General features: G+C 41.3%; 1 protein-coding gene across 3 annotated transcripts; it reads left to right on the forward strand.

The window, feature by feature from the left end:
• Positions 1–3,089: 3,089 nt before the first annotated feature.
• LOC137156749 (epidermal retinol dehydrogenase 2-like) lies at positions 3,090–30,169 on the forward strand. Of its 3 annotated transcripts, none has more exons than XM_067553748.1 (7): positions 3,090–3,217; positions 10,358–10,701; positions 17,011–17,142; positions 18,378–18,477; positions 26,086–26,230; positions 27,148–27,273; positions 29,314–30,169. In XM_067553748.1, the coding sequence occupies exons 2-7, from the start codon at positions 10,381–10,383 to the stop codon at positions 29,405–29,407; spliced, it is 918 nt and encodes a 305-aa protein (XP_067409849.1). In that variant the 5' UTR covers positions 3,090–3,217; positions 10,358–10,380; the 3' UTR covers positions 29,408–30,169. The 3 variants fall into 3 exon arrangements, with proteins under 3 accessions (XP_067409849.1, XP_067409847.1, XP_067409848.1); XM_067553746.1 differs by lacking the exon at positions 3,090–3,217 and adding an exon at positions 4,477–4,784 and having other exon boundaries at positions 10,355–10,701; XM_067553747.1 differs by lacking the exon at positions 3,090–3,217 and adding an exon at positions 4,477–4,784.
• Positions 30,170–61,677: the final 31,508 nt, after the last annotated feature.

Here is a 61,677-nt window from a genome sequence, read left to right on the forward strand (position 1 = left end):
ACCAGCAACATACATGAAGATTGGGTATGCCAGAAATCAGGCCTATTTGATAGTGGACACGCCCGTACTTTGTTCTTGCCAAGTACAATGGATATCAATGCAGTGCAATTGCAGCAGCAGAGTCACCTGTTGTCCTGTACTCCTTTAGAAATGCCTGGCGGTCTGCCAACCAGCAGGGAGTATAGGCACTCTTGTAGCTGCAGGGGGTGTTCCTTTTCAATAAGGAGGCAGATGAACCTGTCATACTTGGTTACATTTGCAGGTACTCGGTGAAACACTTTTTCCTATGGTTTCCAGCCAGCCTTCCTGACATTCCAGTGTGGCTGTGGCAGAGAGGCAATTAGGGGGACTTGGAGACAGATGTGTATGACGCCAGGACAGTGTTGGCTAATAAAAGAATGTTGAGGGCAGTTAGTTTGGCCACTAGGAGCCATGCATTCTGGTCACAGAACACAAAGCACAAGTCTGGCATATAGTCTTTTCTTCATCTTGCAGAAACGAAGGTTCCTGGCTGCTTAGAATCAAACAGTAGATGGTTCTCTTGATTCAAGGCCCATTCAAGAAGTTGTTCACCTGCAGTATTGTCACCATAACCCTCAGACATATGATGGCTATTGAAGTCTCTGACCTATATTGAAAGGTGGCTGGGATTTGGTAAAGCTGGTGTGGGCCAGGCAATATTTAGTAGCTTATAGACATGGGTGATGGTAAGTTAACCAATTCTTGGTATGATAACATATGGTGTTGAAGAGTTTGAATCCACAGAGCAGATGATCCAAAATTCTTATATCAGGAACATTGCCATTCCATAGTTTGGGTGGTGCTGGCTTGCTACAAAGTGGTATCCTAGAATGTGTCATTTTAGTGTTTTTTCATTATGCGATAAGTGAATCTCTTGTAGTGGAGGGGACATGATCTTCTGTTTGCATAGCAATTTGGTCAAGTAATTGCATTTTGCAGGAGAGAGGCCTTCTACACTGAGTTGGCATACACATATATATGAGCCTATATTTTGATATTTGCATTGAAGAGGGACATTTTGTTTGAGCTAATCGCTTGAATAGCTTTTTAGACCACAAGGCTGTTGATTGGCATTCAGTCATCACATTGATGGCACTGGTCTTGCCAAAACACATAACAGGGAGGGCCACATGAAGCTTGTCATCTTCTGTGATGAGAGGTATGATGGGAGATTCTCAGTGTAGTATTGGGGACTGTGCCTTTAAGGGCTGAGCTTTCCCGAGAAAGAGGGCATGTCCTCAACAGTAGTCAGCACACCAGCAACCTAACTGATGTCAAGCTTATTGCATGTTTCATGGCAAAGAACAGTTTTGAGGAGGGTTTCAAAGGAAGATAATGAGTAAGTTTTTTGAATGTTTACAGGGAGCTTCTCCAAGGCATGACGAAAGGCCACGGCTCAGCCAGTTCACCATGGTGCCCACGTACTGCTGCTTCCTCATTCATCCTGAGGACAGCCAGGACCTTTTATGGACAGACTCCTCACAGCTCCTTTAACAATCCTTCTTAACTTTATTTCCAGTTGGACCATAAGCTTTCTTTCTTTCTCTCTCCCTCTCTCTCTCAGCATATTGGAACTCCAATCCCTTACATCCCTATAGTAAGTCCATAATCACACTCTGAGCAGGACGCTGCCCCTAATACAGTATTGCCAACACACTTGTGATATTTGGTGTGCTAAGCCCCAGCCCCTCCAACAAGGAATTAAGTCAGAGCTGCAGTGTTCAGTTTTTCAAATGGGTTCCAGCCTTCATGCTTGCAGTGAAAAGCCTGAAGGTGACTTGATTCAGGTCACACAGAAGCTCAAGAATAAGAAAGCAATTAAAAAGAACCCAACCTCTATTATTTTTAATCCTTGTGATATTTTTAAACCATCTTAATTATTTTGAGGGCCTGTGTAGAGCCTCCTCTCCTTCCTTTCTCCCCTCTTTCCCCCACCCTTTCTCTGGGGTGGAATGTGGAGAAAGGAATAGGAAGATGGAAGAGTCTCTGCTGACTCCTATACATGATTTTTAAATGCTGGGGTTAACTATATCACTAATACACTGGAGCCGTAGTTTATCAAAGTCTGAGAACATATGCAATTCTGTGGGCAAGTTAATGACAGAAAGGTAAAGAAGGTGTCATTTGCTTCAAAAAAACCCATAGAATCGTAATTTCAGTGGCGTCACCCTCTGCAGAATGGCAGGCGGTCCTCACTGCTTCCTCTCCCCAGCTCAAGGTACTCTGGTTGGTGAAAATGTTGGTATTACAATGTCATTGAATGAATGATGCTGAATGAAGGATGAGTGCATCCCAAAGGACATACTCTACGGCAAATTAGCATCTGGAAAAAACCTAAAGGATGCCATTGCCCAAAATTGCATTTCAAGAATGTGTGCAAGCGAGATCTCAAAGAAATGGACATGGATATGGATAACTGGAAACTCACACTCAGGATCGCAACCTTTGGAAACAGGAGGTCAATTAAGGTCTCCAAAGCTATGAGAGGCAGCATTCCCACTGAGCAGAGGGGAAAAGAGCTCGCATAAGGCAGAGCCGAAAGAGTTGAAACACCACCTTTAAATGTGACAAATGCAGCAGAGATTGTCTCTCTCAAGTGGGTCTCCTCAGCCACAGCTGCAGCTGCCATAAAACCAACTGAACAAATTTATTACCTCTCTGGGGCGCATACCCCTGGTCTCTTGAGACTGAAGGATGCCTACTACTAGTAATGTCATTAAAAATGGGTCAAGTTGGGTATCATTCAAAATCCCTTCCTCCCCCAAACACAATAGTACCAAATGTAAGAGGACTGTTAGCCCCTTACTGAAACTCAGTGGGTCTTTTTAGTTGGCCATATATTGAAGAAGCAGGACCCTGAAACAGACAGCCCCCATGGCCAGTGGGGTGAGGCCAATGAGCTAGGTCAACCTGATTGAAGGACGGACAGGCCAATGAGGGAGCCAGGAGGGCGCTCCCCTCCGTGTGAGCAGGAGCTCCCTGCCTCTGACCCCCTGTGCCTGAGCAGAGTGGGGCCAAGCTAAGAATGAAGCAGCCAGTGGCTGGGAGGCCAGAAAAGAAGCCCAGAGAGCTGAGCAGATCCACAGCAGCAGAACCAGTGAGGCCCAAAGAGCATGCCAGAGAGCTGAGCTGAGCCAAGCATAGCCATAGTGAAGCAGAGTGGGGCTGAGGCTGGAGTTGTCTGGAGCTGGGCACGGTGAGCAGCTGGGGAGAGCAAGGGGGACCCTAAGCAGGGCCCGGTGCAGGGAGATGCCACCAGCCAAGAGGCCTTGCAGGCCAGACTTGGAGGGGGGATTGTGACCCCAATATGGGGGCTGACGCTAGGGAGAAGAGTCCTGTCCTCTAGAGCCTGGGGGCCTGTGGCCAATTCCAGAGCAAGTGTCTGACTCTGCGTCCCTGCAGCGCAGCCAGGCCTGGGCAGAGGGCTTGTGACGTCTGAGACACAGACTATGAACGCCCCTTACACTCCAGAGACACTATGTGTGGTGCCCCCCCCCGCCGGCGGGGGTGTTGTTGGGTGTTTTAACATTTCTCCTCTTTTCTTTTTTTATTTGATTTTTGATTGCTATTTGTTTAATAATTGTATTGCTTTGAACTATATGCAATGATTAGTGGGTCAGGGAAGCGTCCAGTGCAGTTAATAATCCTGAGTGGGGACACCCTAGCCTCTGCCCTAAGTGACCACAAGATTGGGGGTTGAGCCCCCAGGAATCCCGGGCTCAGCCTTGTCGAGGTTACAGGAACCCCACCACACAGGAGAGTGGGAGGGGAGCCCTCGAGGTCAGGCAAGCCTCTGGCTAAAGGGAGTGGGAGCAAGGACTCAGATCCTTTTGCTAACTCATTCCACTCAGGTAGTATATGAGCCAGGAAAGTTCCCCACAATAGTAGGCCCATTCCTCTGCTTACACAAACATGACACACCTAGAACAATAATGTAAATACATACTCAAGAAAACGTCTAAAGCTCGATTTTTTTATTTATTTATTTATTTTAAGCATAGGTTAAAACAGGGACACGTTGCTTATATAAAAAAGATGCTGATCTTTGGTAATCGTAGGAAAGTCAGCCTTGATGGGTGAGGCTGAAAACATTTATTCAGGCTCCTCCTCTCCCATCTGGGGCATCACGGCTAAACCCGTTGTCACACTGATTCTTCTGGTCCGTGCTGCACTCACACATCTTTGGAGGTGGCAGGCTGCTGGTTGGGGGCTGGCCAAACATTTGCAGGGAGCATTCCCGCCCTAGGATGCAAACTCCTCAGGGGAGAGCAGGCTCCTACCACCCTGTGTGCTAAGGGGATCGGGGACGGCTAAATACTAGGGGAGGCTCCGTCGTTATTATTTAGCCGTCCCCGATCCCCTTTTCCGCCCTTATAATCTCCCCCACACCCAGTTCCTCTGTGCGAGCTCCCCCGCCCTCCTCCAATGCACCTCTCCCCGCTTTCCTCCCTCGGCCTCGGGGGGGCGTGCGGATGGGGAAGCAGGACTGCAGCGCCAGCCCAGGGTGCTGCGCCCCTCCCTAGCCGGGGCCAGGGGACCAACCCGGCCGAGGGAGCAGCACCCCGGCGCGGGGGCGCCGCCTGCTCCCGGGGAACGAACGTTCTGTGGCAGAACAGCAGCAGCGAGCAGCTCCGCGCAGGCGCCGCCGGAGGCGGACAAAGGGACTAGCGCGAGGGCGGGGGGGACTTCTGCCGGAGTTCGCGCAGACAGGGCAGAGCTGCGTCAGCGCCGGGGCCGAGCGGTCGCGAGGAGCTTCCCGCGGGGTGAGTGAGTGGGGAGGGGGTGCGGCTCTGCCAGTCCAGCGGCCGCTGCAGGGGGAGCGAGGCGCCCCTCCGGGTTCCCAGCGCGTGGGTGCGCCGGGGCCGCTGGCGCTGGGCGGCAGCGCCTTGGCTCGTGTCCCTGCTGCTGGGCTGGCAGGAGGGCGCCGGCCGAGGCCGGGGCTGCGGGAAGGAAACCGCGCAGCGCTGCCCCGAGCGCGGGGTCCCCCCCCCGCCGGACCGAGGAGTCGCCTCTTAATGCAGACTCGTGGCCCTGAGTTCCCGAGGCGGGCTCAGCACCGGCTACCCCCATCCCCCGAGGGGTCTGTGATGAGTTGGCCCTAGTGGGGCAGAGGGGAGGGACCCCAGCCTCGGGTTCCAGCCGGGGGTCTCCTTGTTGCGGGGGGGCTGGGGTTTCTTGCAGTGTCGAGCTGCTGTGTCGGTGTGGCAAAACAAGCCTTGGGGGTGGCAGCTTGGTTGTGTTTCAAAAGGAGGAACCTGGTGTGGGGTAGGGGCTGGTAAGAGCTCCGTGGAAAAGGATTCTGGTGGCTACGTTGTAACTAGTTGATACCAGTAGAGGTAGGAGACACTCACGCCTACAGCCTTATCACCCCTGGAGAAAGTCCCAGGTCTCTGCACCTGTTTAATCCCTAGAATGCTTGTACAGCGCCTCACAGCCGGGCAGAAAAATCTCCCCAGCAATGCATGCAATCAGGGTCTTGGTCAGCATTGTATGTAGCACAGCTGAAGATCTGTTGTATCTGATTAGTTTCAGTGTCAAGTAGAATGTGAAGTAGTACACCTGGTTGAAGTAGTCCTCTCTGCTGTCCCACTTTTTCTGGGACTAGTGCTGGGAGTTGTGGATTATAGGTCCTTGGCATACAATGCAGTTGATGGGTTTCAGCAAGAAATACTGTTCTGCAACTGGGGAAAGAAGTGCAGAGCAGTGCTTTTTTAACCAAAATTGGTATAGTCATTGTGGGTGTAGTTGAACCAGTTTAAGCATAATCTGCTTCTATCCAAGTGATTCAGCTATTCACCAACTGTCTAATTCTCTGGTGTATACATAATCTAATTAACTAGCTGGGACCCACCTAATCTAACTCTTCATGGCTCTGATGTGCTCATGCTACGTGCATTTGGAGAATTAAGCTATGAACCGGTTTTTAAAGATGGCAAACATACAAAGTTTGCGGTTATGTAAACAAATTTGTTCTGGAAGAAATGTTGGCTGTAGGTATGAGATACCTATTTCAAACTGCTCAATTAGTTTAAATTTAAATTGAATACCAAAAAAGCCTACAAGATTATTGTAGAAATGATCAACATAACTTCTAATTATACATCACTCTTCTTAGGTCCCTGTGTATATCTGTTCCATACCAGCCAAATTTACATGTTTGCCTCTGACATCAGAAATCTCCATTGTGGTTACAAAACTTAAATATCACTTTGTTTTTGTTTTGTTTTTGTTTTTGTTTTTTTTAAGGAAAAAACCCCCCACCACCTTACTATCTTTCTGCCACACTATAAAAGGAAAGATCATCCACCTGATTCTTGGAGAATTGAAAGCTATACTCATCGAAGGTTTTATCTGTAAAAAAATACAATTTGCATTTAGTGGAGTCATGGGAACAGAAAAAAATGAGGAATTGAGAGCCATCATCTGAGGCTTCTTCTTTGTTGCTCACTGAATGAATTCCCCCATGTCTTTCAAATTTTTATTGTTCATAGTTTTGCAACATTCCAAGTCTTCTCACATTTTTATGGTTGTTTTTTCAAAAATTTACAACTTTACATTGACTTAATACAGCTTTAAAACATTACTGTGCAAAATAAAAATGCTGCTTTCCCTTTATTTTTTAGTAGTTTACGTTTAACACAGTACTGTACTGTATTTGCTTTTTTTGTCTCTGCTGCTGCCTGATTGCATGCTTCCGATTCCAAATGAGGTGTGTGTTGACCGGTCGATTTGTAACTCCGGTGTTCATAACTCTGAGTTTCTGCTGTAACTGCTTGTTCCTACATGAAAACACGGCAATAATAGTAATAATTAGCACCAACATGCTAAGTTTCATTGAACTTTGCTCAACATAACAAGGTTCCAAGTAGTTTAATCAGTTGTTACTTGTATAGCACTGTTGGCTGCTATGTTTACAGACTACAATAAACAAAGTGCTTTATTTATTTATTTCCATGTAAGACTCTGGCAACCTTTGTGCTCTGGGTATCCTGTAGCCTGATTTTATAGTTATTAATTTATTGAATAGAATCATAGAATCATAGAATATTAGAGTTGGAAGGGACCTCAGGAGGTCATCTAGTCCAACTCCCTGCTCAAAGCAGGGCTAACCTCAGGTATATCATCCCAACCAGGGCTTTGTCAAGCCTCATCTTAAAAACCTCTAAGGATGGAGATTCCACCACCTCCCTAGGTAACCCATTCCAGTGCTTCACCACCCTCCTAGTAAAAAACTTTTTCCTAATGTCCAACCTAGACCTTCCCAACTGCAACTTGAGACCGTTGCTCCTTGTTCTGTCATCTGCCACCACCGAGAACAGCCTAGCCCCCTCCTCCCTGGAACCCCCTTTCAGGTAGTTAAAGGCCGCTCTCAAATCCCCCTCACTCTTCTCTTTTGCAGACTAAACAAGCCCAGTTCCCTCAGCCTCTCCTCATAAGTCCTGTGCCCCAGCCCCCTAATCATTTTTGTTGCCCTCCGCTGCACTCTCTCCAACTTGTTCACATCCTTTTTGTAGTGGGGGGCCTAAAACTGGACACAATATTCTAAATGCGGCCTCACCAATGCCGAATAGAGGGGAATAATCACTTCCTGTGACCTGCTGGCAATGTCCTAATGCAGCCCAATATGCCATTAGCCTTCTTGACAACCAGGGCACACTGCTGACTCATATCCAGCTTTTTATCCATCGTTATCCCCAGATCCTTTTTGCAGAGCTGCTGCCCAGCTTGTCGGTCCCCAGTCTATAGCTGTGCATGGGATTCTTCCTTCCTAAGTGGAGGACTCTGCACTTGTCCTTGTTGAACCTCATTAGATTTCTTTTGGCCCAATCCTCCAGTTTGTTTAGGTCACTCTGTATCCTATCCCTACCCTCCAGGGTATCTACCACTCCCCCCAGCTTAGTGTCGTCTGCAAACTTGCTGAGGGTGCAATCTACCCCATCCTCCAGATCATTAATAAAGATGTTGAACAAAACCGGCCCCAGGACCGACCCCTGGGGAACTCCGCTTGTGACCGGTTGCCAGCTAGACATGGAGCCATTGATCACTACTCTTTGAGCTCTATGCTCTAGCCAGTTCTCTATCTATTTTATAGTCCATTCATGCAACCCATACTTCTTTAACTTGCTGATAAGAATACTGTGTGAGACAGTATCAAAAGCTTAGCTAAAGTCAAGGTATAGGTATAGGGTAATAAGTTTGCCAATTGCTCTAATTAAAGGATCATGAGGTTCGTGTCCTAAATCAGGCTTCAGGTAAGTTTTATAAGGACACCAGGTACAACACAGGAATAATTCCAGTGATAACCAGGATTTGTATAATTTTATAAATTTATTAAAACAACACAAAATAATAAACAAATGACTGATATAGAGAAAATACAAATGAATAATCAAATTGATAATGGATTAATACAATCTTAAAGGTAAAGACTTATTTGATAGATATATGGATTAATACAATCTTAAAGGTAAAGACTTATTTGATAGATATATCTATGATATGCTTTAAACTAATATACTTACACCCTTCCTGGACTTGGTTGAAAGAGATGTCTACTTTCTCAAGTTGGAGTTGAGTGGAATAAGAGCTGCTTCAAAGCTAAGAGCTATAAGCTAAGACTAACATTACAACTTTAAGAATATAAAATAAAGAATGAATCTTAACACTAAATAAAACTTCAAGCAGGGATAGCTGACAGTCGACTGCCCCGATGAGCTGGATTTGATCTTACTTATACCCCCAAGAATATGGGTCCTTCATCCGGGCCCATACTTGGCCTTTCCACCTTCAAACTTTTGGGGTACACATTGTTTATTGGCTACTAGGTTTGTACGTATTATTGACGTATCCACATCCTTCTTCAGGTGGTCTTTTATCTCACCTTTGTTATTTTTAGCTTATTGTGGGTTCTGTGGTGTTCTTGTAAAGTTTCTTGGGCGTAACCGGGACAGCCCCTTCCCCTTTTAATGTCTCTTGACTTGTCTAGGGTAAAGGTTATAACCATATATGTCCTATCCTGTTCTACATTTATCTAAGCCAAAGGTCAAATATATATATATTAACAGTAGCTGTCATCCAGGATGTGGCCTGGAAGGTACCTTGCATTACAGCAGAATAAAATATCTTATTTTATTATTTCATCACACTATCATATCAAATATATATATGAAAAATATCTCTAATAATAATAATGCAAGCAAGCAGGCTAGTTCTATAGGCTACAATCCCAACATCATGGCCCAGTTTCTCAAAAGAGCTTTTTCCCAGCTACTATTATGCATGCAGTCTTGAACTTAAAATAAATTTTCTGCAATTGCAATGCAAAAATGAGGAGGGTCCCAAGTTTAAAAACTTAGTCCCAAGCTGAAAGTTGAGCTATGAGCTCTGTCTGGTACACTGAACTTTCAGTTGTGAAGGATGAAATATTGATTCTTAAGTTTACAGTTGCAGAGCAGGTTTCAACATCCTGCTGTGATTAAAATCATGTTCCAAGTTCAAGGAAGGTGAAATAAAGTTAAGCATATGCTTAACTGCATTGAGTACAGTGCATAAAGTTAAGTGCACTTGAGACTGTCGAGTTGGGGTGCAAGTCAGGCACTAGTATTTCTAGTGTACGTTTGGCTAACACACAAACAGAGCTTACTTTAAGGAAGGTTTTTGTTTGGGAATACATTTTAAGAGTACAACAGGTTTTTTAACTATTGTAGCTAACCTGCAAAAAGCCAGCAGAGAGAGAAGGTTATTGTCTTGTGAGCCATGTAAGTATCTCATTTTTCTCAAGTGTTTTGATAGGTTTATAAAAATAGGTTGTATTCTGAAGTCCTCTATGCTAACAGTTTTCAAGTATGGCACACTTTATGCTTTAGCCTGGATACTACTCCCTCGACAATAGGAGCAACCTATTCAATGCAGTAGTCTGTCTTCCAGGAACGTTTTCTCTGTGGTTAATTAAAAAAGAGGATGTGAGCTATTAATTGATTGATCCAGCTATAATTCCATTTTGGAATTTCCACACTACATCTAAGACACACTAGTATTAAAAATATACTCTAGCAGAAATGTAAATAGAGAATAAATATACAAATGCCTATTAAGATGTCTTGCATAAATTAAATGGCATTACAGTGCTAATCAATGAAGAGTATGTGTATGTGAATGAAGTGAATAGGGGAACTGTGAGTGCCTGCTTATCTGGCCCTATTACTCTTTAATAGTTTCCACTGTTCTGTGTATTCACAGAAGGGATATATTTAGCAATAATTTTTTTCAATTCTAAAATATTTGAAGTTTCACTATTGCTGGTTTGTTCTAACTGGTAAATATTCATCATTAGCAGGTGTTTGAAAAATCTTCTCCAAGATGAACTTCTTCCTGGAAACACTCAGAGTCCTGGTGCTCTCAATATATTTCCTGTTGGAGTCTCTAGTGTTGTTGTTTGTTCCTGTGCGAAAGAAGAGTATTGCTGGTGAAATAGTACTTATAACAGGAGCCGGAAGTGGAATTGGAAGACTTCTAGCATTAAAATTTGCCCGCCTTGGAGCCACCCTTGTTCTGTGGGATATCAATCAAGAAGGCAACAAGGAAACAAGTAGACTAGCCAGAGAAAACGGAGCTGTGAGAGTGCACGCATACATGTGTGACTGCAGTAAAAGGCAAGAGATCTACAGAGTGGCAGATCAGGTAAAATATTAGATTTACAGAGCGGCAGATCAGGTAAAATATTGTGTTCATGGTTGTATCCCATAAAATAGTCTCTGGATATAAAGCACTGACCTCTTACCTAGATGTCTTTAAAGAGAGTTAATGGGTCCAAAGTTCATGTCACTCATTCCCTATTAGGTAATGTACACAGCATTGGATTATCTTCGCACACTTCATTTTCTAGCATCAACTTATTCAGTTCTCTTTGCTTCTGCTAAAAGGGGGAGAAACACTTCAGCATTGTCCTTTTTAGTAAGTTAGCTACTACAGAGTGGATCCTAACTCAAATAGGTTACCTCTTCACCAACTACCTTGTTCTCTTATTGAACAGAAAGTATAATAAGTCAGTATTTTAAAGTTAAAGCAACAATAATGCTACCATAAAGAATAAGCCTTAGAAGTAGCAGTCTGTTGTAAAAAGGACTAATGACTTACATAAAGTTAGAATAATTTGTGAGATTTAAAAGGACTTCATGGACATATATTTGATCAAAGCTAATAAAAGCATCATGCAGGCTGAAATAGTGCAGGCTTTCCCTCCTAAAGAGAATTAGTTTCCACAAATCAAGTACACTATCGCAATTACATGCAGCAATTCCTAGAGTTAAAATTGCTTAACATCTTTTCCATTATAAGAACCTGTTTTCAGTTGCTTAAAATGTTGTTAGACCTGTCTGCGTGGCTGAAAAGTCTTAGAGCTTCAGGCTAAATTTTTTGAAAGTTTCAGCTAAAATAGTTCAGTTCTTTCTAGGAACAAAATTGGAGGGGAAAATACATTGTTTACCCACATTAAAGATTTTACAAAAGTTTCTTTGCTAAATTCTAGCACCAGAGGGACTCAGTTGGGCAAGGAGATTGGCCTAGTGTTGGATTTGCTTTTCTGGGGTCTGTGAAAATCCAGCTGTGACGAAGTGGGAATGTTCTTGATGAAAACTGTGTGCAACTCAGTATTGTATTTTTGTATTATTCAAGTGTTGGGTTAAGAGTGTGTGATCTTTGTAGTGATCATTAGAGGGCAGGTGTGGCAGAGCCCATCCCCTGCAAAGGACCAGCCGGAGGTGTTGATGAACAAAAGACCAGTTTGAAAACAGTGTAAGCAAATGACAGGCTTACGCAAATTAATTCAGGAGCTAGCAAAAAATATTTCCAATACCATCTGTGACCTGCCAGGATCCTTCTGTTGGATTTCAGGCTAGGGCAATGCTCTCATTACAGTGAAAAGGGAGGAAGTCATGGCTGCACATGTATGTATGTACACCCATTCTTCCACACCCTCACTAATAGGCCAAATCCTCAAGTTGGTGAGGATTGAATAAATATAGTAAGGCCTACTCTAAATTTAACAGGTTACTACTATTATTAACGCTGCCTATACATTCCCTGAGGAAAAATTTAGTAATCTTCTAATACAGGAGCAGTTATGTTTTTTTCCCCCTACCCTGTCCTAGCATTATATACATTTCTCTGCCAAATTCTCAGCACACGTGCCATTGTGAATTGTTTGTAATGTTATTACAGTATTATGCAATATAGTAGTCATTGTGCAAATATAGGAGAACACGGTGTATGCTTCAGAGTTTACCGTCCTAAATGACAAGTTGGGAGAGGGGGCTGTAAAGAGAAAACTAAAGCAAAGTGGGCAGGGTGAGAGAGGCATTGTCTTGTCCATTTTATTTATATATTTCCTCAAACTGTCCCTCTGTCTAGCCCCTTTTGAGAGGGTTTTTTCTTTTAAACCCTTTCTAGCTCCCCTATTGTTTTGTTCTCATCTATTTACTAGGTGTGTTTCTCAATCTCCTTAATGGCCACAGGAATATAAGATAAAAGAGAGGACTCGCATGGTAAATCTTTCTCTTCGTTCCGTTCTGTTACTAGATGTCGCATATGCCACCTTAACTGGCATTGCCTGAATTCTTAAATGCATAACCATGTAATCTTTACGTTCTCTTAACATGGAAGATTCTAGTTTAAAAAATAAAACATTGTAGTTGTGTGTCTCAAGGAAAAACTGAAATGATATGATTTGGAACTACTTGACTAGACAGCACAGGAACACCATTTCTCATAGAGTTTAGTGGTTCTTGTAACGTAAGCAAAGACTGAGAGCAGAGTGTATACAGAAAACTCACTGTACATCTTGAAAAGTTCCAGAGGGGTAGCCGTGTTAGTCTGTATACAGCAAAAACAACGAGAGTCCTGGAGCACCTTAAAGACTAACAAATTTCTGCGGGCATAAGCTTTCATGCGCACATCCAAGGGTAAGAAACAACAATGCTCACCTTCTAATCACCTTCTAATCAATGGTTGTGAATAGGCCTCATCTACTCTAACTGAATTGACTTTGTTAGCACTTGCCCTCCCCATTGTTGTTTCTTACCCTTGGATGTGTATATATATACCTCCTATCTGTGATTTCCATTTCATGTATCTGACAAAGTGGATTGCAGCCCACGAAAGCTTATGCCCGCAGGAATTTGTTAGTCTTTTAGGTGCTACAGGATTCTCGTTGTTTTTACTCTACATCTTGTAGGATATACACTTTTGCTACAAAGGATTAAGCATGTCAGGTGTCCGACGCAGAACTGGAACCCCGATATCTTGATTCTGCCATTGTCAAAAAGCAACTTGTTCAGCATGTCTGGGATTTATTACACATAGAACTTTGTGTACAGTATATTGTACATGAGCAATCCAAACCAACTTGCCATAGGTGGCCAAATAACTTCAAAATAGCTTGTTTTAAATGCAGCCTGTCTGAAGTGTCTGCCAACAGTCAGGCTGTTAAATCTTAGTAGAATCTTAAAATCTTGTCATATTGACTCTTCTCACTTTGCTTTGTAAAGTATCATGCGTATCTGTGCTGCTCTGTAAATAATGACTAAGCATGTTGAGAGTCTGATGTCTTGGAGGGTGCTCAGATGGAATGGAACCAGAGGGACTGAAGTATGTTGGCTTCTGCCCATTTCTGCAGGGGAGGATTCTGAACCAAATAGTGATACTACATAGAAGTTGATTAACGCAATCTGTAGAGCCAATTGCAGTGATTTCACTGGAACAGAGAAAATATGGGTAACTGCAGGTTGTAAGCAAGAAGAAGCAAAGTGTCGTCCTAGTCAGTCTCGTGCATCTGAGTATTATAGGGACACGAGATCTCTGTGTGGATAGCCCTGTCCTCCTGTGGATCCAGGGGGACCACCAAATTTTGGCAGATTTCTTCTCATAGACACAATTTGGGAGGAATGCTGCCTGAACAAAACTCTGTATACATGTGTGAGTGTAACCCCTTATCTGTTTAGTCATCTGCAATCCCTTGGAGTTCGAAGATGATTGTCCTCCTATAAAATGATAGCCGGATATCACTGGTGGATCTGCAGGTGACTTATGAAACCTATCTGGGATCCTCAGACCTTGTCACAGTGGGGCAGGCATTTCCCAATGGAAGGGGAGAATCTGGATTGTTAAATCAGGCCGTGGCACGTTTTTTCCTCTTTTTCCGTTTCTCCGTTTCCTGTGTCTCCATTAAATCTGAAAATACTAGCGTCATTGCCTCAAAGTCCTTTTCCATTTTGGTTGATTAAGGGCTTGGATTTTCCATGAGTTTGTCAATATTGCACTTCATGTTGGCTTTGAGGGTGTTTTGAAGCACCTTTTTTTTGTCCACCCTTTGACCATTAGGCCTGGCTCAGCTGTGAGAACATGACCTGCTTTGGAAATAGACTTTTTGGCATTTGAAGAACATGACCAGCCCAACAAAGTTGGTGGCGGATGACCGTAGCTTCAGGGCTGGAGGTTTTGGCTTGGGACAGAACACTGATGTTGGTGCATCAGTTGATTCAGAAGATCTTTCGAAGGCACCATTGATGATACCTTTCAAGAACTTTGAGGTGTCTACTGTACGTGACCCAGGTTTGGGCACCGTGCAAGAGAGCAGGAACAACAACAGTCTGGTACATTGTACTCTGCACCATAGGTTACTCCCTTTGACTATCTCCAGTAACAAAAGCCTTAACTTCAAGATTACATTATCTGAGCACTGATATGAACTATGTACTTCTTACTTTAATGACTGTTTTAAGATGTTTTATTCAACTTTCTTTATCCTGACCCATTGTAGGAAACATTCATATTTGTATTTTTAGTTGCCAGGTTGCATTTACAGGGCTGGCATCCAGAAAAGAAATTACTTCCACTTCTAAGATGACTAATAAATACAGAAATGCCCTTTGAAGATTTCTTTTATGCAAAAAAAAAAAAAAAAAAACCTACCTCATCCTTACTATTCCCTGACACTTATTCCAGTTTGTCATAAGTTAGCATTATAATGGTAGTTATTAAGCATTGGACTTGGTAAAATTAAAATGATTTCTTAGTTGAGTCACTGCACAAAAATTAAGTTAAATTCAATTTTATGTCTAGAATGCTTACCTCTTTTCACATACTGTGCTGAAGGTACACAGATTATCCTGCAGCAACTTCTGTTCATGGATTCTAGCACATGAAAGGATTCTAGAAAAACATTACAAAGCAAATACTCTAGACTTATAAATATATGGGATCCACAAAAATTACACCTAAGAGATTGCTAACGTATAAATTGCTGTCTAAACTCCTAAGAAGTTCAATACAATCCCACAACAATACATAAACACTTGCATTTTAATACAATGAACTCCTAAAATACTTGCACTTAATTCAATAAGGATTCGACCAGGATATTGAAGGAGACTGCCATAACTATCACGTTACTTTTTAAGAATGTTAGTTACAAAAATCTTTAGAAGATCAAGAAAACCTTGTGATCTTTGGAGAAGCCACAGAGGGTTCTCCAACTACACAATCGTTAAAAGGCTTGTTGGGGAATCCTTAAGAACCATCTTCAGCAAGCCCTAATGGTATGTCAACACAGCAAAGAAAAACCCAGGGTTGGCTCATGCCAGACAACTCGGGGCTATTTCATGTCCGTGGAAACTTCGGGGCTTTTGCTGGAGCCCAGGCTCTGGGACCCAGGATCCTAGTCCGGAAGTATACACAACAGTGAAACAGCCCCGCATCCCAAACCCCGCGATCATGAGTCGGTTGGCATGGGCCAGCCACGGGTTTTTGTTTGCTGTGCAGACATAAGCTTCTTATGGTATCAGGGTCTCATTGTCCCTGGGGAGGCTGAATATGTCTGTCTGTCTGTCTGAGCTCATAACACCTTAATTGAAGGTATTGGAAATTTGACAGTCTTCCTTTATTCAAAACATTAAAATTTTGTTTAGCTTTTGTGAAGTCTGACTTGTTGGCACTAGAGAAATACTAATAGTAAAAATACACTAATAAGAAAAATAGTAATTACTGCAGTGGCTGATGTCCGCACTGCCCTCCTTGGGTTGGTGGTGCGTGTCCTCCCCAAAGGCTCCTGGTAGGTTCCTCACCATGAGCCAGCCCCAGGTTTCTCCTCTCCCCATTCCATGCTGGGAGCCGGGGAAAGCCACCTGGAGCTTCCCCATTCCACTTCCGCTTCTCGCCCTGGGGAGCGGGGTCCAGCCACCCGGGCTTCTTGCCCTGGTCACAGCTGGGAGCGGAGACCAGCTGCTCAGCACTGGGGCTTTCTTGCTTGAGGTGAAATTGACGAGAATGACAGCCCCACTTCCGATGTAAGGGGCACTGTCTACGTTGGCATTGCATCGCCTTAACTAAACCAACATAAGCCTTACATCTCTCATCAAGGAGGTTTTATTTTGTTGAAAAAAGAGGACGGTGTTGTCGGCGAGGGAGTGGGGGGTGATTGCAGTATATACACCAGCACTGTTTTGTTGAAAAAAGCTGACTTTTGTCGACAAAACAATCTAGCGTAGACCAGGCCTTAAAACTTCCCCTCTTCCTCCTCCTCTCCTCCCCTCTCCCCCCCAATACTCATTGGCTTTTTGTGGTGATGACCATTCACAATAGCACTCATGGCATCGTGTTCTTCCAGCCTAGATGCTTTCAGATCATCTTTCTGGTGTATAAAAAGCTTGGGTGACTTTTTTTTTTTTTAATCCCAATATTTATTTCACCTTAGCTGGTCACTTTTTTAAATTACAGACCTGTGAAGTTGTCTGCAGAATTCTAACACTTGAATAAAGGAAAAGGTTTCAGTGTCAAAAGACTTCAGTCTTATGAACTGCTTTCTCACCATCTAGCCTAATAAAATTAGCAATGTTACAGATTCCTGTAATAGTACTTTCATATAAATGTATAACTAAACATACGTACTTTGATTTGACTATTGAATGACAACTTGATTTGGTTCCCTTTCTTTAGGTTAAAAAAGAAGTTGGTGATGTTAGTGTCCTAATCAACAATGCTGGCATGGTAACTGGAAAGAAGTTCATTGAGTCTCCAGATTCACTTGTGGAGAAAACCATGGAGGTGAACACCATGGCACACTTCTGGGTAATATACAGATATTCTTTTTCTATAGGGAACTATAAAAGTGTACTCAAGTCTGTTTTGGAAATGAGGGGGGAAATCTTACATCATTGCTTTTGAACTGGTTGAGCCTGTGAGGCTTTACACTCAACTTGAAGATGGCATTTGTTAGTGAGTTCCAGAAATAGAGGGGTTGGGAGGGTGGCCCACAGGAAGCTTGGGGGGGGGTAGGGGGGGAGGGAAGAATGGAGTGATGTATGTAGACAGCCCCTGGTATGGGCAATCATTTTTGCCTAAGAAAGCAATAAAATGTGCGACCCCTCATATGGGTTGCCTGATATTAACAAATACTTCTGGTCGATGTAAAGCTGAAAAGTACTAATATTGTGGGCAATATTGTGCTATAGCTGTGTTGCCACAGCAACCATAAACTGGCTTCTTCATCAGCCATTAGTCAGCAGAAAAGAGCTTGGTTCTGCTGCTGTCATGGGCTGGAGCAGGACTTGGTCTGATTGCATTCTATCACCTGTTTCCCATTGGGAACTAGCACTATTTACAGTAGCTCCTCTAAAGCATTCATACTTGGTGTCTTAAATGTGAAACTGATACACGCTGGCATGACTGATTTGAGGACTTTTATCTTAAATTATGCACTGGACTTGCATTTTGCTATGAAGAAGACGAACCAATATTGTACCTTTTTGTAATAAAGAACTAGAGAAGGAATGGTGAATTAAAACATGCTGCTCTGTTTACTTTCATTGGAAAACATGGAAACGATGCAGAATGGGTAGCTGAAATCACCAAGTGATGGCAGAAAGGTTAGGAGTTCAGTTTCTCCTGCTATTTTTAAGATGGAAGCCTACTTGGAAAATGTTTGAGTACTGAGCTCTTAGGTGCAGGGAATTTACAGCTTCCCAGAGCTTCAGCTGACTGCTATCTCACTGGCAGCAATCTAGTTTCTGATGCCCCCTAGTGGATGATTACAACATTTAAGAAAAATATGGAAATGTATTGGAGGCTCCTCAGAGATCCACCTTGGAGGATTCAGTTAGTAGATGAAGCAGAAATACTTCTTGTCCTAACTAATATGTATCTTATTAGCCAATGTAGAATGAGGAAAAAAGCCTTTTCTTTATTGCTTATAACTCAAAAGTCTTAATAGGTCTCCTTTTAAAGGTGGCACTTTTGAAATAGTAATGCTCTAACTAATTGCATAATTAAATAACTATAATTGTGGCTTTCAATGTGTTTCATAGACTTACAAAGCCTTCCTGCCAGCCATGATGGCCTCTAACCATGGACACTTGGTTAGTATTGCAAGTTCAGCAGGATTGATTGGAGTCAATGGGCTAGCAGGTTAGTGTATTCGAGATCATTCTAAACGGAATCTAACAGTATGGTCTTGATTATACTCTTAGGCCAAGATTTTCAGTTTGGGTTTCTGAATCTTCATTCAGTCACCTAAATAAAATGGTCTGACTTTCAAAACACTGTATACTTAATGGCTCCCACTGACCTCAGTGGGACCTACATTCTCATAGACTTTAAGGTCAGAAGGGACCATTATGATCATCTGGTCTGACCTCCTGCACAATGTAGGCCACCGAATCTCTCCCACCGACTCCTTAATAGACCCCTAACCTATGACTGAGTTACTGAAGTCCTCAAATAATTATTTAAAGACTTTGAGGTACAGAGAATCCACCAGCAAGTGACCAATTTGTCAAGGTCATTTTGAATTCAAACCATATCCTCCAAAGTGCTTGCAACCCCTCTATCCTTAGTAGCATTGCACATTTTATAAGCATACTCTCTGCTCCATCATCAAAGTCATCAATGAAGATATTGAATAATGCTGGACCCCCAGGACTGACCCCAATGGGACTCCACTAAATATGCCCTCCCAGTTTGACAGTGAACCACTGATAATTACAGTTTGAATACAGTCTTTCAACTAGTTGTGCATACACCTTAGAATGATTTTTGTCTAGATTACATTTCCCTAGTTTGCTTATGAGACTGTCATGTTGGAGTGTGCCAAAAGCCTCACTAAAATCAAGATATAACACAGCTACTGCTTCCTCACTCCCTGCCCCCATCCACTAGGCCAGTAAAGCTGGCAAAGAAAGAAATTAAGTTGGTTTGGAATGATGGGTTCTTGACGAACAAATTTGATTTGTTCCATGCAGGCTATCCATCATAACCCTATTATCCGCAAGGTCAGTGATACTCAATAAGCGACCCGCAGACTGAACTTGGCCCATCAGGTCACCTTAAAAAAATGTTTATAATTAAATTCATGAGCAGTGATACACTGCCTATCAGTTGCCTGTCACTTCCTTAGCAAGTAACTTCCTGGCTCTTAAGTTCTTGCAGTAGCATCAGCTACAATTACTAGGACACCACCCATTTTTTCATGAGTGATGGAAATGGAGGCAAAATGAATGCAAGTGGGAGTAAACAGCACAAAGTCGAGAGCGAAAACTGAGCTTTTAAACCAAATTGGATAGTGGATTTTCTTTTTATTATGCCATCTCATTGGAACACAAAACCTTTGTGTTTAATATGCCAAACTACTGTATCCATCTGCAAGGTCGTCAACATGAGGTGCCACTTTGAATCAAAGCACAGTAACTTCAACATGGCCTGTCCTCCTGGCAGTGTTGTAAGACGTTACAAAATTGAAGTCTTCATATCGCACTTCAAATATCATTCTCATAACATCAGTGACTGTACAGGGAAAAGCAACAGTTGCTTTTCTTCAGATAACATTGGTACTAGCTGAAAAGAAGAAGCTTTTTCTTTTTGTGCTTGTGAAGGAGAGCATGTTGAAAATGCTGGAGGAGATTTTTGCCGAAGATAAAAACGAAAATGACATAGTGAAGCAAGTTCCCCTCTCTGATTCCAGGGCAGTGCAAAGATTAGAGGTAATTTATGAGGATTGTTTGTCAGCACAGCTTTCTGATTTAAAAAATGCCAAATACGTGTCTCTTGCACTGGACAAATCAAGCGATATAAGTGACACTTCCCAGCTATCGCTGTTTGTTAGATATAATTAGGGTGAAATTTTCAAAGAGGAATTTTTGTACTTAATACCATTAGAAACCCATACCACAGGAGAGATCATTTTTGAAAACGTAAAAGGCTCTTTTGAAAAACACATGGTTTAGATCTGCAGAAAGTTAGACAGAGGTCCCTCCATGACAGGGAAAGAGAGAGGCTTTACGTTTGGCAGTGATACTTCCTTCATTAAATATACTTCACCAGACTGTCCTGTGTGGTAAGTTGTCTGGGAACTTGAAAAAAACAATGGGTATTGTGATGAGATTAGTGAACTACATACACTTAACTTCTAACTTGCAACATCATTTTTTTAAAACTGTTTTACAAGATGTTTCAGCCGAATATGGTGACTTATTGCAGCACAGCTACATTCGCTGGTTAAGTAGGGGGCATGTGTTAAAGAAGTTTTGTGCTCTTCAAAAAGAAATAATAGAATTTCTTTCAAACCACAAGACCAACAAGGCTTGCGAGTTCCTGAAATTTATGAATTATGTGCCTTTTGTGTCACAGGTAGCTTTTCTGTGTGATATTACTGGTCACTTGAATTTTCTGAACTTGCAGCTCCAGGGCCATGCAAGCAGCACCAGAGATCTGTTTGAAAAGTGTGTGCCTTTCAGACAGAATTAACGGGAAAGATGTTGCACTTTCCCACATTGCTTGTTGCTGTTACATATGAAACTTGGATGAAAATGATGCAAGAATTCCTTTTAAAAAAAAAAAAAAAAAAAAAAAAAAAATCGATTGAAAATTTTAAAATGCAATTTAAGGATTTTTAAATCCCAAAGGATTTGCTTTTATTTTGTTCGTGATCTGTTTTTTATCTCTGCCAATGGACCTTTCTCTTCTGAAGCAAAGAGGTTCTTGATTCTATTGATGAAACTGCCTTTCAGTTAGAAATTGTACGGCTCCAGAGCTCAGATGTCTTGAAGGCAAAATTCAGAGACGTGGAACTTTTGTGATTTATGGACTCAATATGCTGACCAGTTTCAGACTAGCCAGAATCTATCCACTATCTTTTAATGATGTTCGAATCAGTGTACCTCTGTGAATCTGGGTTTTCTACCATGAACATTATAAAAAACCAACACTGCAATTGCCTGACAGATGAGCATCTTTACCAGTGCATGCGCCTTCCTCTGACCTCCTACAAACCATTCTTCACAGAGCTTGCCAGAGATCTTTGATGTCACCTCTCCCATTAGAGACAGCCACAAACACAGGTGGTAATGTTGATTTATAAACTTTGTTAAAAGATAGAAGCACTAATGCTTATGTTGTAATCAATTATTTACTGGTAGCTGAAGTTTTGTTTTGTTTTTTTTCTTTTGTCAGCCTTCTGTGCAAATGGCCTGCCTGTTGTCCTAAAATTCTCAAATTGGTCTGCGGGTAGATCTAATTAAGTATCACTGTTCTAGATGCTTACAAATTGATTGTTTAATCAAGTATCTCTCCAGGTATCAAAGTTAGGCTGACCTGTAATTCCACGGGTCCTCTTTTTGTTCCCCTTTTTTAAAGATAGGTTACTATGTTTGCCCTTCTCCAGCTCTCTGTGACCTCGCCCTCCCTCCATGAAGATAAATGTGTTGATGACTAAATAGGGCCATAAGCTGGAAATCCCTCCTATCCATGTATTAATAACACATGTGATGGCAGAAACCAGGCGCTGGCACTCTGTGGGTATAAAGTGGGTGCATAACTGGTTGTGGAAGACCATTCCCAGAGAGTAATTATCAGTGGTTCACAGTCAAGCTGGAAGGGCATATCGAGTGGGGTCCCACAGGCATCAATTCTCTGTCCGGTTCTGTTCAATATCTTCATCAATGATTTAGATAATGACATAGAGCGTATACTTATAAAGTTTGCGGACGATTCCAAGCCAGCAGAGGTTGCAAGTGATTTGGAGGACAGGATTAAAATTCAAAATGATCTGGACAAAGTGGAAAAATGGTCTGAAGTAAATAAGATAAAATTCAATAAGGACAAATGAAAAGTACTCTACTAGAAAGGAACAATGTTTCCCACATACAAAATGGAAAATGACTCAATAGGAAAGAATCCTGCAGAAAGGGATCTGGGCATCCTAGTGGATCACAAGCTGATCATGAGTCATCAGGGTAACACTTGCAAAAAAACCCAGACATCATTCGGGGATGTATTAGCAGGGATATTATAAACAAGACACACAAAGTAATTCCGTTCTATTCCACACTGATTAGGCCTCAACTGGAGTATTGTGTCCAGTTCTGGGTGCCACATTTCAGGAAGGATGTGGACAAATTGGAGGAAGTCTAGAGAACAACAACAATGATGAAAGGTCTTGAAAACATGACCTATGAGAGAAGATTGAAAAAATTGGGTTTGTTTAATGTGGCGAATAGAAGACTGAAGGGGCACATAACAGTTTTTAAGTACATAAAAGGTTCTTACAAGGAGGAGGGAGAAAAATGGTTCTCCTTAATCTCTGAGGATAGGACAAGAAGAAATGGGTTTAAATTGCAGTAAGGGCGGTTTAGGTTGGACATTAGGAAAAACTTCCTAGCAGTCAGGGTAGTTAAGCACTAGAATAAATTGCCTAGGGAGGTTGTGGAATCTCCATCATTGAAGATTGTTAAGATCAGGTTAGAGAAGCACCTGTCAGGAATGGTCTATACTTAGTCCTGCCACGAGTGCAGGGGATTGGGCTAGATGACCACTCGAGGTCCTTCCAGTCCTATAATTCTGTGACTGTTCTGCAGCAGGATGCTGCCCAGGTCCATCCCCAAACAGCTCCCCTGAGTACAGACCCAGAATGTGCTGTAGCTGCTCCGGTTGTGTAGCCTCTTCAGTTACCAGCTTCAGCACCAGCCTTCATCCAGTAGCTGGCTCTCCTCCAGTGTTGCTTGTGGAGGGTGGTATAAGGGTGCCACCTCTGGTCAGCAAATTGTCATGCACCACTTTGGGCACTATCTTGCTACGTTTCCCAGGACCTATTCCAATTCCTCATAAAAGAGGCAGGAAGATAGGAATTCCCAGAGGTGCAGTTAGAATCTTTGACTTTACGATACTCTGTCTTCAACTACTTGATTTGCTTTCTGCATTGTTCTGCTGTCCAGTTGATTCCCCGAACAGTATCAGCTACTCAGTTATAGCTTTGTAGATCTGATCATTTCTTGTGCTCTTGCTGAAATAGTGTGTCTTGCTCTCCTCACACCAGAGGTTAACCAGAATTTGGCTGTGTTCCTCTTGCCAGCTAGCAACATGCTTGATGCAGGACAGCTTCTCAGTGCTGGCCAGGCTAATACGCATGGAGGTTTTCACTGTGTTTTCAGTTGAGCAGTCTGCATGGAAATGAAAGTTAAACACCAGGCAACTGCATTTGAACCAGGAAGTTCCTTCCAGTTCCTAGAAAGCAAGTGGGACGCTTTGGGATGGAAGGACTGGGGGAAATAGCCGCAGGTGATTGTGGAATAGCATTGGTGGACTCTCCAGAGCCAAGTCTGGCTACCTGGACTTAAGCTACGTCCAAATGCCTGGGCTTTGTCTTGTGTCATAGCAAGACTCTGACTCTGACCCACCCCATTAGCAGGGTCCACAGCCCCAGGTCCAGAGAGGTTCCTGGCCCAAGTCAGGCTGATTTCTGTGTGGATGAAAGGGGGGGCCTTGGACTTAAACCTGAGTTGGAGCCTGGGCTTCTGTGGAGACACATTCTTAAGAGGCTATCAAGTAAAGGGCTGACTTTGGTGATATTAGACAAAATAATAGGAGTTGCCTGTGGAGAGAAGGCAGTCAGTAATGGACACCAAGGTTAATAGCCTAGTAGATGAAGGAGAGTGAAGTTGACAATCATGGAGAAGGGAGATACAGAGAATGGATTGGAAGGATGAAATTCTCAGTTCTGGACAGAAAGAATTTCAAAAGCAGCAGGACACTTGAGAGACAGCTAGAGCTATGAGACTGGACAAGAGGGTAGACTGGAACCTTAGCACAGAGGGTGATAACAGAATCCATAAGAGTAAAAGCTCTTTCTTTTGAGCATAGAAGGGAAAGGGATACCCTCCAAAAGGTTGAGGATGAGGTATTACCAAAGGAGGTGAAGGTAATGATGTAGTCAGCATTGATGGAAGAATCAGGCACATAATCTTAAGAGGAAGAAAAAGTGGAGGTGGGGTGAGATGGGGACAGAGACCAAATTAACAATATCAAAGGCAGCTTTAAGTAGTACCCTTAGTCTACTACAAGAAATGGTTCCTATTTTGTTGTTAGTTGCTTGTGGTGTCACTAGATGTGGGTGTCCTACTGGAACTAATGAGATACTTGGTTTGTTTGCATGTGACTACTTAGGATGTTTTCCCACTCATTACTATTTCATAATAGTGCTGCTGCTGAAGATCCAGGAACAAACTGAAAGTTGTGGGTACTATTGTATTCACTTTGATAGACTAAGCTTAATGAGTTAAAGGTGTTATCACAACCCCTTTACTGTCCAACATGAAACAATTTTAAACAAGGTTCAGGATTTGGTATACAGAGACCTCTGGCAAACACACCATTAAAAATTATTTTCACCTTTTATTAAAGGTATTTGGGGGGGGGAACAGTTAAAGCATTTGAAATATAAAATATTAAATAAGGTTTTTATTATAACATTCCTTGGCTTTTTCTCTTTACCTGGAGAGCTTTTAGAAGGAATAGATAATCCTTCCTCCTTTCCCCCATTTGACAGTATTTTAGATGGCATTAAAGATGGTAAAACTGCTCTTCTAGAGGAAAAGAAAGGCTAATTGAAATGGACTGGGTTGGAGCTGCTGCTATTGCTAAGTCCAATCCTTTTGCTTAGAAAATGAGCTGCTGCAGAACACACAAGGGGAGAGAAAAGAACAGTAAATATAGAAAATGCAATCTCTCTGTTTTTGGTGTTGACTCTTACTTGCAACATTATTGCTGGAAAAACACAGGTATGGCACATGGTCTGAGACCTGGCAAATTTGTAACAGCATTGGGCCATTTAGGGCATTTGGTTTTAGCTGCCTTTCTGGTAACAGGCTTACAGCAATGTTGCAAAACATGTAGGCGTGGCTGGCTAAGCCACTCTTACGAAACAGAAGGTGAAAGAAAAGAAATAAGGCAGAGAAGGGAAAAGACACAGGGTGGGAGCGGGAGGAGTCTCCGATACCAGGTGAGAGTTGGGCTTTACCCAGAGCCAGTGGAGAAGACAGGGTCATCTGAATCCCTCTCTCTGGTCCAGTCAGGTCAGGACATCTCTTCAGGATTAGAACAACAGTGGTATCATGGAGGATCCTAATGTCCTGGGAGACAGTCAAGGTGAAAACTATATAAAGTTTGCTCCTTCCTGGCTTCCTGTCTGTCTGACAGGTTTTGATTGGCAGTGGGAGGTCTTTTCTTTTAAGGACTTCAAAAGGGAGAACCCCTCACCCTCATTATATTGTTCACCAAGTAGGCCTGATTTCTGAAACACCAAATTTGGTTCATTGATTTCTGGTCCCACAATTTTTTTTTGTTGACCAAGCATAATCTTAACACTGTCCTTGAATTATATCAGTTGGTCTTTTTGTGTGAACTAACTTACTCTTTCTGTCTCCCTTTCATACCTTTTCCATCAACATTTGTTATAGGTTATTGTGACACTTCATAAATTTACACTCACTTTTCACAGTTGAACTCACCATTAGGGTAAATTGGTAGGCACAATTATTTCAACAGTACTCAAACTGCTTTTATTAGAGCATAGTTTTGACGGACTTTCTTCTTAGACAAAAAGTTGTGCTTGGTTTGCTGAACGTGAGGTACTGGACAGAGGGAGGACTAAAGCCATGTAGTTATGCTCTTTACCAGAGTTGAGAGATTTTTCTCTTAAATTTTTTAACTGCAATAAATAACTATTCATCTTTCTTCACTCTACAGATTATTGTGCAAGTAAGTTTGCAGCAGTGGGCTTTGCAGAAGCTGTTGGTTTAGAAATGCTGGCTCTGGGGAAGACGGGCATTAAAACCACTATTGTGTGTCCTTACTTGATCAACACAGGATTGTTTGATGGCTGTAAAACCAAGTGAGTGAATTTGGGGGTTGTGTGTGTAATTAGTATATGGCACACCAAAAATGCTTGATTAAATATAGGATTTAGGAAAGGGAGTTATTACATCATTTCTCCTGATTATTCTGAAACTATTGTAAAGTCGGTTTTGCTCCATGGTGCCATTTTTAGGGCTCGTAGACAAAGCTCAATGATTTCTAGCCTGCAGAATGTAAGGCTTTTTTATTCTATTTCTAGCCCTTATGGCTAGAATATGAATCTTCCAAATATCAATTGAGTGTCATCCAATGAGGAGGTCTCTTTCTGATTCTGCAGATAGCCTGAAACAGTAATTCTGAAAAAATGTGAACTGCCATTCGGAGTATTAACTCTACAACCTACTGATGTCCCCCCTTTAATGTCAATGCATTTAATGCCTTCACTGCTCATTTGAGCAGAAACATGCAGTCTGTGTCCTTTCTCACAATCTCATGCCCTTCTTCCCAGATGCCAAAAGCCCCAACTGTCTCCTGTTTGGCTGCCAAAATCTCTGCCTTCCTCCTGACACCTTCAATATGTAGCTCTTCATTGTCAGTACAACCTTTCATGGTATGTTAAACAGAAAATATAGTAGCAGAATAAACTTATCTAAATAAAAACTTTGTTTGATTTGAGGATAGCAAGAATTGGGCTCACAGACACCAATACCAAACAATGGTTGTTCACCACTTTCAAACTGATTTGTCAAATGCTGTATAATTCCATGAACAGAACTTCATTTTGTGATATTTGCTTCTAAGTTAGAGGCGAAGCCTTTGTAAAATGGAGTATCTTTCTTTTGTAAGGAGTAATTAGAAGCTGTCTTGTTCTAAATTTGAAGTTATCCAGATGAAACACTGTGGGAAAAGTTTTGACAATTTCATATTAGTAGCCATATGTCGTCTTTTTTCCAGGTGGCCACATCTATTACCTATTCTTGATTCAGAGTATGTAGCTGAGAAGATTGTGAGTGCTGTTCAGCGGGAACAGGTGCATCTGATAATACCCCGGAGCCTGTACTTTTTTTGTTTTGTGAAAAGGTAAGGATAGGGTTCTCCTTGTCATGTCTGTCTGTCTTCTGTCAATTGTGTTTGTTTAGTTACATGTTTACTCACTCTAAATGCTACAATATCAAATGATTAACTGGGATGTCAAGTCTAAGCCTACTTAGATATTGACCTTTGGGGGTTGCAAGTTGCTTTTTAGTTTTAGATAAGTTGTTGCCACAGGAATGCTACCTCAGGTGGTGGTCTTGTATAACTTGCATATTTATGCATCTTTTACCAGACTCTAAAGATTTCCCGTAAGGAACGCTTTCCCATTGCTATGCATATTTAATCTCTAAAGGGAAACTGTTGTTAGTGTTGACTGAATAAAACTGGAACAGAATTTTCTTTTTGGCTCTGTAGAAGGCTGCCCTAGTGATACTACTGAGCACTCATACAGTAGGAGTTGCTGGATGCTCAGCGCTCTTGAAAATCTGACCACTGAGTTAGGTGCCCAAATATGGATTTAGGAGCCTATCTTTAGGCTCCTTTTTTTAAATCTTGGCCCAGAGTTTGATTCTAAATCTCTCTCCTTAAGCCAAAGGGAGACCAGAGTAATGTGACAGTGGATGTGTTCAATAAAACAGGCACAAATGGGGACACAGAACAACCTCTCTAACAGCGCAGAGACTAGAATCGGTCAACAAAGATGGCTGTGGCACATAATTTCCAGTAGTAGGGATCGCACGTGGGTGGGGAGGAGCTGCCTGAATCTCAAAAGAATTTGTGAAGGATCTTGGAAAGATAGGGACGACTGTGCCGGAAACAAACTGGTTCTGGACAGATTTACTTCCTTGCTTCAGATAACAATTTGCTGCAATTCAGTAGCCATGTATATTGCTGTGTATTAATAAAGCTATCATACTAGCATCCAGAAGCCTCAGTGAGGATCAGTGTTGCATTGCAAAATACACAGAAATGCTGCTTCTGCCCTGAAGTGTTTGCACATCCTGTGCATGTTGAAGGTCAAAGGTAGTGTGTGCTATTTTGGACTGCTGAGCATACCAATAGCCCAATTAATGCATGCTTTGTTGTGGCTTATTTCTGTTGGAGCTTATTAACTTTTTTGGAAGCTTAATGCAATATTATCCAAGGTTCTGGACTATTTGAAGGATGGTCGTGCTCTTGGCAGCAGTTAGTGATCCAACACCTACTTCAAAATCAGTGTTTCTATTTTTTTTTCTTCTTTAATTTAACCATTTCCAGTTTGGTTTTAACAATAGAAAGTGATTCTGTAAGTAGCAGGAAGTGCACAAACAGCTGCTGGAAAAAATAGTTTGGCAGAGGGGGAGGTAGGGCAGCTTAAAATGTTTTTCCTCCTAACTTTTCTCCGTCACCCTTTCTCCTCTCCCCCAATACCTCTCTTCGTTTGCCCTTGTCTTCCTTCTAGACATCTATTTGTAGTCCCATCCTAAACACTCTGGAAACACTGATCATCTAGGTGAGCATGCATGAGACATTTCTGGGGAGGCGTGAAAAAACTGTTTAAACAAAAATCCTGTGCCTCAATTATAAATATATAATTTTGTATAGCTGCTGCCACCACTTGAGTGATTTAAGTGTCTCTCTAATACTACAAGTCCTCTTGTATAGATGAGTTATACTAATATGAAGAAGTTTGGCTTCTGAGGTCTTTAGTACCAAAATAACTATTCCTAAGACTGCCAGTTTCCAAAATAAATAGGCTATTGAGAAAGTGGGCCCACTTAGATTGGGGAACATCTTTCACCTCAATTTCTTTGTAATATAAATATGTGGACAGTGAGGCAGTATGTTCTAAAGGAATGTGCCCATTTAGTGACTTGATTCCTAAGTTCTAACCCTGGCTCTGCCACTGACAAGCTCTGATATTGGGGAAACGCTGCCTCAGTTTCTCTCTGTACACTAGGAATACTTGCCACCCCATAAATACGTTGTGAAGACTGTTAGTCCAGAACTTTTGAAGCTCTAAGGCTGTGTGTCTTGGGCTTCGCCACTTAGGTCATTTCTGTGATTTATAAGACTACATAAATACTCTGATGTTTTTTCCTTCAGTATTATTCCTGTGAAAATGGCGGTAGTCGTTGGAGAATACTTTGGGATCTTCAATTTAATGGACCACTTCAGAGGTCAGGTGAAGAAGGACTGAAAATAAAGAATGAAGATATACAATACCAGTACCTGTAAATTAATGGACCAGTTTAGAGTTTAAAAAACGACCTGCTACTTCAGTGGCACAGAACTTGCCTTCTGTATTACACTTACGGTGCCTCATACTTTGTTAGCTAACCGTTTTAATCAATAGCTTTCATCACAAGCTCTCTCTCCTTCATTCCCTGAATAGTTGTGCTCAATGTGATGCCTGTACAGAACTCATTAATCTGAACAAGTTCTGTTGGTAGTTCTTTGTGAACAAGTATGGGTATCCATTTCACAAACTAATCACAATCGGTACCTATATGGGTACACTCGGCTAAGAAATAGGGTGTAATGGGCTTGGGAAGCTGACTTGAACTTGCACGCCTGCAAGATGGTCCCCCATCAGAACAATGTTGCTGTTAGAACTGTCTGAGAAAACTTATCTTTGTCATTGCCTTTAAATACTTCCAATCATCAGCTGACCAGTAACTTTCAGTTTCCTCAGTGTTTGGCATCTTTTACGAGCACTGAAATTCATATTAATAAAATTAAGTAAATGGTGGTTGTACACACTGAAAATATTTTTCATAGCTGTGATGATGAATCACTAATCAAATGCATGTGAAGGATAATAAAAAAATTACTATTAATGTCTGTGGAAGAGATTCCAATAGCCAGTGATTACTGATGTGTCCCGTCCAGAAATGAGCTGGAATTGTACATGCTTGTGTGATTACAAATGTTAACTATTAAATAAAAGCCCATATTTTTAGTAGGACTTAGTCATTTATCAAATATAAAAAAGTGAAAATTTAAAATTGCGTCTAAAATATTGTAACTCTCAATGCTGCCTTGAAACAAGAGATACAGAGATGCACTGAATAAGAGTGGCAGTGAAAGAGCCTTCAGAAATTCTTTCAGATGAGATGACTGGCAACTAAAAGCAAACCACTGGCAACAAATAGTTTAACCTGCATTTCTTTGTTAGAAATTCTGATGGGGGAGGACGTTAAATGTGATGGAATCATTCTACACCAATAGAAATCAACAAGGACAGACTATCAACAATGCAATAATTTAAAAGTTTAAATAACTTAGAATTTGCTTCTCAGATTGGGCTTTGCATCATTTATACTAATCACATTCATTAAGGTAACTCTGCCACTTGTCATTTTTCTCTTCCACTCTAGCCATGCTGCACACCTCTTGTGGTGGCATGTAAGGTACATGTAGCTGCGTGCCACAATGAAAAGCAGGCTGCGTTCACACTGATGTGTAGCTACATGTGTTGGTGAAAGGCTCAGCTGGAGAGTGGCAGCGGGGAGCAGAATATTTCCTCACTTCCTCTCAGCTGCTGGAGTCTTTCCTCACCGCTGGAGTCTTTTCCTGCGGTGGGAAAGACTCCAGCAGTGGGATGCTTCACTGTTATTTTCAGCAGGGTAGAGGGGAAAGCTCTGCTTAGGTAAGCAGAGAGCCCTCCAGGGTACATACCCAGATGTCAGGAGTGTCCTTACTTGCCTAAGCAGTGCCTCATCATCTACATTGCTATTTATTCCTGTGCTAGGGAGGTGCCAAAAGGAGTGTGCAGCGTAGACATACTAAAGTTTCGATCATTAAGAAACCATACATTTTAAAACTTCGGAAGGAAGGATGGGCCGTCCTACGTGTGTGGCAGTGGCCTTCCAGCTATGTAACTAAAAGCCTCCTCTGTAAATGTGACCCTGCCAAAAGGCAGGCCACCAGCTGCAGAGCTTAAACGTGCTCCCACTGGTGGTAAACTTTAAACATACCAACAAAACACAAATGCGAGTAAAAATGTTTCACCTTAAACAAGGACTGGCTAGTAGGAAAAAAAACTTGCCAGAAGCTACCTTGGATACCCAGAGGTGAAGTACACCATTTGACCAGACACTTAATCAGATTCTAAATTTGACTTGATCTTCAATGTTTGTTGTTTTTTGGCAGCAAAAAGATGTACATTCATATATCTATCCCAATGAATAATCATTTCCTGTGGCTAGGTGGCCAGCACTACAGCGTCATACCTCAGATGATTTACAGTTTTACTCAAAGTAAGTGAAAGCCAGGAGGGTTGTGAGATGTGATCTCTTCCAAAGCATTCTGTAGGGAATGTTTATCACTTCACTGCTATGGCATCTAAATCCTCAGTAGGAGAGAGAATGAGGAGCCAATAGTTGATTTAAATTAACTATGCAAAAACAAAATTATTATTTAAGTTTATTTTCACAAAATCCCTAATCAAAACAAAAATGTACCATGTGTGATGAACTTGTAATTGTACAAAACTTGCAGAATTAAGACTGAAGGGTTTGTTAGGTCTAGTCTAAGCTACAAAGATAGATGAAGTAAGATGCCTTACATCTGCCTATTTGTGCATGTGTCTATGCTGAAATTGGTCTCCTGCCATTGTAAGTGCCCATTATGGCAACACAGGAACACCCCCAAACCAGACTGAACCATGGTTGACATACTATAGTAGACAGGGTAAGTGTAGACAGTGTGTGATTTATAATAACCCTGATGTAGGCCCTACAGTAGCAGTTGCACATTGCCAGCCAGTGACCACTTTGGTCACAATGATGAACTCCACTGCTCGGGGTCACAGAAACTGGAAGGCATCCCTTTTCCTGATTGCTCAGCTTGGTGAGCACACCTAGCTGCTCTCCCGTGTGGTGTGCAACAGACCTTTTTGGCTATATACTCTAGACCAGCGGTTCTCAACCGGTGGTATGCGTGGTACTCCGAAGAAGACTGTACCTGACCCGAGTGGTACTTGGGGGATGGGGGGAAGGTTGAGAACCACTGCTCTAGACCATAGTTTCTCAACCTGTAGTATGCGTGTCCCTGGGGGTCTGCGAGACACAGGCGGAGGTACCTGGGTAAAAAACAGAGTGAAGCGGAGGCAGGTGGCAGCTGCTGACTTCTGGGGAAGCAGGCGGCAGCAGCCCACTTCTCACCCAGCCCCAGCTCCCCGATGGGAGGTGTGTGGCAGCACCTGGCTTCTGGGGCAGCCCTCCCGCTTCCTGTCCAGTCGCAGCTCCTAGCTGGGAAGCAAGCGGCAGCTCCTAGCTTCCTGCCTGGTCACAGCTCCCAACTGGGAGGCAGGTAGCAGCCACTAGCTTCTGGGGGAGGCGGGCGGCAGCTTCCCACTTCCTGCCTGGTCCCAGCTCCCAGGTGGGAGCCCGGTGGCTGCCTCCTGCATCTCAAGAGCTGGCCTCACAGCTGGGTGGCAGCTGCCTGCCTCCCGGCTCCAAGCCGAGGGACAGCCTCAAGCATCCCAGCTGGAAGACGTGGGCAGGTGGCTGCCCACATCCATGGGTCCCAGTTGGCGCAGAAGCTGCCTCTGCCCCAGCTTGGATTGGGTGGCAGCCCCCCTCCCTGACTCAAAGCCCAGTGCCCAGAAAACTTGTCAATTTCACTGCTGTAGCTGAGCATTGAAATTAACATCTATGACAGCCCCAGATTTCACCAGTTACCCTCTTTGCCTGTCTCTCTCTCACTCCTTCCTCCTCTCAAATCTATGGCATACAATTTGGCACGGTGCTTTATATTCCCCAGCATTGGCATGCCACTCAAAGCCTCCTAGCTTTGGCCAACATCACTGCTAGCCCAGGTATATACTTGAGTTGCGCATCCCTGGTGTAAAGGTGGTAACCCTACCCACACTAGATCTGACATTTGTCATATCACGGCCTATATATTCAGCCCTTCTTCCAACTTATGGCTCACATTAGTCTGTAAATATAAAATCCTGTGGAATATTGAGTGCTGGGGTACTTATTAACATTTTCAGAAGTTAGGGGGTACTTGCTACTTAAAAGGTTGAGAAACACTGCTCTAGACATGCTCTTGCCTGAAGTAGCTAGAAGGTATTGGATCTCCTGGGCCGCTGGCAAGAAGAGACTGTGCAGGCAGAGCTATGGCCCAGCCATAGAAACATGGACATCTATGAAAAGATTGTGTGGGGGGGATGCAGGCAAAGGAGTGCAACAGGGATCAGCAGCAGTATGACATGAAAGCAAAGGCACTGCAGCAGGCACATCACAAGGCCAGGGAGGCCAACATCAATCTGCTTTTACAATGAGCTGCAAGCCATATGTGGTGGAGATCCCACCAGCATCCTGCGGACCACCATGGATACCTTCAAGGAACCCAAGACACAGACTTTTCCTCTGAACATCAAGGAGGCGACACATGGGGGGTGGAGAGGGTGGTCCAGCTAATCTGCGAGCCAGGATATTTTTGAGCCTCCACCACAGTCTAGTCAGTCCAGCCAGCCAAGCATGGATGAGCTCGATCCAATCTTACCTGGGTACGCTTGTGCATGAAGTCTCCCTTACAAAGTTTAAACTGTCAAATTGGTGCCCAGCCAAACCCCAGGTTAGCTGGACACAGGTAGCTACTTTTCATTGTTTTACCTGTACAAACAGAGGCAGGATTTTCTGTTTTTCAGTCCCCTGTAGCATTAGGTGGGCGGACCATGAAGAGCAGTTTGTTTATATACATAAGCACGTTCCTGGTATCCTGAAAGAGCTGGATAAAACTTCCATGGAGACATTCTGCAGTGCTCTCCTGAAGAGTTCTAGGGATGGCAGCCTAGTTTCCTTCTCTGGGGCAGAGCACTTTCCATGATGATTGCAGCAGTAAACAGACTAGTGGCATACAGACTGTGTTCTCGCTCTTCGTGCCCCTCAGGAGTGAGAGATCAGCTAAAATCGCCTGTGGAAAATAGTGCCACTGCTCAGTGCGACTGCCCTGTACTCATGCCCATGGAACTAGAGGCCTAAACAATTCCCTCCGCATTTCCCCACTCCTTACCCATGGCAGGCCCTACTCACTATGGCTGTGGCTGGAGAGCAGTGCTGTGCCGAGCCACTCCTAGCTGAAGTGGCAGTAAGCATGTCTTATTTAAAACTCTTAGGGGACTGAGGGAAAGACGTTCTGAACTGTATCTTGTTGCTTCCCGTTGTGCCTGTAGATCTGATGATACATTTGTCTGTTTTTATCAGTAGCTGCTGCTGCAGCCTTGAGGAGTGGCCCCTCCACATGCAGGGAGATGAGCAGACTACAGAGGACATGCTCACCCCGATCCTGCAAGCCACTGCTGCATCAGACTGTGAACAGAGGGCCTGGACGGTGAATATAGCGGACAGCCCGGAGAAGGAAAGCACAGTTTGGGGACAGGCCCAAGAGTCCCAACTGGAAAAGGAGAGGGAGATGTGCCAGGACATAATGGGGTCTTCTGAGGCAGCAAACACAAATGCTGCAGGCTCTTGTTGCCCTACAGGGCCAGCAGTCATGTGCTTGCCTCCCTTTACAGTCACTGGAGAACTCAATTTGAGCAGCTCCCTACACCTCAACATTCCACATGGCCTTATGGGCCACATCTTTACACCTGCCACTCCATGCTGGGGGCAGCAAGGAAAACCACAGCATCAGATACACTGACCTAGGAGAGCCACGGTGGCTGTATGTTTGGCAGAAAGGGACTGAAATGGACACAATTCTACTGCTCTATTTTTAAAGTTCTGTAACCTAGGAAGTTTGCAGTGTGTTTTTTACTTGCACGTTATTATTTTGCACTGTTTTTGTCATGCAACAAATTGTTTGGAAATAAATTCATCTTTATTACTTTAACATACATTGCAGACTGCCTAGTGCTACTCAAAGCACCCATTACTTGTAATATAACAGGTCCACGGTGTCGCAGTTTAAGGCAAGTGCAACTGTATTTCCTTTCAGGGGCCCAGCACCAGCCTTAGGCACCCATTTTCAGGCTTCCAGCGCCCCTGGCCATCACCTTTCTTGGGTGAAGACCTGCATCTCTTTCTCCCATATGAAGGGGGTATTTTCAGCTTGCATAATTCCTCACTGCTGTCAGCCTCTTCTCTGCTTTCCTCCATAACATTGGCTTCAAGATTGTCCCTGGCTGCTAGACCATCTGCCAGCAGCCTGGAGGTTTTCTGTAAACCTGGATCATCATTCCTTGATTGGTCATTCGACTACATCTGCCTTTCTCCGCATAACTAATCAGCTAATTTCTCTTCAGCTGTACACAGTTCATTCCCCCCCCCCCCCTTTTTGCTATCCCTTTCCCAAAAAAGACTATTGAGATTTCTTTTTTTCCTCAGTGCTTTTCCTTCTGCAGTATTTGTTTCACTGCTGTTGGCACTTACGCAATTCACACTCCTTCAGATCCCACCCACATTGCCACCATATGTCACAGTTCAGGACAACTGCATAAGTATTTCCCCACAGTGGTCCAGCAAGGGCACCTACTCTCAGATGTTCAGCTGTTGCCTTTCTTGGGTGGAGACCTACATCTCTCTTGTTCTCTCCCCCCCTTCTGAACAGGCTATTTCCAGGTAGCATAGTCCCCTGACTTCCCTGTGATTTTCCCAGCACCTATTCCCAGGTTGTCCAACGACCCCTGCTGGCTTTCTCTAGCTGGCTTTAGAGATGGTTAACAGGTATAATGTTTACAGTTGTAAGTTACCACACAGCACTGCAAGCCTGCTTTATTATGAAGGTAACAAGCATTACAGTATAAACATACTAAAAACAATAAGAACCTACAGGCATGCTAATGTTTTTACCAGCGATCATCCTAAAACATGGATTCTGGCAGGAGGAGTGCTTCAACTCCAGGGGATTCGTTGTGGTTACAAGTACATCCCAGCTTCAGCTCAGAACAAAACCTGAGTCTTATGAGGTCTCAGTAAGCCCGTTTGTTCCAGCCCTATCCCAGGGAATGGGGCCAATCTGGTTATTTATCAAAAACAAAAACTTTGTCTGTTGGGCCCTGGAAAATCCAGTCTGAACTCGTATATGCACACCTTTCCAGAGGTGGCTTTAAAGGGCAGGTAATAGGGGAAATGCCTTAACATCCATCTTTTTACTAGAGAAGGTACATACATACAATGCCACCCACACAATTTCATGTTTAATACAATGTACCCCCAAAAGAATTAACCCTAATTCAAAAAGGTTTAACTTATTCTATAAGGTTTGTTCAGGATATGAGATGATATTGTCAGTCTGACATGCCAAACTCATAGGTTCCCTGAAAAACTACAGTGTAATAACTGTAAGTGGACAGTAAGCAAGGCATAATTCATGGGGTCATTAAGAGACCAGGCTATTCATCCATGTACACCACACGATTCCTAACAACCGCCAACACAACAGGGCCAGGAAGAGCCCTGTTCAGCCCAGCACATTTCTGCAGCTGACTGGTAAAGTGGTTTTTCAAGGCCTCCTTCAGCTGCATAGCTCTGCATTGAGATTTTCTAACGGCCCTTGTGTCTGACTGTTCAAAGTCAGTAGACAGCCACTTGACCTCCACCCTGGTGGCAACTTTTCCCCCTTTACCTCACATATATTATGCAGCAGGCAGTTACTACCATGGGAGTGTTTTTCTCACTGAGATTTAATCTAGTGAGTAAACATTACCATCATCCCTTCATCCTACCAAAATCACATTTAGCTGTCATTTTGCACTTGCTGAGCCAGTAGCTCCATCCTTCTTTGGACCTGTCAAGGTGGCCAGTTTAGGGTTTCATGAGCAAGGGGTAGGCTGTGTCCTCTAGAATCACTATCGGCATTTCAACATCACCAATGGTAACCTGCTGGTTGGGAAAGGAAGTCCCTGCTTGCACCTTTCTGAACAATCCTGTGTTCTTAAAGATGTGAGCGGCCTGCACCTTCCCTAACCAGGCTGCATTGACAGAGAAATGTTCTCAGTGATCCACCAACGCTTACATAAGTGTAGAAAAGTAGCCCTTTCTGTTGACATGCTCTGTGGCAAGGTGGTCTGGTACCAAAATAGGGATGTAGGTGCCATTTAGCTCCCCAAATGCAGTTCAGGAACCCCAGTGCTGCAAATCCATTCACGCTGTCCTGCACACTGCCTGGAGTCACAGTCCTGTGTAGCAGAAGACAATTAATGGTCCTTTGTTCTTGCATGACAATAGCCCCCCACTGTGGATTTTCCAACTCCAAAATGATTTCCCACTGACCAGTAGCAATCCAGCATTGCAAGCTTCACGAGTGCAATCGCCACTCACTTCACCACTCTCAGTGCAGCTCTCGTTCGGGTGTCCATGTGGTGGAGGGCTGGGGCAAGCTCAGCACAGATCCAGGAACATGGCCTTTCACATCCAGAAGTTCTGCAGCCACTGCTTGTCATCCCAAACCTGCATTAAAATGCAATCCCACCAATCAGTGCTTGTTTCTCAGACCCAGAAGCGGGCTCTCCACCAACTGCAGCGGCTCCATGAATGCCAGCAACCACCGGGAATATTTTTTCGCTATGTTCCTTAGCAATCTGTCCCCAAAGAAATCATGTCCCCTCTTGTGGTGGTACTTCATGAAGCTATGCAAATACCAGAGGATGGTTTGTCCTGTTTGCAATGTTTACAACAACAGTGCAAGGCTGTGCAGGCTCCAGGCATCTGTCAGAGATAGCAGACAGTGAAAGGTGCTGCATGCGTTTATGGAATTTTTTTTTTGTGTGTGAAAATTATGGGATAAGGATGGCATTATGGGACAGTTTTATGATGTGAACTTGCCCCTTTGCTCCTAGCCCCCCCGGCATGACTCGTGTTCCCCCAAAACGCAGTGCAAAAGTTCCTCAAAAGGCATTGCACCAGAAGGTGGCACATGGCACAGTGGGATACCTACCCATCATGCACCACACTTTGTGTCAACACAAGCAATCCTAGTGAGTACACGACACACTGACACAAGCAGCAAAGTATGCACACACGAGTAATTTACTAACTGTGGTGGCTTTACGCCATTGTAACTTGGGTTGACCAAAGTTTGTAGTGTAGATCAGGCCATAGCATCTTCTACACCAGTGGTTCTCAACCAGGGGTATGTGTACCCCTGGCGGTACGTAAAGGTCTTCCAGGGGTACATCAGCTTATCTAGATATTTGCCTAGTTTTACAATAGGCTACATAAAAAAGCACTAGCAAAGTCAGTACAAACTAAAATTTCATACAGACGACTTATTTACATCATTGAAATGTAAGTATAATATTTATATTCCAACTGATTTTACAATTATATGGTAAAAATAAGAAAGTAAGCAATTTCAGTAATAATGGGCTGTGACATTTCTATTTTTATACCTGATTTTGTAAGCAAGTAGTTTCAGTGAGGTGAGTCTTTGAGTACTCAAGACAGATCAGACTCCTGAAAGGGATACAGTAGTCCGGAAAAGTTGAAGGCCACTGTTCTATACTTTTCTCCATACGGGTTACAACGATCCAATTCACTGCTTTCGCTATAGGGTTGCGAGCAGCAATACAAAGTGCTCCATCTGCATTCAAGGTTGAGATTGTAGGTTCTTTGTATCTGCCTTACAAGGTGGCTTATTGTCCTGTTCCTTTAGGTGATTAAAAAGGCCAGGAAAGTGTCTCATTTACATTAGGACACCTTTATGCTGCCGAAGTGGAAGGTGGTAGAAGTGGAAGAGTCTTAGCAAGAATTGGGGCCCCATATATCTTACATAAGTCCAAAACACCACAGGTCAGATGAATGATTAAAGATCAAGGAATGTTGATTAGTCTGGCTCAAATTTTCAGAGGTCATTGTTAACAATGATCTATACTAGACCTTCCTTTTTTAGTGGAGGAGCAATTATTGCAAAGTAGAGATGTGCTCTTAGGAATAAGCAATAGTAAAGGAGCCAGAAATTCATTTTAAATGTTTAAGTTAATTTGCTTCTGGGGTTAGAATTTGTAAGTTAGCTCCCAAACTAGAGGATGTGTCCACAGCCAAATCTAACTCTCTCAAATTGTTTAGACTGGAAATATTGACAGCTCTCTCTCATGCGGTTAGGCACAGATGGTTGACGATTAATATGGTGGAAATCAACTTTTTTGAAATGCATAGGTTAAACACTTAGTAGTCGGCTAGCTGACTCTTAAATATTAGACTTGCCTTTAAAGTGGCGTGTATTTGCAACATGAGCCATCTTCTGATTAGGACTGGGATGTTTCAATTCTTCATGTTACCAGATTGACTTGTTCTAGCAGCCCTGCTAAAATTCACTTTGATCACTTCTAATTAAATTGAACACTCACTTTTTAGAAAACTCTACATCTTATGTAAAAGATAGCATCCAATATGTTTTTGGAATGTATTGGGAATAACCTTTTGTTTTAGAAAGTGGAGGACGTACCTGGGAGACCACCATTTTAGATCTGATTATGATTAAAAGGGAGAAATTGGTTACAGATCTGAAGCTTAAAGTCAATTTGGGTAAAAGTGATCATGAAATGATGATTTCATTATTCTAAGGAAAGCTAGGAGTGAAAGTAGCAGAACAAAGACAATGTGGACTTCAAAATACAGACTTTAACAAACACTGAGAACAGGTAGTTAAGATCCCATGGGAAGAAAATCTAAGGGCAAAAGGAGTTCAGGAGCACAGGCAGTATCTCAAGGAGATAATAGTAAAGGCATAACTGCAAACTATCCTGAGGCCAAGGAAAGTTAGGAAGATTAATAAGAGACCAATATGGCTCCATGAGAAGCTCTTTAATGATGTGAAAATCAAAAAGGGATCCTACAGATAATGGAAACATGCTAAGGATGAGTACAAACAAATCGCACAAGCATGTCATGACAAAATCAGAAACACAAAGGCATAAAGTGAATTACACCTAGCAAGGGAAATAAAGCTTAATAAGAAGAAGTTCTATAGATACATTAGGAGCAAGAGAAATATGAAGGAAAGTATAGGTCCTCTTCTTAGTGGGGAAGGAGGGTTAATCATGGATGACATCAAGGAGGCTGAGGTGTTTAATCCCTATTTTGTTTCAGCCTTCACTAGAATGGTAAATTGTGACCAGATACTTGACACAATATTAACAAGGGGGAAGGAATGCAAACCAAAATAGGGAAAGGCCAGATTAAAGAATATTTAGGTAAAATAAATTAATTCAACCTAGGGTACTTAAAGAACTAGCTGAAGCAATCTCAGAACCATTAGCAATTATTTTTGAGAACTCCTGGAGGACATGTGAAGCCCCAGAGCACTGGAGAAGGGCAAACATAGCACCTATCTTTAAAAAAGGAAACAAACAGGATGTGAGGAATAGACCAGTCAGCCTATCTTCAATATCTGGAAAGATACGAGCACAAATTATTAAACAATCAATTTTAAACACCTAGAGGCTAATAAGTAATAGCCAACATGGATTAGTCAAGAATAAATCATGCCAAACCAACCTAATATTCTTTTTTGGCAGGGCTATTCGCCTAGTGAATGTGGGTACCTGTACACCTGATATTTCTTCATTTTAATAAGGCTTTTGACACCATGCCTAATGACATTGTCATAAACAAATGAGGTGAAATTACTATAAGATGGATGCAAAACTGGTTGAAAGACCATACACAAAAAGTAGTTTATGGTTAGTTGTCAAACTGGGAGAAAGTATCTAGCAGGGTCCACAGGGATGTTTCCTGGGTTTGTTACTATTCAATATTTTCATTAATTATTTGGATAATGGATTGCAGAGTATGCATATAAAATTTGCTGATGACACCATTCTGGGAGGGGTTGCAAGCACTTTAGAGGACAGGATTAGAATACAGAACAATCTTGACAAATTGGAGAATTGACAGTAGTACTGCTCAAAAGAATCTGGGGGTTATAATAGTTCACAAATTGAATATGAGTCACTCTGATGTAGTTGTGAAAAAAACTAATATCATTCTGGGGTTTATTAGACGTGCATTATGTAAGACAGAAAGTTATTGTCCTGCTCTGCTCAGCATTGTTGAGGCCTCAGCTAGAGTATTGTGTCCAGTGCCATGCTTTAAGAAAGATGTCGATCAACTGGAGAGTCCAGAGGAGAGCAACAAAAACGATAAAGGGTTTAGAAAACCTGACCTATGAGGAAAGTTTTTAAAAAACTGGCCAAGTTTAGTCTTGTAAAAAGAAAACTGATGGGGGAACCTGATAACAGTCTTCAAATATATTAAGGGCTGTTATAAAGAGGACAGTGATCAGCTGTTCTCCATGTCCACTGAAGATAGGACAAGAAACAATGGGCTTAGTCTGCAGCAAGGGAGATTTAGGTTAAATATTCTGAAAAAACTTTCTTTCAGGATAGTTAAGTACTGGAATAGGCTTTGAAGGAAAGTTGTGGAATCTCCATCAGGGGAGGTTTTTAAAAACAGGTTGGACAACACCTGTCAGGGATGGCCTAAGTCTATTTGGTCCTGCCTCAGCGCAGGGGGCTGGTGTAGATGATTTCTCAAGGTCCTTTCCAGCCCCATGTTTCTATGAAAGCATCAGATTGTTGCTCACAATGCCTTGCAATGGCAAGACCTAGATATTTAATTCGGTTTGAGCATTACACACCATTACAAAAATATCACATGGGGGGTTTTTTGGCAAGCGAAGGAAGAGCTGGTAGGAGAAGCTTAAAGAAGCATGGTAGGAAGTAGTCCCGGGAAGAGAACAATAAGATTGGTGAAGACCCAGACCTTAACTGCTCCCAACAGGGCCCTGGACTGGAACTCAGAATAGCGGGTGGGCCCAGGTTCCCCTGCCAACTGCTGCAGAGGTATTGCTTGGGACAGAGAAAAGGAAGACTGCCTGAGTCACTGCAGGAGTGACATCATCAGGGCAGTGGACATGAGGACTGAGTGATGCTTCTTGGGCAGAACGACTTTGAAAGACCTGCCTCACAGAAGGGGAAATTACCGTGTGACCTGGCTAGAGGAAATAGTCATACTGCAACTTGGTGAGTGGGAGGAGAGCTGCAATGGATGAAGAGAGGGAAAGGGGCATTGAAATGGGTGGAACTAATCCCCAGGATTGCCAGAAGGGGACATTACCCAGCAGTGAGTGGAGTATCCTGTAACAAGAGTTTAAAACAATCTCTAACTAAAGGATTTAGGAGGAGACCTAATATGGGAAAATATTAGCCCTCAGTTGACTAATGTAAAGTTTCTTGCATCATCCTCTGTGACCGAACAAAAACTGTTCAAGGGCTGCATTGTATTTATAATATTTGTATTTTATTTATAATATTATAATAAATACAATTTATTTATGCATTTGGTTATAGTCCTCAGGCCTTTCACAGTCACAGAATTTGCCTCTGAATCTAACCTTTGCTGCAGAACTGATCTCCATAATCTAGATTTAGATGGTTGGTTGGTTGGTTTTAATTGTTTTCACAACCATTAGGGCTAGAAACATAATCTTTGAAATGCAAAACAAGTGAAAACCAATCCAGTGTCAAGGAATAATGGGAGATCAGAGACAAGGCAATAGTTGGAAAAAGTCTTTTGCGTTGCATGTTTTGAGGAGCTTTGGGGGGGATTTTTGTAGAGAAGACTAATTACATTTTTCAAGGAGGCTGGCAGCTTTGCTTTTCTGTAGTAGGCATTGATAATATCCGTTAACCAAGGGCATAATTGTCCCACACTGATTTTTTTTTTCATCAGCCTAGTGGACACCATCTCACTGGTAGTTTTAATCCTTTTCAAGGCTTCTGGAAATTTTGTGACTGTCATCCCATTACTACTGTTAAATTTGGATTGTAAATAGACTCTCAGTTGAACAGGAAACCCCAGTAAATTCTTCTTTGGGGCAGGGGGTCTTGGTATTTGTGTGTAGAGAAAGAGATAGTAAGTAAGTGGTTGCTGGTAAACTCCCACAGCAATAAAGGTTGCACCTAATTAAGATAACAATTTTGAAAATAACTGTGTGTAAACCTATCACAGGCAGCTTGGAGGAAAGCATAATATATATGTAGTTTTAAGATAGGGAGTGACTTATAGAATGGGCTGTGGTAGATTACTGAGGAGGTTGGGAAATGGACTTCCTGCCCTAAATCAGCTGACAGCTTGCAAACGATGAGCAAAGGCAGAAAGGCTGAAAGGACATCATAATCAGTGGGGTATCAATTATATAAGTCAGAGATTTCTTTTTGTATTGTCAGCTATTGAAAAACATAACTTGGTAGCAATGATATCAAGACTAGAATGTAATTAAAGTACACAGCGGTGCTTGCCATTACAATGCAATGCGTCATCTGGCACCAAGTTTGTGTGACTATTTTGGATGTCCATGCTTTCCTTTTGATGTCCAGGATTTGTCATGTGGCAGAACTTTATACAGCTGTGAATTTGCAAATGATGACTACTCCCAAAGCCGGTTACCCTGACCACGGAACAGATAGTTTTTTAATATTGACGACACAGGATAGACATGTAGATGCAGACAATGACTGAAAATGCTGCAGAGAGCACACCTCCAATCTCTTTTCAACGAAAGTGGCTGATTCAAACTAGTTTAGGATTGAGAGAAAGAGAGTGCAGCTGGATTTTGCTCTTTTCCTGATCACTGGGCTGTGCCATAGTGTCAGATCATAATTCTGAATTTTATAAGTGCACTTATAAAGGTCATAAGGTTCCTCATTTGGGGCTCGACCTTGAAAGATGCTGAGCACTCTGACCCTTATCCAGCAAAGCATTTAAGAATGGGTTTAATGTTCAGTACATAAACAGTCCAGTCCTATTGACATGAAAGTTAAGCACATGCTTAAATACTTTGCTGGATCAGAGCCTGCATATTCATCCTGCAGGATTGAGGCCTTAAGTAGGCAAAAATAGAAAACAATGTTCACTCCACCCTTTCAGACAGCTTCCAGAACAATAGTTCATATCTCACACTTTACCTCACTGCTTTCTCCCCTCCAATCCGGCTTTTCATGTGTGTTGTGAATAATTGTTGTTAAATAAGACATACTCAGTGAAGAATAAGCAATCTTTATTTGTCTCTTCCACATGATTGTTGCACCCCACATTAATACACAGTGCAAGCTGGATAGCAGTCATAGCATGGCACAGTGCTGTTTACAAAGACACCTTATTGGTGCTCATTGTCAAAATAGTTCCTCAAGGCCTCCCCTGATTCAGATGGCCCCCTGTTGTGCCCCTTTAATTCCCTGACATCCGGTTGCTCATATTCAGCTGCAAGGCGATCTACCTCTGTGCTCCACCAAGGGGGAATCTTTTCACCCTTAGTTTCACAAACAGCAGGTGGCTATAACCATGGGAATATTCTCCTCATTTAGGTCTAACCAGCCATAAAGGCATCGCCAGTGAGCTTTTAATCTGCCAAATGGTCACTCAGCACCTACTCAACCTGTTATTGAATCACTTCTTGCTGCTATCCAGGTTGCCCATATAAAGCTTCATGAGCCATGGCAGTAATGGAAGGCTGGATCTCCTAGGATCACTATGGGCATTTCAACATCCCCCACTAGAATCTTTTGGTCTGGAAAGAAATCTCTGCTTACAGCTTTTGGTACAGGTCAGTGTTCCCGAAGATGCATGTGTCATTCACTGATTTCAACACAGATTGTTCAGGGAAAGTGCTCCACAAGTGCCTGCGGTATTCTAGAGGAGTGCCCCTTTTCATTAATGTACTCCATTGCAAGGTGGTCCAGGGCCAAAACTGGGATATGCATGTTATCTATCACCCCATCACAGTTAGGGAATCCCATTGTTGTGAAGCCATCCACTATTTCATGCACATTTCCAAGATTCAGAGTCCTTCATAGCAGAATGCGATTAATGGCTCTGCGCACTTGTGATAACACAGCTCGAATGGTGGACTTCCCAACTCCAAACTGATTAGTGACCGACCAGTAGCAGTCTGGATTTGCCAGCTTCCACACAGTGATCACCATGCATTTCTCCATCAAGCAAGCAGCTCTCATTCTGGTGTCCTTGCACTATAGGGCAAGGGCGAGCTCCACACATAGTTCCATGAAGGAACTCATGAAGGTCCATGAAGGCATTCAAAAGTTCTTCAGCCACTGCTCATCATACCAGACCTGCATAACAATGCAATCCCACCACTCGGTGCTTGTTTCATGCATCCAAAAGCGGCAGTGCACCATGTGCAGATGCTCTGTGAAAGCAAACAGTAATCCGGCATTGTTTGTTTGCATGGCACACAGCAGGTCAGGCACTCGGATTCCAGTTCCAATTGGGAGCTCATGATATATTGCATGACCAGCTGTGATGTGTTCAGAACACTGACAACAACAGAGGAGAGCAGTGCAGGATCCATCCAGATAGAGATGGCGGGTACTTAGGAAACTGGGGCAGTTGAAAAATGCCGTGAAACGCAGTCAGAAACCCATGCAATGACAGGACGGAAATCACTGCATCATGGGACGTTGAACCTGCAATTATGATTCACTGCGATCCTCTCCACCTTCCTACAACCCTTAGTGGCACAAGGTGGTAATGGCTGTCCACAGTGCATTACTCTCACTGTTGATGCTAGAGCACCAAATGTGGATGTACTTCAGCAACACAATGAGTGCTGTGGGGACAGGCACAAGCATTGTAATTACAGCGCTTTTTGATCTTCACTGTAACTTGCGTCGACACAACTTTCTAGTGTAGACAAGACCTGAGTTAGTTTCACAAACCTGAAGAAGAGCTCTGTATAAGCTTGAAAGCTTGTCTCTCTTGCCAACAGAAGTTGGTCCAATAAAAGATATTACCTCACCCATCTTGTCTCTCTACCTTCCAGGTAAGGAAGTTGGGACTTGCTCTAGGAAGCGTCGCTATGGCCTGGTCTACAATACAGAGTTAGGTTGACGTAAGGCAGCTTATGTCAACCTAACTCTGTGTCTACATTAAAATGTAGCTCCCACTGATGTAATTCGCCCACTACACCAAATTAACAACTCCACCTCCGAGAGGCGTAGTGCTTAGGTCAACGCAGTGTCATTGTAGACATGCGTTGCTTACATCGATTGTTGCTGCCTTTCAGAAGAAAGACGTCCTACAATGCCTCACACTGACAATTAAATTGGTGCAAGTGCTCCTGGTAAGGACATGCACCACCAACATAAGGAGCATAGTGGAACATGCAAAAGCGATTCAATTACATTGACGTACAGCCAGGAAACAACATCCTTTGCATTGCATTAGACACTTAGCCATGAATAGGAACAGCTTGGGTTCAGAACAGAGTTTTTTAGTATGACAAAATTAAATGCACACCAAATTTTTTCTAAAAATAAAGATTCAAACTAAGCAAAAGTCATGGATTAGAACTGGGTCCATGGCTCCAGGGGCTGGAAGCTTTGTTCCATCACTGTAAGGGAACATAGGTGGTGGAAAAACATTTTTTTCTGGAAAACACATAACATAGCATAGATAAACACTCAGATTTCAGTGGAACCATGCTCCTTTGGAAAAAAAGTCACTGTAATACAGGGCTTTGAGGAACTCCGATAAATGGAGGTGAGAGATCATCATAGCTGTGGTGCATACAAACAAAGGCTAGCATTTTTCAGAAGTGACTAGCAATTTGGGAGCTTCATATTTTGAGTGCCTAACTTGAGATACCTTAAAGGGGACTGATTTTCAGAAATTGCTAAGCGTCCACCCTGTAAATATCAGATCTTTTTAAGGTATCTCGGATTGGCCACCCAAAATCACCGATAGTCAATTCTGAAAATCCTGTCCAACGCTCAGGATATATAGCCCTTGATCTGTGAATATAACTGCATTTGACATCAACAAGCATGTCATTTGAAAGCATAGTATAAGGGTTAAGTAGACTAGAATACCAACTGATAGGCCACAAGCTTCCCTTTTTCTAAAATATTTCACCTGTACACTAATCGTGAAATTTTCACCTATCTGCTAATATACAACCTAGGGACCTGATGCTACAAATACTTGTACACCTGAGTAATTTTATAGATGTAAGTGGTCTCCTGGAACTTGCTGGGACTACTTACACATATAAAGTTACTCAAGTTGTGGAATCAAAGAAATAAGCATTACATTTATTAATAGAATGCTTGGCCTGAAACTGGTCATGGAAGGCCTGGCCTGAAATTGTAGCCTGAAACTGAAATAGAAGGCCCAGGCTAAACCATTAACAGAATGCCTCAACTGAAATTAGGATAAAGATGTTAAAATTCCACAAGAGGTCTCTGAACCACACCCGAGAGACAAGTCTCTGTTATGAGCCTTAAGCCTTATTGAAGTCTGAACAGACTTCAACTGTTTTGATGAGTACCAGTACCTGCCCCCCTTTGTCTTACTGGCCCCATAGAGACTTACTCCATACAAATTAGCATTTGAACAGGTATTGTGTCACCACCCATCTTCAGGAGTTAACCAGGGTCCCTGAAAACCTGATTGTATAATCAAGTGACTCATTGGGCGTTCCTGTGAGGGCATCTGGTGTGCCCCACTGTGCATTGTGATTGTCTTTTCTGTTAAGTATAAATTGTTAATCAAATTCCACTATACGATCAACATGTAAATGAACCTAAGCAACCCCTATATAAGTCTTTTGTATCTGGTAGCCAGGTGAAGTACATTTGCCCAGCATCCAGACATGCTGCTTAACTTCCCTATAGCCACCTGGGTTTTTCCTATGGCTATAGTATTCCCCATAGCTATGGTTATGTGATTGTGTGTGTGTCACAATTAAAGCTGCACCCGATCCAACTTTAAAATGTAGCAGTGTGATTCTTTTCCACGACAAAGTAAACAAATGTTCGTGGGAGTGGAGCCTAGATCTGCATCTTTGACGAAAGTTGGCTTTTATACCAGCAATAAAAATACTCTGAATGAAAGGCATAAACCAATCTTTATAAAGACATCACAAAAGCATTCAAAAAACAAATGCATTAACTAGAGCTAATTTTTAAAAAGTAGTTTCAAATAATGTCACTTTATTAGAATGTACCAATGTATGATAGAATGAAAGACAATTTCATTTTTATATTAATGAGAATTATTTGCTATATTTCACTGGTATCTTAACTGCATGTACTATGTAGCTGGTTTTAAAAATACAAATATGGTTGATATGGCTTTAAAAATTAAATTAAAGTGAAACTTAATTAAGCCCCTCCCCCTACACCATTATTAAACTAAAGAAAAACAATTCTGATTTCATTTAAAAAAAGATATATATTTTAAAAGCTGGAAAGTTCTTTAAATGTTCTATTTATATTCTGTCTCCCCCAACCCTGCACCACACCCTATTTTGTTTATTGCATCTCAATACATTTTGTTTGGCCCTATAACTTCCAAATAATTACCTCTTAGGGAAGTAAATCCTTACAGAAGCCTAGTGTTGTCTCCTCCCTATTGTGACCCAAGTCCTGCAACTTACTGTGTCCCAGATCCACAAAGGTATTCAGGAGCCTAACTTCCACTGAATACCTAAATACCCTTGTGGATCTGGGCCTGTGTGACTGGAGCTCTGCAGTGATGCACGAGTGCATGTGCATGCAGTCAACAACAGGGTCAGCTCCTATGATTGTTATGTTGTGGTTGCCATATGTATTCAAGAATGTTTAAATTGTATGGAGGCTGTAGAAGTAATTGCCCGAAGTAAATAAAATGCTAGCAGCAGAAAACTACTTGCTTATTTGTTCACTCTCTGTCTTCTAGAACAAATCCAGAGGTTGCTTAATAACTAAGTGGCCGTGTGTTAATGATTTCTGAAGCATCAGCTTTTTTGTCATTATCATCTGCTCCCCTATAATTTCCCACAACTGTGAAAATTTGAGTCAATAAAAATATAAAAAAAAGGCTTAAACATTAATTATTATTCATTGAAATTATACAAAAAATCAAATTCTGCCAAGCTTCGTTATGTCCTATAAAGTCACCAATGACTTGGTACATCCCTATCTGAGGGCTTGTCTTCACTTACCTTAGAGATTAGGCAGCAGTCGACCGGAGTTACGCAAGCTACGCAAAAAACTTGCGTAACTCCCGTCGACTTCTCTGCTTCTGTTCTGTGCGCCATCTTCACTGCACTGCGCCAACAGGAACCGTGTTCCAGTCGACACAGCACTACACCACTTGAGAAGGTGGTCTTAATACATCAATTTCTGGATCGACTGAGCGGGTCTTCACTGACCGCTCAGTCGATCCAGAGAAGTCGATCTGACAGCGGTGAATTTGCCGCTGTCAGTGAAGACATAGCCTGAGAAACCACCTTTCTCCATATGTGACATTGCTATCTATATTTTGAGGTGCTAGAGCTGGAATTCCCTTAGCATACCACAGAGGGCGCTGCTGGCAGAGTATTTTATGTCCGTTGATGGATTTTGGATTCCCTCTCCAAAATAATCCAGATTTATTAACCTCTAGGATTTTGCGGAATTCCCATCTATTTGGGTAGGAGTTTAGGGAGAGCTGAGATGTGGGGGATTAAGGCTTTGCAGGAGCTGAAGTTGGGAAATATTGGCTGTGTGGACTGGCTTCTTTTGTGCAGAGACAAGTTGTTGTTGACTTGTTACTGCTATTTCTGTCTTAATTGGAAAGTACTTTATTTTGTCAGGGTGCCTAGAACCTGGGACAGGCTTTCCTTTCATGTTTCTATGTTGAATTATAAATATAATTTTTTAAAATTATTTTTGGTAAGTTTATTTTTCTGCATTCATTTTATGACCGTAAACTTGCCCCTACTAGAGTCATAACTAAAACCTCAATCCTGCAGTTATTACTCACATGAGTAATCATCTTACTCATTCAAGTAGATCCATCAGCTTCAATGAGACTGGCTGTAGGACTAAAGATTATATGTGTGAGTACACATTGCAGGGTCAGGACCTTTGTCAGGATTTATAATCATAGGAATACAAATGTAAGGGCCAATAAATCAAAAGCATTTCAGGGATACAAAGGTGGTAACCCAATACAGCGAGAAGTTTTATTAAGGTGCAACACTTTCAAAGGAGACAGGAGAGAAAATAAACCCGAATGACTGTGCAAAGATTTTTTGCTTGTTTGTTGTTTTATAAGACTTATGGGCACTCTAAACTCTCCTTTTGAATGGTGTGTTAGCAACTCTGCAAAATAACTTTAAAATTTAAAAAAATAACCTAAAATTTAATCAAAACATGCTTCTGATTTTCAGAGAACAAAAATCAAAGTTCCCTCTTAATGAAAACCATGTGATTGGGAACAAAAAAGCATTGTTTCAGCTTCAGTCACCAGGAAATGATGAAACAACCAGAAGAATGTATATGTTGAGAAATCCAAAGGTAAATTCTGCAAACTGGTATCGGTCAAGACACAGTGTATTTTACTGTATAACTAGTTTCTACTTCAGTCCTCTAGCACAACTTGCATTTCAATAGCTTACTAATTGTGAGTGACCACTACTGCTAATAACATGGAGAAATTAATCCTAAATGGCATTTTTTAAACAAACCTTCTCAACTTAGTATCTTTCCTATACTTTTTAGTACTTGTGAAGGGAAACTGTTTTTAAAAAGTAAATTGTAGGATTATTTTGTATTGTGGGTAGGAGAGTGTACAGCCAATATCCTGCTTTATTCCTGCTCTAGGAAGTAAAAATTCTGCCTCAAAGCTCATTTACAGCTCGGCTCTGATGCTCAAAGATAAATGTGGTGGTCTCATGCAATTTGGTCTTAAATAATGTTTGCCCTGCCAGGAGGGTCTTGTATGGTTTCATCTTACTACCATGCCTGCTGCATTTTTCTTTGCAGTCACATGGGGACAGGCGGGGCTCAACATTGTGTGTTCAGCACTTGGAGGAACTGAGCATAGTTGCTCAATATTTCACAGAATGCTAAACAAAACTTAGTATTACACCCAGCTCAACAGGAGGGCTCACCGTCCCTCATGACTGTGCTGGCAGGTGGAGCTAGAATTCAGGTACTTAAGTGTGATCGTAGGTAAAGAAATAAAGTACTTACAGCTGCTCTCTTAGCCTCAAAGTAATGCCAGGTCCTGATTGTACTAGCTCCCTAGGCAAATACTCAGCAGCAGGATTTAGTCATTTGGGTTGTACAGGACCCATTTCCCACCCTGCCATTGGAACAGCACCAAAACATGCAGAAACCCACCCAGCCACCTGTCAGGCCACTGTTTTATATTGTGATCTGTATCTTTAAAATATGTTGAGACATTTACAAAACATCAAATACAAACTCAGGGATTCCCAAATGCTTTAGAAGGAGTGGGAGGCAGAGATCACATGCAACTAGCAAATTTGATTAAATCTATGGATTTTCTGCTTTGCATCTCCTGAAAGCCACCTCGGACCATAAAACCGCAAACGTTTAATAAGCAATGTGGGAGCATGGAGCCCTCTGTGTTCATTCACCATAAGACGTCTGTTGACTACATTGTGTGACGAATTGGGGGTTCTGTCTATACCACTTCTGAATTTTGGATGATTTTATGAAATTGTGTCATGGAAAGCCTATGTGTATGTGGATCCACCATGACTTAGTAGGGTTGTATCATGTCTCTGTGAATGATCAGCACTCAACTATCCTCTAGTCAAAGTAAAGCATTTTGGGGACAATAGGTTTCCTCTACCTGCGAAAAGAACTTCCTTTTATCTGAAGGGAGGGGGTTTGGGAGCAATGGAAAATTACCAAATGGCAGAACAAAAGAAGCAGGTGACCCCAGCAAGAGTCTATAAAGGGACTTTCAGAGGGAAACTGGGGGAGAGAGCCACTGGGGGAGTCTGGGACAAGGCCAGAGCAGGCAATGCAAGGGGGTGGAGGAGTCTGCCTGCCGAATAGAACACAGATGATCTCCCAAGGGAAGGATGACCTAGTGAGGGACATTGAGCTTAGGATGGTTTATTGTGTTGCATGATGTCTTCTGTGCTTTATGAGTTAAGTAAAGAGCATAAAGTTGATTGAACAAAATGTGTGTGTGCTGACTGCTTTACAACTGTAAACCAGAAGCATCATACCTTAGGGAGTCTGAAGAGTCAGCACTGTGCCCAAGGGGGCTAGGTAGCTGGATAGTGGGTTCCAATACTCAGAATGGGGGGACAGTTAGAAAGTTTGTTCCCTGAGATTATGATTAGAACCCCAAAACTGGGGCAGTGGCTGGACCCTGTTCAGGCTCCAGGAGCTTAAAACACTCCTAAGAATCCAGAGCACAGAGTCTTGGATTCCTCTCACAGCTATCCTAGTGGGAGGCCAGGAAAGAGCACTTGCTGGGATCTCTGGCACAATACACAATAGAAGTGGAAATAGCAGAAATAACAAAATCCTGCCACCGCACAAAACGAGGCCAGGTAAACCTAACAAATTGCATAGCCTGTAATGACTGCCAGATAATGTAAACAAATACCCCCCTTTCACCTGTCTCAAAGAAAATTGATCTGTGTATAACCCACAAAGGACCTCAAATCTGTCTTTTGAAAATGTAAAGCTTTACTAGTCCCTTACCTATAATTATAACCTAACTATATTTTTATTGGGTCAACATCAGGCCATTTGATTAAATAGTGCAGGCTAAACAATATCAATTGGTTGCCTTACGGACTCTGTTCACACAGAGTTCAAAGCATATCAACAGTGATCTCAGATTTGAAGAGCCACTGTAAAAATGCTTGATCCATTCTAAACACATTTTTCCCCCCAATACAAATAATGGTGAAATCAGTACAGAAATGGAATTACTGCCTCAAGTTCCTTTCTGATAGTTAAATAATTTCTCTCTGAAGAACTGACACTTTAACTATAATATGTCCATGATCTTTTCCAGCTATTCTCATTGTTTGGGGTTGCAGAGAAATTACTCACAGTTTGAAAGCACTTACATCTGTTTCAGATATGTAAGGGGCTTGGAAAGAAGGGCAGCATCTCTGAACTCTGCAAATGCCAAACTACATACATGTCCACTTACAGCGGTTTATTTTTCATTTAACTTAGGAAATGGATTTGTGCTGTTAGCAAACCCAGAAATAAATCTTTAATAGGAGCAGAGCCATAGAAAATTCAGTACATCTGAGACAGTATTGCCTCAATTTTCTTTTTGTCAAACAAAATTCCTTCTCTGATCGATTGGGAAATGTGATGTGGGCCCTTGAAATAGCTTACATTTCTTTGGGTTCATTTTCAAATTGGCATTCTTGACCTTATCACAGACCATTTGTAAATGCATCTGTTCCTGTTCAAAAGACTTAGCATGTGCCAGGATATCATCTGGTAATGACAAGATGAATGAACCATGCTATGCAGTATTCTGTAGATGAGTGATTCAGATCATGCCTCCTTTTGGTGGGAAATCTCTGAACATGGACAATGCAGCTATTTAATTAAAAAATATTACATTAGAGACAAATTGTTCAATAATTACATGATCTGCTAATAAAAAGAAATGCCTTTTAACTAAATATTTTATTTTAATTAGTCTAACTTAATTTGACTTAAGTAAATTGATGAAAAGTGGCTTATTAAATTACTACAATTGGTTGAATACACATACAGTATTTGTAATACCAAATATATTGTGTAAGTATAAAGGACTTTAACTTTTTTTTTTTTTGAGGAACTTTGCAAATTTAATGTTATAAAAAATGTCAAGTTTTTACTTGGTAGGAAATGTGACTTCTTATGTTTGTATAGAACATAGTATAACATGAGCACTACTGCAAACAATTCATCAAAAATCGGAAACTATTATAAAAAATAAAGCCAAATACAATATTCATGTCCAGAAACCGTGCTTCGTAAAGAACACAAACAAAACATCATAATTAGTCTTGGAAGGATTAGATTTTTATTGATAAATGTCTGTAATCATCAATTTCAGTGAACACACAAACTGACAAATACTATTTCCATCGATAATCAAAATGTACAGATAAGCAAAGTAAAAACAAAAATGCTGCTTGAGAATTTAGTTTGATTTAAGACTATTTACTTTGTATATTTGGACATGTGATGTTGACAATTTTTAATGGTTATACAGCTTTAACTTTTTGAATCTCAACTGTCATTAAATAATTACTGTCTGACCACCCCCAAATTTGACCTCCATAATTTCCTGCAACTGTGAAAAATTAAACTGATAAAAATTGATGACAAAATGCTTAACCCGTAATTATGTACAACTGAAAATTTAAATTGATAAAAATAAAAAATTACGTAAAAACGAACAGATATTACCTGACAAGTATAAAAAAAATAAAAATCACATTCTGTCAAGCCTAACCATGATTTAATCCAGCAACATCCTTATACTTAGAAGGTAATTTCTGGCAGTGCTAATACCAGGAACAATGTCTGTCATTATTTATTAATTTAGGAGACCATTCTAGAATAATAATAATGACAAAATATCCATAAAATTGACTCACTAGCAGGGCTGAGGATCTAGCCTAATGTGTTTTGTATGGATATTGATTTTAAAGGTCCAGAGAATTAAAATGAAACTCTTTTGCTGTCCAACATTAAACAGTGATATGTAGGTTTGGGCTTATTTTAAACAGAAGCCTTGGTTTTACTCGGTTACTTGGCAAACACTCAAAAGCATGCATTCAAATTAAAAGTTTATTGATTAAACACAAAAAAAAAAAAAAAAATCAAAACAGGTTTTTTACTGGGTGTTGAGTGATTATGCAAAACAAACTTGGTCAAAACCTTTAAAGCCTTTCCCTTTTTGGAAGCAAAATCAGTTTCTTATTTTCAGAATAACCTTTTTTTATGAAAAGGAAAGGGTTAATTTTACTTTCAGTTCTGATGCATAGAGCATTTACTTATGGTGTTCTTAACAAACCGATAGACAAGATGGGTAAAATACAGCTTTTGCTGATGTCTTTGGGATACTGGACCACTGATTAGTTACGAGTAGGTGCTTTTTGGTTGGCAAGTCAACCACAACACCTGCTGCTTGTATCCTGGTTTATGATCTGGTCTGGGAGATCATCTGATTGGATTTTTTCTTTTTAGATAAGGCAGGCTTGGGTGAATACAGCATAGTTAACTTCAGGCTTTGATGAAAAGCCGAGTGAGAGAGAAGATAGAAGGAAAGAAATGGGGCAGAAAATAACACAAGGGAAGGGAAAACAATGCAGGATTTTATGTGCCTTTGAAGTGCTGGCAGTTATGATATCCCCATTAATGGGTTTCGGATTGGATGTCATGATAACATGGTGACTTTCAGCACTCACAGATGAAAACAAAGTTCCTTGAACAAGATTAATGCCAGCCAGCCTCCTTTCAGGAAGGAAGTCCTTTAGATGAGTTGAGATGAATTGCAATGCTGGCAGATCAGGGGATGCCTGGGATGCAAGGTAGGATGGGAGAAGAGAGGGAGAGCTGATCTGAATTGAATTGATCTTGTTTGTTTGTTTTTTTCAAAGTCTCTTTTTAGGAACCCAAAAAGGGGGGGAGGGGGAGTGGCAGTCATCGTTGATTTCCCTCATTATTTTGTCACAGCTGGTACTGAAGTGGACACATTAGAAGCCAGTTGGCAAACAGAAGGGCAGAGCTCAACAGTGACACACTCTGCCAGTTTTTCTATTTTCTGGCTACCAATGTTTTTGCAAGCTTTTGTTTTTTGTCTGTGTAAAACTCTAAATCAGCTGAACTTTCATCTACTTGTTGTGTGTTTTTAAAATAAAATTGAAATGGCAAATATTGACTCCTGAAAACTGCTTTTGATACATGTACAGATGGAACCTTTTTACTGATCACCCTTAGTGGTTTTTGCAGCAGGTAAAAATACATATTGACTTGAGAAACCATCACGGGATTAGTCTTTAAAATCAAAAATACATTTTTCAAAACGAGTGCTTACATCAGCCCATTGGGTAAAAAATGCTAGTGTATTGCTGTACCTTTCAGACAATCACTCGGGCTGAACTTAATTCACTTGTAGTTAAATTTCCTAGAGTTGAGGAACTGAATATTGGTTTTACAGATTTACATCTGTATATGTTCTACAACAAAAACTAGCGCTTTTTCCTTAACTTCAATTATTATTACCCAGGCAATGAAACATGTACTGTATTGTAAAGTGCACAGACCCCCAGGGCAATATGTAGCCACAGTTAGGCTGAGCAACATTTCTCAAGGAGACTTTTTTAAAACCAAAATTCTACTTCTGCCATTTAGCTTTCAGTGGGATTAGCTCTCAAATGGACATATCTAGAAATAGAGCCCAAGATTGCTTGGAACTTAACATGCTTTGAGCATAAAGTAAGATATTACTCTACTACAGATGACCTACAATAGTAAAAAAAAATAATTACATCCGAATATTTTAATGAGAACAATTGTCTGCAAATATAGGTGACACTACTAACAAACCAACTGTAGCTCTTTGTCTTCAAAGGAAAATACTCAAGTTTCTCTAATGCTTGCTAAACTTCCAAGCTCAAGATGATGTTTTTGATTTCTACTTTTTGCCTCAGTTTTAAAGGCATTACTTGACTTCACTTATTTATCCTAGAGTTATACAGCATACTTCTTGAGCACCCAGAATACACATTTGCTTGTTTGCTCTTGGCCAGGATAAAAAAAGTACTGCATGCTCCGTTATTATTCACCTTTTATTGATTTTTTTGGAACAATTAATGTGTGGGCATGTGTGTTAAATTTATTCCTTATTGTTTCAAGTTCGTCATCTGTTGTCATCATGTGACAAAGATCAGGGAGCAGGGCCCCATTGTTGTAGACATGGTATACAAATACAATAAAAAGATGATCCCTGCTCCAAAGTGCTATCGATCTATGCAAAGCTTACATTCTATACCTAGGTTTTTTTAAGGTCATCCATCTCTGGTATCTGAGTGCCTTCCATGAGACACAATCACAAAAAATATCTTTTCAAGCTCTGTCAGCATGAACAAACTCAAATGTTTCTTTTTTTTTTTTTTTTTTTAAATCTGTAACGTGTGAGGATGTGGCTGGGGTAAAGAAGGTTTCTGCCACAAAGATAAGTCAAAGAGGTGAGTTTTGGAATTATTTGACTTTCCCTAATTACAGTCAGGGTAGTGGTCATGCTTATTATCTAGGGCAGTGAGTGGTGCCAACGTTCTTTGCTGTCTCAAAGGATGTGTGTGTAGTTTTCTTTTTGTGCAGGAGGAACTGTCATCTGAAGTTTTTTTTTTTTTAAAAAAAAAGAACAATCTAGCACAGTTAAGTGGTGACATACAGGAATTTAACAGAGCTAAAAGAGCACCCTTCAAAAAAACAAAAACTATGTTCAGTTGCCATTGAGAGCAGAACACAAAATTTACCAGAGTAGGTTTATACTGGACATACACAGTACAAAGGGCAGAGAGATAAACATTAAGAACAGGTAGCCTAAGCTAAATTTTTTTAAATCCCGCCCCCCCCCCCCCAACAACAAAACAAAACAAAACCACACACCCTAGAAGCAGTAAGGCTTTTAATGTGACTTGTAAGCCCTCCTCATTACAAAGGAGCAAAATGACTAAGAGGGGAAAATTAGAGTCTGAGAAGGTAGCATAGAATGCCATTTTTGTAGCAGTGATCAGCATAAATGGTAATCCTATGTCCAAGGAAATTTTTCATGTGAAATCAGAGGACGGCATTAACAAACTTAAATTATGAGGTGACTTAAATAGTTGAATCACTAGCACCAGCTGAAACTCACTAAGTAGATCTAAAGGAAATGTGAAATAGCAAGAACATGAGAGATTTCTTTAAAAACTGCAACTGTCCCTGAAGACACCTCTAATGTGGTGTTCATCTTTAGAAAATGAAACCAGTGGCCCTCCTAGGAATTGCATCATGGAGTCTCACCTCAGTTGCAGGGAAATGACTGAATGTAATTAAGAATGCAGTAGTACAATGTATGAATAATTATAAGATCATTATTCTAACAATAGCCAGCATGACTTCAGTAATGGAAAAAAATATGCCTCTTAAAATTGTTAGACTTTGGAAAAGTTAAAACTAATAAAGACAATTCATTGATCATAGTATCTTTATTAAAATATTTTTGATTATCTTTCTGAGGGACCATTAGGACAATGGCGAATAAGGATCCAAGTCTTGTCATGTATTAAAATGTGGTTAAACATTAGAAACATAAGCAGCTATTTGTTACTTATTGGAGTAAGAGAAGTAGATAGGTAACCTGAAGGCTGGTATTAAGACTTCTAAAAACACTTTTTTTTCCTCCGTTTAGAGGAAAAGTACAGTGACTAGCCCAAATTTGTCAATAATAAATTTGGGAGTTGGCAGTAATTGAGGATTGTGGAAAAATGCCAGATGGATTTAGCATCAGATATGACCAGATTAAATTTTAACTTGAAAAAATACAAATTGGCAAAAATAAATTAATCAAACTGATAGTCTCTGCATATGAATGATCCTCTAAAGAAAAAAGATCTAAGGGTTATTGTAAATTTCTTAATAAAGCTGTCTGCTCAGTAACAGCAAATATATATAAATCTTGGATACATAATGCATAGAAAATAATACAAAAATGACGTTCAGTAAAATAAAACTATTGTGTAAGTGGTAACTGCAATTTTTACGAGGTTCACCTTACAAAATGAAACTGAGATTGAAGATTTATCTATATGCTTTTTGTAAAGGGAACATGCTACTGCTATTTCAGCTGTGATATACATAACACTAACTTGCATAAACTAACAATTGCTCCCAAGAACAGTTTTTTTAATTGAATCAGACAGCTCCATATTACTATGGGGAGAGAGCACTTAATATAATTTCCACTTGCTTTTGTCTCTTTACAAGATTCCCTTAGAGGGATCACTGACAAGCAGTCAGATCTCTGACCCATTAGTTGTGAATGTCAGAAAGACTCTGAAATCTGTTCCAGTCTTCAGTGTACTCAACTATTTTTATTTTTTCTACAGTGCTAGGGCTATATATGGCACTTTAGACTAATAAGAAATGGCAGGTTCTTACTTAAGGAGTTGACAATCCAGATTAGGCAGACTGTCACAAGGTACGACAAATGAAGGTGGAAGGTTGAAGTGGGAGGGCTACAACAATAAATTATATGCTTTCCTTATGTACACAACTGGTATTTTGTATGCATGTGCATATACAAATAGGACTTTTTAATATAAATATATAAAGCTACTACAATCACATATTAGCTAGAGAGGACAGAGATGTGCAGGCATAGGGATCAGTGCTGAAAGGCTAGTTGAAAAAATAACTAAGCCATGGAGGGATGTGAAGGAGGAAAATGAGGTTGCATAACACAGAATCAGAAAGATATTCCAGACGTTGAGATGGCTTAAAGATTGTATATAAGCTTACGGAAGAACGCTAGGAAGAAAAAGGCAACATATAGGCAGCAGCAAACCCTGTAGGATGAGAAGTCTGAATTTGATCCAAAGGGAAATCAGTTTCAAAGCAAAAAAATAACCGCTATAGTGGCTGGCAAGAACAATTTTTGTTGCAGTATATTTAACAGAAACACATAGGGGGACATAACTTACAAACCAGCAGAACAGAATAGTCTGCAGTAGCTGAGACAAGAGATCCAATATTTTAGCACAAAGGATAGCACAGAAGAGCAGAATTTAGCATCAGCCTGACTGAGGAAGCATGGAGAGGAAAGACAGGAATCAAATATGAAAAAGACAGAATTACTCAATGATGAAGGAAACGGGAGAGGCAAGAAGTGGAATTTCATTTTAACTATACTCAGCTTCCATTGACAGATGGACATCCAAGGAATATCAAAGATAGACTTGAGACTAAACAGAGGGGAAAAAATAAGGTGTACTAAGATTTGTCGGATCATCACTGTAAATGTATTAATTATGAGGTAACTCAGAAAAAGGATGTAGAGAAAGAAGAGGGGACAGAGACAGATGGCTCTCAATTACTCGTTCAACATGGTGAATGTGGCCTATTTAGCTTTTATCAAGTCCTAATCAGTTACATATAATATATAAAGCCTACGGTGGTGTTCTATGAATGCTCATCCCTGTAGAACAAAGAGCTTAGTTGAAAACACTTTTATTTTCCTTTTAAAGAAGTTTGGTCATTTTGATTTTTACCAATTTAAGATGTAGGTTATATTGCTACACATGCTGCAGTTTGAAATGGTTGCTAAGTTAATCATGTTTTTACACACACCATGCAAATGTTTAGTGCATCTCACATTGTGTCCACTTTGAGGTTTTTTTAGATTTGACATTTTATCAGTTTATGCATTGCATCATTTTCATTTCCAATGTATGATCTTTGCACATCTAAGGACTTGCACTACAAGACATACAAACATATTTAAGGAGTTAATACAAGATAAAAGGGTGTTTTATTAGGACTGTGTTATTTTGTTGTGCAACAGCACCATCCAGCTGTAAAACAAAACGGTGAAACAAACAGCACTTTTCAGAAATTATGTTTATAATTATTCAGAGTAAAAATAGACTACACTGAAAATCATCTCAAGGCTATATATAGTACTACAAATTCAAAAAACATTTTTCCAGAATTTGATGATACACTTGAAAGCAGAGGCAAACATGCGGGTCCTGATTTCCATTTAAAATAGCCTGCTAGTACCCTTTATTTCTGTGTTCAAAAAAAAAAGTCTATGGCCTACCTCAATTGATTTTAAAAAATGAAATGTAAGCTCTGAGATATAAGGAGAGGGGCAATAGCCTTGGCTCACAGTCAGAGTTAATCAACACCCTTCAAAATTAGTGAAAGAACTCAAACTGTTGCATACATAATGCTTTGTTTCACATTCATAATTCACCACTCATGGTCCCCCATTAAATGTGAATACAGCAGCCCCTGGTGAGGAGATATGTATCAAAACAAACTAAATTTAGGGTGAATTATTGACAGGCACAATAATGTAAGGTAAAAACTTTTGATTTCTTCAAGGAGTGTTCATAGAAAAAGCTGTACTGTTTCTTGACAATAAGTAGTGGTAGACACCTCACTGACAATGCATCACTCCCTTATATTTCTAAAGGGATGACTATCTGAACTAAATCTACAAGGCCACTGTACAGTCTTGGCAAAACTGGATCTCCTGGTAAGTTTGGATGCCATGACATCTAGCAGAAACTATTGTCCATGATCAGAAAGTTGATGAATTGAGATGTCTATAACATAATCCTTTTATTACCAAAAACAAACAGGGCACTTATGTCCTAACCCTTCCCATTACCCTGTGTCTGCCTTTTGTATTATAAGCTACTCAGGGCAGGAACAGTGCCTTCTTTTGTGTGGAAAGCATCTGGCACACTGGTGTAATACTGGAAACAAATTTCTCAGTGGAGTCCCAAAATATTTAAGTAAACACTTTAAGCACTGGTTTGCTTGATATTGGAGAGAAAGATGAAGACACTATTCCTGCCTGAAAAGCTTTAAAATAATAGACAGTCCTTGGCCAAAAAACGTTTTACATTTAGTATTTTAATTCAACAAAATGTGAAGAATCTCTTATTCAGTTTTGAAGA

Source organism: Emydura macquarii, unplaced genomic scaffold (genome assembly GCF_026122565.2).
Source record: "Emydura macquarii macquarii isolate MOO-44397 ecotype Brisbane River unplaced genomic scaffold, CSIRO-AGI_Emac_v2 contig_1477, whole genome shotgun sequence".
NCBI lineage: Eukaryota > Metazoa > Chordata > Testudines > Chelidae > Emydura > Emydura macquarii.

Coding starts and splice junctions, on each gene's coding strand:
- LOC137156749 (XM_067553748.1), top strand. CDS start 10,381: ATGAACTTCTTCCTGGAAACACTCAGAGTCCTGGTGCTCTCAATATAT. Junction 26,231..27,147: donor TTTGATGGCTGTAAAACCAA/GTGAGTGAATTT, acceptor TCTTTTTTCCAG/GTGGCCACATCTATTACCTA. Junction 27,274..29,313: donor TTTTTTTGTTTTGTGAAAAG/GTAAGGATAGGG, acceptor TTTTTCCTTCAG/TATTATTCCTGTGAAAATGG.